The sequence below is a fragment of the Impatiens glandulifera genome, chromosome 8, assembly GCF_907164915.1.
Source record: "Impatiens glandulifera chromosome 8, dImpGla2.1, whole genome shotgun sequence".
Lineage (NCBI taxonomy): Eukaryota > Viridiplantae > Streptophyta > Magnoliopsida > Ericales > Balsaminaceae > Impatiens > Impatiens glandulifera.
In genome coordinates, this window is record NC_061869.1 from 43,397,764 (window position 1) to 43,469,852 (window position 72,089).

The 72,089-nt window shown below is 29.5% G+C and overlaps 12 pseudogenes; all 12 read right to left on the reverse strand.

Moving 5' to 3' along the window:
* Positions 1-18,307: 18,307 nt before the first annotated feature.
* LOC124913473 lies at positions 18,308-18,425 on the reverse strand (annotated as a pseudogene).
* Positions 18,426-19,936: 1,511 nt separating this feature from the next.
* Positions 19,937-20,055, reverse strand: LOC124913447 (annotated as a pseudogene).
* A 661-nt stretch (positions 20,056-20,716) lies between these two features.
* LOC124913524 lies at positions 20,717-20,835 on the reverse strand (annotated as a pseudogene).
* Positions 20,836-21,517: 682 nt separating this feature from the next.
* LOC124913529 lies at positions 21,518-21,636 on the reverse strand (annotated as a pseudogene).
* A 1,653-nt stretch (positions 21,637-23,289) lies between these two features.
* On the reverse strand, positions 23,290-23,407 carry LOC124913446 (annotated as a pseudogene).
* A 657-nt stretch (positions 23,408-24,064) lies between these two features.
* Positions 24,065-24,185, reverse strand: LOC124913453 (annotated as a pseudogene).
* Positions 24,186-30,523: 6,338 nt separating this feature from the next.
* On the reverse strand, positions 30,524-30,642 carry LOC124913458 (annotated as a pseudogene).
* Positions 30,643-31,333: 691 nt separating this feature from the next.
* On the reverse strand, positions 31,334-31,454 carry LOC124913470 (annotated as a pseudogene).
* Positions 31,455-36,720: 5,266 nt separating this feature from the next.
* On the reverse strand, positions 36,721-36,839 carry LOC124913545 (annotated as a pseudogene).
* Positions 36,840-40,521: 3,682 nt separating this feature from the next.
* Positions 40,522-40,639, reverse strand: LOC124913459 (annotated as a pseudogene).
* Positions 40,640-47,066: 6,427 nt separating this feature from the next.
* LOC124913466 lies at positions 47,067-47,184 on the reverse strand (annotated as a pseudogene).
* Positions 47,185-58,043: 10,859 nt separating this feature from the next.
* Positions 58,044-58,161, reverse strand: LOC124913456 (annotated as a pseudogene).
* Positions 58,162-72,089: the final 13,928 nt, after the last annotated feature.

Below are 72,089 nucleotides of genomic sequence, written 5' to 3' on the forward strand. Positions count from 1 at the left end.
GCAAAAGTGCACACCGATAAGAATGGATCAGGCATGTTGACGAAGACTTTGTCGAGTAAAAATTTAAGGCTTGTCGGCGAAGAGCAGACTTATTGCCGCAGGGGGAGTTTGTTTGGGGTGTCCGACCTATTGAGCTTGAACTAATAATATATTATATATTATTATATATTATAATGATATATTATATATTTTACATTATTATATAGTATTTTATACAATGTTTTCAATCAAGACACACAAGTTTGAGAAAATCAAGAAACAAGATAGACATAGCAAGACGAAGAGAAAAAAACTCATTTTCTTCAATTACTTTCTCTTTTTATATAGTTTTTAAATGTTTAGGTAATTTTTTAGAATGTAAACTTATTTTGTAAGTTATATTACCCATTAGAGTGCATAGATTAAGCGACTTTTACCTAAAAGTCGAGTAATTTTTTACTCACGTTGAAAGGATTTTTCAATGTTAAAGCTCACGTTTATTTATTTTTGTTTTGATTGGTTTAATGAATATTGATATGTTATAAATAAAACACTAAAATAAAAATGAATTTTTTCTGCATTATATTGTAAAAATTATTTTATTTATAAAAGTAATAAACTCATTAAAATAATGAAAATAATACATAATGTAAAAATACCAACTTTCTGTCCATTTAAAAAAATATACTTTCAATAACTAAAATAATGATAATTAGAACCTCACATTTTCACAATTTTAAATTTGTATCTCATCATATAAAATGGATCTAAATTCTTGCTCCAAATTCTGGTTGGACTCATTTAAAGCAACCTCACACATATTATTATCAATTTATTTAGAACAACGTAACACGATCTCCTATAAAACGGTTCTTGCTGGACAAAAAGGAGTGATTTAAGAAATTTTGAAGATTTGTAGATTCTAAACAAACAAAAAAAGTTTAGAGACTATTTATATTGGTTATAAAAAATTTAGGAACTTATTTATACTTTTTTTTTCTTTCTATGATTGGACTTCCCACCAATTCATCAGTCTATATCTGGCATGCGTCCAATCTCTGACTTTCTAATTTTCCTAATTGGTCAATTTTGCTTGCAGGAAAGAACAGTTATTTGTCTATTCTCTTAACGTCATACGACTTATTTATTTAGTTTATTTTTTTTTTTTTATGAATTTCTTTTATCAACAAATGAGTCGGTTAGCTTTGTTTCATGATCTTTAGTTAATTTGATGTGAAATTATTTTAATCAGTATTTTTTAAATTTTATTAAATTTCAAAAAAAATTCTCTTTATCATATTTATATTATTATTATTATTATAATAAAATTACTCATTTATCAATAAATTTTTTTTTACATAAATTTTAATAATTAAACTAATTAAAAATCTAAAAAAAAATATTTTTTATTTAATAGGTAATTTTAAACAAAATCCCAAAAACTAAGATCACTCAAGCTTTTTGAATTATTAGGTATTTTTATCATTTTATTTTTAATCCTATATAGTTTTGTTCAACAGTTGAATTATTTGATTTATTGACCAAAAAACTTATAATTTATTTTATAAAATCTTAATTTAAATAATATATATTATAATAATTCAATTAATTAAAAAATTCAACTAATTTAACTTCTTAATTTTTTTCATCAACTTAAATAAGAATCTTAAATAACCCAACTTCAAATAAACTCCTAAGACTAGTTGGGTATATGATTTTTTTTTTTTTTTTGTTTAAAGTTAATTTTAAAATTATATTGTTTAATGAAAAAAATAAGTTATTTGAGTTTATTTTATATTTAAAATTAAAATTTTATAAATATAAAATATATTTTAATATATAGTGTCCTTCAACTAGAAAAAAAAACAATGTAGTTAATTTTGTATGTAAATTTATACACCTAATTTTTCTTAACAGTATCTTAAATGGTATGTTAGACAAGGCTTTCTCTAAGTTATTATTATTAAAACTTAACATTTCAACCATCAATGAACTATTAAAAAAATTTAATATATTTTTATAATATAAATAATTCGTTAATTTATTAAATTTATAAAATAATTAATTTAATACAAAGTATTTGAAAAATATTAATTATTTTATACTTTTTAATAAATTTATATATTATTTTAAATGGTTTTTTAAATATATATCATTTTAAAACTATTTAAGAAATAAATAATTTTTCATTTAATTTTAATTTAATGTTTTATATGACGCAGTGATATAGTGTTTGTTTAAAAATATATTATTGTTTTAAACGCTATTATATAAATAGTGTTTATATGTAGACAGACTTATTTAAAAGTTAAAAAATATTTTGAATATATATTTAATAATTTACAGTTAAAATAATATATTCTTTAATATTCCTATATTAATTAACAAATATGTTAAATATTCAAAACTATCTTTTTAATTTTTAAATAAGTTATATTAAATATAAATAATATTTATAAAATAAATAATGTTTAAAATAATAATATATCACTATGTTATATTAAGAACATAAAATAAAGAAATAATATTTTAGTTATTTTTTAAAGTAGTGATTTTTTTTTAAAAATAAAATATATTTATTGAAAAGTTTAAATAATATATTATAAATATTTTATTTAAAATTACTTATTTTATAAATTTAAATAAATTAATGAATTATTTAAATATAATAAATTATATTATAAAAAATATTAATTTGTTTAATAGTTTAACTGCGTGATTGAAATGTAAATTTTATATAATAATTATTTATAGAAAATAATTTGTGACATTGAACCCTTATTTTATCGGTACTTATCTTCTGTTACCGATTTTTCTATTCCCCTATTTCAGACCAATCATAATGCAATATTAATATTATATTATATTTCATTCGAGTAAAAAAAATCCAGAACCCGAAAATATCACAAATTCTTTCCGGGTTAAATCTAAGATTGAATTTATCATCCATATCTTAACATAGGAGAAAAATGAACTTGAGATCTTTCAAAACTAGACAATCTTTATTAAATTGCAAGAATGCTCGTAGCTTAGCCTCAAACACGTTTCAAATCCAAGTTACCCTAATACATGGATATGATCAAGGTTTCTTCTATTCTTATACCTTGTTTGAAATAAAATTGGGAGTAGTCCATCCCCATATAACTTTTATTAAATTGCATGAATGGTCAACGAAGATTATCCCTAGACACAAGTTCATCATATGGCTCGCCTTCTGGGAAAGACTCAGCACTCGTGATCGTATCGGCAAGTATATGAGCATCCTAAACGCGAGCTATCTTCTATGTAGAGGAAATGAAGAAACCATAGATCACCTATTCGGGAGCTGCTGTATTGATTCGGAGCTTTGAGACATATTCTATAAAAGCCTAGAGTTGATCAGTTTCCCGAGCGAATGAAATGAAATCAAAGATACTGCACTACTCAAAGCCAAGGGAAATAGATTTGCAACAAGCGTGTTCAAGTGCGGCTTTGGAGTAGTGGTGTATAACATTTGACAAGAACATAATGCAAGAGTATATGGCAGAACCTGCAGGAGCGTTGAAGAGTTATGGAAAGATATTGTATCGGATTGCAGCGCCCTCGCGAGAACGTGGAGAAGAATTCCAAGTACAGAACTGTAATATCTGTAGAAACTGGAATTTACCGTTTTTTAAACTCACTAGAATTGAAAGCATTGTAATCAGATAATTCATTTACGTTTTTATCTTTTTAACTTTTATTCAGAATGTTACGACTTCAAAATCATTCTAGGCCTGTCTAGAATGATCTCTTAAACTCATGGTTTTTTTCCCATTTTTGAGAAATTTTTAATGAAATGACGCTAAGTCATTTTCCCAAAAAAACTTCCCCATGCCATAAATAAATAAGGCGCCATAATACATGACAGACAACATGCATCCCGTCCTTGTAACATAAGAGGACAAAACGTCTAGACGACCTTTCTTCTAGTAGTGAAGGGCACTTCGTAAAACCACAAGGAGTAAGATTATGTGTAATCCTCCTTAAAAGTGTTAAAATCTCATATGAGTCGACGATTTTAACCTAGTTGCGAAGGATATTTTGTCATATCGAGACCAAAGTTTCCTTTGAGATAGCACGGACGATGTTTCACGTAGCTGTGAAGGACACTTTGCAAGACTAAAGGAAAAGCTCTATATGAAAATTTCCCAGGTGTTAAAAAATTCAACACGAAGTCGACAGTTTTAACCTAGTTGCGAAAGAAATTTTGTCACATCAAAGCCAAAGTTCCCTCTAGGACAACACGGTTGATGTTTTACCTAGTTGAGAAGGACACTTTGCTGCCAATTAGAATGGATCATTTCATAAAAATTCCCAGTGGGAGTAGGATTATTTCAATTATCTATGAAGGTCATTTCATACAAGACCTCTCTAAAGCCTTATTTAATAAGAACGGAAGATCATTGTTATGATTCTTAAAACCCTATTCCGATATGCATCTATATAGGTTATTATTATAACCTATCCCCAACAGATTGTCGACTATGAGGGTTATTATTATAACCTAACCCCTAAGAGCAATTATTTTCACATATCTCATGCAAGAGTAAGCTTTATCTTTAATAAGTATCTATATCAGTCATCATTATAACCAATTCCCACTAGAGTGATTGTTATCACATGTCCCTTTAGAATGATTGTTATCACTTGTCTTGTCTATAGGTCATTGTTATAACCTATATCCTCATCAGGATTGTTATCACCCCCCCCAAGAGCAATTATTTCCACATTCCCCACACAACGTGATTGTTGTCGCATCACCCATACGATCTTCTTTCATCCTAAGTAGAGAATTCTCTTCATTCCCCAAAAGAGTCATAGTTGTGGATTCCATCCCCCATAGTAAGCCCTATCTCATCACAAGCATTCATGAGAGTCATTATAATGACTAATTATCCAATAGTGAATTCTATATGTTGATGGACGTGATGTGATTATTATTACTATCCCCAGGATTTTTATCTCTATTACCGTGGGATTCTATTTCCAATAGATAATTCCTTAGGAAATTCCTACTTCTTGATAGGTAGTCTAACTGATATAAGACTCTTCTCCACATCGAGTTCTTTGTACTTCCTAGTTGAGCCATATCTATTGACAGGCATTATCAACCATTTTCATGATAGGATTACCATAATCCATCCCCAGCAGTACCATGTTGTCTCCCCAACATGTGATAAGACTATTGTGATAGTCTATCCCCAAACGAGATTTAGTTGATGGATGATCACATGATATCCCCAGCCATGAGTCATTGTAATGATTCATCACTAGCATTCGTTGCCATCCACGTTTTATCCTTCTACCTTATTATAGGTTAGGGTACAAATTTTTATGGTCAAACTTCGAACCCACGTTTTCCAAAAACGAAGTTTGTTTTACTCAAACTCGTTTCTAGAGGGGCATTTTGTAAGCATGGAAATTTAACTTACCCTAATTTTCAAATAATATTATTTTTTTTAATAATATTAAAATAATATTTTGAATTTTTATATTCAAAAAAATCAAAGAAGGAATTAAAACATAGTTAAGGATTAATTATTGTGATAATTAAACCCCTAATTAGGAAAATTATTCAAAATTCTAAAAATAAATTGAGGATAAAATATTGTATTTCTTTTACCCAAATTAGACAAAAGAAGAGGTTAAAAATATTTAATTATAATTTATTAATGAATTATGTTTAATTTATGACTTAACACAATTAAATAAATACCTTAAAAATACCCAAAAGTACCCCCCAAAAATAATATGATCATAATTTTTATTATGATTTTAAAAATATTTTTTTTTGAAATTTTTGATGAAGCAAAAAGTAAAAAACCGATTAAGAACCGATTTTGCTAAAACTAGGCTTCTAAGTTTAGGATAAGAACTATAGATAAGATCAGAGATCATCAAATCCAGCTTGATTTTGCTTACCTCAACCAACCTTAAGGGGTATAAATACTCTCTAGTGCTTTGTAAACCAAATTATCAACCAATTACAAAAAAAATACGACCTGAATCAAAGATGGAAGAATCGTCCAAGAACTGATTTTATAAAAATCTTCTCCGACAACTCCCGCTTCGATCCAAGCTTCTAAATAGCTTTCAACACACCTAGGGAGTGTTCTCCAAGTATTGGTATGAATCCAGAACTCATATCTATCAATCTGTAATAGAAAATTTTGAATTTTTTAAAATTTTCTTGTTTAATCGGATTTGATCGATTCTTGAGATTGAGTATGTGATTTCTTTGTTTAGAATCATTATATATATATAATGTATGAACTTTCTATTGAAAGAAAACATATTAAATCAACTTGAATCAAAATGTTTGAAACATTAAGCTTAAAAACAAGATTTTTTGATTCAATTAGTTGTTATACATGTTTTTTAATGTGTTAAGATAATTTCCAAGCAACTGTAACAATAGTTTGATCACGTTTGATCAAACTATATTTTTTAAAATTTAAGCTTAAAAACTAGAATTTTGAAATCTTATGTTCTTGAGTTTAATATGAATTTCTTGATTCAATTAGTTGCCATACATGTTTGTTAATGTGTTAGGATGATTTCCAAGTAATTGTAACATCATTTTGATAATGTTTGATAAATTGTGTTTTTGAACAAATTTGGATTTTAATTCAATATTTAAAAATTGTTTTAATGATTGAATGATGTTCTTGTTTTAGTTGTGTTCAACTATATTCATCTTTTCAAAAATAATAATACAAAAAATAGGCCTTGAAATGGCCTAATTTGAAAAATCCCAAAATTTGACAAAAAAATGGTGTTTAGAAATTGATCTTTGTAGAGATCCAATAATCGTGATTTAAGTTAGGACTTTTGTTCTTCATTATTATATGAACTAACTATACCTTATAGATCATGATTCAATGATCTGAATCAAAAGTTATAGTTTTCTAAAATTTTGACCAAAATAAGAATACACGGTCCTAAGGCTTTAGCCTATGATTGGTAATCCTTAGTCTCGTTCTTCAGTTACGACCGAGAAAACGAACCCGAATCAAAACATGGGACTGAGAAAACTTAGCCTCCGACCAAGGACCATGACATGTGTTCTTTTGATCCGATTGAGGACCAGGACCGGTGTTCTTCAGCACCAAACGAGGATTAGGACTAGTGTTCTTTAGGAGTGATCGAGCCCTAGGACCGAGGAACGCGACCGAGTTTTTCAACTTAGGACCGAGCCCTCCTCTTAGCATAGGACCGATGTTTCTAACCCTAGGACCGAGCACTCCTCTTAGCCTATGACCGATGTTTCAAACCCCTATGACCGAGCACTCCCTTTAACCTATGATTGGTGATTCTAATCCTAGGACTGAGCCCTCACATAACCTAGAATCGGTAAAACTAACCCTAACCCTAGACCTAGGACCGAGAACTACCTAACCCTAGGACCAAGAACCTAGACTAGTAGACTTGACCTGGACCGAGCTTCTCAAGTCTAGGACCTAACATTATGAGTTTGGGACCGAGCCTCCCGAACACAAGACTGAGCTCTCTAGTCCCTTGACTCATACGACCCGAGCCCTGGTCCGGACCACCCCAGTCTTGACCGAGCCCGACCAAGTCTTAATCGGCTAAACCAATCCCAGACCCTAAGATTCCGGTCCTAAGGCCTATTTGGTTCCACTTTTCAAAATCTAAAATTATTTTTGTTATTTTGGAACCCAAATCCAATTTAATATAATACCGAAAGGTTAGAAAATGATATTTTTATATTTTCGGGAAATTTCCTAAACAAATATTTTAGCTTAGGCCCCGTTTGGAATTTATTTTTAAATTCGAATACCTTCATGTGACGTTTTCAGGGTTTGTTCACTTGTTACCATCGCAACAGGTACATACCCCTTTTAATAGTTTTGTACAATTATTTACTCCATCTAAGCCTATCCTTGATTAGGACACCCCAGAATACTAAAATAGAATAAAATGTTATAAATATTTTTTTTAAATAGCTAGTGTATTTTTCTAAAATAAATGTCGTCCTTTGACGGGCGCGGAGAAAATAGCGCGAAAGTCTTTTTCACAAGCAAAATCAAGACATAAACCGTTACAAAAATTTTAGTATAAATACGTTTATACACATATCATTCAAATAAATAATCTTTTTTAAATTAGTTATGTTTAATTAATTTAAACCGGGTTTCGGCCAAATTATTATTTGGCACCAGATTATTAAATTTTGAACAAAAATTAATTATTTTTATATAAATAATTCAAAAGATCTCAAGTATCATTTAATTTTTTTTTAAATAATATTTTCTTTTAAAAGAAGCCTGACACGCAAACCAACTTTGAAACGCATTAAAATTAGAGCCTCCCCGATGTATTCTTCTATATTGCCACACGTTGTTTACGACATGTGCTCAGCTACGGATAGAGAGCCAATTCTCAGGGGTCTTATAGTATGCAAAAATTTTAAGCTAACAAAAAATAAAATTAGAACCTATATGAAAATATTATACCAATAATAACAAAACATAAAGAGTTATATCAATATTATAATATTATTATGTAGTAAACAAATATCACTAGAATGATTAGTAAACTAAACTTAATAATTATATTTAAATAGTACTAAATTGAGAAATATTCAGTAAAAGACTATGCAATTATTTTTAAGCATTTCAAATGTTTATAAAATAATATAAACTAATATTGAAAAATAAATAAAAAATATATTGATTTGGTTATATTATTTAAACAAAAACATAAATTGATTATAAAATAAATATTCGACCATATAACAATCTGATTGGATATAACAAGTCATTCATTTGGAAATTGGTGTATTATTTATTCTTCTAAAACGATTTATAGATATTAATATTCTATAATCGTCTTCTCGGGTGTCTACTCATTTATAATTAAATTTTAGCGTGAATTTTATATTTTTATTATTATTTTCATATTTTTCGTATATTTTCACCAAACTAGGCTGAATTCCACTAAGCTAGACATTCATATTTTATTTATTTATATAATTAGTCTTCATTTATTTAAATCCTAACTAATTTAACTTCTCACGTTCCTTTACCTATTCTCTCTTAAACTATATAATTTTAAATATATAAATTTGCTATTTAAATATGGTATTCTCATCCTTTTAGATTTCGTATATTTATTTTATTTTAATAAGGATATCCGTGAATTGGTTCGATTACCCGTAATAATGTAATACTCATTACTTTATAGTCCAGACCATTGGTCTTAGTTAAATAAACATTAATTAAACAAAATGAGTAAATTTAGTTTTATACACTTTCTTTATCATCCCGTTATATAATACATTTTGGCAACTCATAAATTTTTGGCATTTCATAAATTCATATCTATTTGTTGTTGATAATTATAATGTTAAGTATAAGCGTTATGTATCTTATCAAGTAAAGTTAAGAATGTATTAATCTTCCCGTGATTCCATTCAAGAAAATATTTATAAACATTGATAAATGGTATTGTAGTTCTTTTTTTCTTTTTTCTTTTTAAATCTCTTTCTTACTCCAATGGGGTTCTAAGTTATGGCCATAATTTATATTTTTTATTTTTTTTTAAAAGATACATTTAATAAAATTTGTTTATGTATAATAATAAAAGTATAACCTGAAGAAAAAAAAATTATGTACAAATTGAACTAAGTTATGGTATACTATTATAAAAATGAATGTTGAACATTATCTTGCTTTGTTTGTTTGAATTCTTATATTATGTACAAACCGAACTAAGTTATGATATACTATTTTAAATGAATGTTAAACATTATCTTGTTTCGTTTGTTTGAATTCTTATGTAGAGCAAGTCTCTCAAAATCTCGAGTTGACTCTTAAAATTTTACGATTTACGATTTCACATGAGGTTAACGAGTTTGATTTTAAATAAACTATTAAATTGGTAAAATCTTACGTTTTTAAATTTAAGATAATAAGGTTTTAGGATTTTACGAGTTTATAAATAATTTCGATTTTACGATTTTATACGATTTTACGTTTAAAAAACAAATTTATATTTAAAAATTAAAAAATAAAGTTATTGTTTTATAAATATAAATTAATATAATTAATTTTGTAAGTATAATTTTTTTACAGTGGTATTTACTTATTATTATTTTTTAATTAATTTTATATTTAAATATATAAATTTTAAAAATTGGTTAAGTATAAAATATTTAATTATGTATATAAATAATAATAACATATAACTATTAATTTTTCAAATTAAACTCTTACGATTTCAAGTAAACTCTAGATTTTACGAGTTTACAACTAACCAACGATTTTACGTAAACTCTCAATTTTGACCGCCTGTAGACCGAAGAACATGATTTTGAACAAGATTGTGAAAATTTTGTAGGTAATGTATTATGAATATTTATTTTTTCCTTGTGTCACAATTTTACTTTATAAATCAATAACATGTATTTTTTTCTTGAAAATTGGATACATGAAGAAGAATACGACTCCAATTGATCTGATCTAATCTCATTGCGGAGAAAATTAAGGTAGGGAAACGGCTAGTTGATAGAAGCCAAAAGAATGAAGTGATCTAAAGACATTAATTTTGATTATGAGGATGATAAATTATTTTAATTGAACAACATTTTGGATATATGCAAGTTGAGATTCTTATTTATTTTAAAAATGATGATGTGATATTAAGAGTGTTAGAATTATCCTAATTAGATCTTAATTTAATGTGTGAGAAAATAAAATCTGAATGTTGCAGAAACGTACCTTAATTATTGTTATGAATTTTCTATATCCTTGTAATAGAAAAAATCTTTAATCCTCTATTTCTTTAGAGATTCTTTATGTGGAATGGTTCTTCCATTTGATGAGTAAGTCAATAGGTTTCTTTCACTGTTGATGGAGACGCAAAGGAGAAGTAACTGTACTTCAAATGGGGACCATTACCATTATATATAACTAACATGAAATTATAGTTATTATAGTTAGGTTATTTCTAATTTTAGCCCCTTCATAAAATTAGAAATGTCAATTAGGTATCCTCACTTTATATTCATGACAAATACACCCATAAGCCATAAACTTAATCACATTAGATCACATTGTTTTGGCTTATATTAAATATGACATTTGCACAATTATTTATTATACTAGTGACCCTAAAAATTCCAACAATCTCCCATTGGGTCACGTACGTACAAAAAATAAATGTATCAACCATAATGCGTCTGAAGTTTAATGTCAACTCAATCATATGTTGTATAAACAATTTTATCAATTAATTATATCAATATAGGACCAAAGAGCTCGTCGTTGTATTTAAGCACAATTAGACCCAACAATGATCACATAAATCAATACAATTAATTGACAAATCATATCCTGAATGTGAGGAATAAAAATGTCATACAAAGTGATCTTTTCATGTAAATTTTCAACTGGTCCTACTTGACTTTAGTGAGATCATACTTTAAACATAATTATATAAAGTGTAATGAACTGAATAATACTTAATTTCTGATCAGAATAAAAACTTTATAAATATCTATAAAATAATTAAACTGGAAGATGTCAAAATTACAAACTCCCACTGAAGTTAGAGATCATTGATCTCTACGACACTCATACGAGAAATATCCTCATGAAAGACATTAGATGATAAACCTATTGACAAGAGGTTCATAACCATAAAGTTTGTACATATTTATTTTATAGAAATCTATCCACTTTATATCATTTCTTTCATAAAATAAACTTGATGTCAAAATCACTTAATTTGATGCCTAGTAACATGTCATAAATTTCGCTGCAATAGTGGATGACGCCATAAGTGTTTGTTTGACACTTCTTCAAGAAATGACAAAACCAGCTAGCAAAAAATATTACCTGAAGTAGGAAATACTATTTTGGCATCCCGTAATATTGGAGTCAAAATACTAATTCATCTCAAGACTATCCGACTTCTTATATGTGAGCATTTAGTTCTTAATTCTTTTCAAATATTTCATAACAATTGGGCTACTTAATGTCAAGCAAAGTTTGTGACAAACAAAATATCACCCATATATAAAACCATAAATAAATGTTTACTCCCACTGAACTTGTGATACATAAATAATCAATTAAATTCACCTCAAAACCAAAAGAGAGAAATGTTATTTTGTGAAACTTATGGTATCACTAACGAGACACTTCTTTAAGTCTTTAATTGGCAAACCATATTAATTTGGTCTCTCGACACAAAGTTTTCTCATTGCACCAAATTATTTTTCAATGTCTCTATTGTAAAACCCCTTAACATCTATTATGGTGAAGCTCCATATCAAAATATGCAACGAGTACTATAAATTGTCCTTAAAGAGTATTTCAATTAAACTGGATTGTCATAAAGACACTTGATTTTGAGGTTGTTGAGTTTGTACTTAATGAATTTAATCAATATTGTCTTGTTACTCTTGATTTTTGAACATTATCATCAATATCAATAAAATCCTTATTAATGTCAAAAACACTTGAGATATAAATTAAATCTTCCACAATAGGAATTATTGATCTAAATCATTTTTAAAGACAAAATCATTTCTCCCCTCAAACTCAATATCCTCAAAAAAATAGTGCAGTCTCGTCTAAAAAAACTATCTTTAACTTGACATATTTAAAAATTATAACCCTTCATTATTTAGGATATTCAATAAAGTAGTTGTTCACATTTATAAACATAAGTAACAACTAAATTTAAATAATGATTTATCCCATCTCAAAATACTTAATGCAACATTAATATCAAGTCTTTGGACAGTAATATTAATTGCTAATAGTATTTTGGCGTAATGATCAAACATTAATAATAAAACATGTCAAATAATCAATATATCTTTGGATGGTTTAATTATTCACATGAATAAGACTTTATAATTATTACATGTTCATCATCACAAGTATTAATGCAATTCTGTTAATTAATTATCAACCTTTGGACCAAATAATATAATCAAATGAATTACACAATACTACCATTCAAAATTGTCTTAAATTAATTTCAACAAACATGGTCACTTTGGTGATTATTTGTATTAATCAATACAATTCAAATAAAGAACAATAATATCATTATTTTAAATTTAAATGTCATATTATTGTATAACCCAAATCAATAATATATATTTTTCCAAAGAGACATGTAATTTATTTTATTATAAAAAATAAAATTATACGAAAGTCAAATCATACTTCTTGAATTTAAAATTTGTAATGTGTCATATTAATTTAATTAAATAATAAACCATCAAGATTTATATGACCAAATTTCAAATATTCTTATTACCGAAATCCAATTATTCATTAATTTATTAATAATTATCAACATTAATCTTTTAATCCTAAAATAAAGGATATAATTAAAATTTAATTATATATTGATTTATATATACTTAACAATAAAATTATTCCTTAATTCTCTTTTTAAATTTATAATATATATATATATATATATATTATATTAATCCTTTAACAACAAATATCCCAACTTTATGGATATTTAATTGTCGAACTTTAAATAAAACAAATATCCCAACTTTATGAATATTTAATTGTCGACTTCAAATAAAATAGAGAATTCCTCCTTTAACAAGGAAAAAATCTAAAAATCTAAAAAATCTAAATATCCTTTAATCTAGTAATTAAAGATAGAATCTCTAGAAACATTATTAAATAATTATTTAACTGTTCTTAACGAGAATCTAAATATTCAAAAATTTAGAAACTTTAACATTTAACAGAGAATCTAAATATCCATATAAATCTATGAAACATTATTAAATAATTATTTAACCGTTCCTTAAAAGAATTTAAATATTCATAAATCTATAAACTTAACCAGAATCCAAGAGAAACTAAATATCCAATAAATCTTTATATTCGTACTCAATTATTCCATATTATAAAAAATTAATATATTTATATATACCTTAATTATTGTTCTGAATCTTCTCTTTCCTTGTAATAAAAAAAATCTTTAATTCTCTATTTCTTTAGACTTTCTTTATGTGGAATGATTCTTCCATTTGATGAGTAAATCAATAGGTTTCTCTCTTTGTTGATGGGGACGCAAAGGAGAATTAACTGTACTTCAAATAGGGACAATTACCATTACATATAATTAACATTAAGTTAGTTATTATAGTTAGGTTATTTCTAATTCATCCCCTTCATAAAATTAAAAATGCCACTTAGGTATCCTCACTTTATATTCATGACAAATACACCCATAAACCATAAACTTAATCACATTAGATCATATTATTTTGGCTTATATTAAATATGACATTTACACAATTATTTATTATACTAGTGACCCTAAAAATTTCAAGAAAGAGTTCTAAATTAAATTATGTGAATGACTTATATAAATTATGTTGGGTCAAATTATTTTGACTAAATGTTGAAATAGTTTGACTATTGGAATTTTGATGATGAATAAATAATTTATGCGTCTAATTGTTTTTGATGTAGGTGTATCAAAATCAGATTACATTAGACTTGGTTCTAAAGAGGTTCATTAGACCGATTTGTCTCTAGATGCACGGAGTTAGATGTGTAGTCTAACTAGTTAAGTTAGACGTGCAGTCTAACTAGCAAAATTAGACGTGTAGTCTAACTAAGCAATGTTAGACGTGCAATCTAACTAGTGAAATTAGAAGTGTAGTCTAACTCGTGGAATTAGACATGCAGTCTAATAGAATCGTAATTAGACGTGCAGTCTAACTCGTGGAGTTAGACGTGCAGTCTAATGGAATCGTAATTAGACGTGCAATCTAACTCGTGGAGTTAGACGTGTAGTGTAATGAAAATGGAAAGTTAGACGTGCAGTCTAACTCCTTTAGACAAGTCTGAAGTGGAACTGTAATTAGACGTTGAGTCTAATGGAATGTGAAAGTTAAACGTGCAGTCTAACCGGTGAAAGTTAGACGTGCAGTCTAACTCCTTCAGATTAGTCTGAAGTGATTGTAATTGGACGTAAAGTCTAATCCCATTAGACCAGGTGGTCTAATGGATCCTGTTATTAGACGGGGACGTCCGATTTCATTAGACGAGGTCGTTTAATTGAAATACGTCTAATTCCATGCTTAAGGAGCTTCTTGAAGCTAGCACCCGCCTACCCACGTGCTTTAGCTGTACGCTACTCCTGCTCCACTTTCTAGTGAACATCAGTACGACATCCAGCTGCAACCAATCAACCAATGCCACGTAAATGAATATCCTTCACATTATTTGTTTTGCAGGTATATTTCTAAAGAATATTCGGTGCACTACCTGTTGTGTACGGCCACGATACTTGTATTCAGAGTCTACTGTGTACTATGGAGGCGTTCCAATGGAAGCTCGCCACGTGTCATTTTGAAGATTCGACTGTTGGTACCTGTTCCTTATTTAAATAATCTAAAGGACAACGAACAACAACTCTCGATCTCTTGCTCGCATTCTAAGAAAAATTTCTGAAATTACTGAGAAATCAAGCTTTTGAATATTAAATTTGTTAGCTGTTTTCCTGATTTACCGTGTGTTAATCAAGAGAGAGTTAGAATCAAAATATCGTTTTAGCTGAGTGATATTCATCATATTGTAAGTTGAATAGAGTCTGTTCTGTTCAACAGTGAACTATTCGTGCAAACTGTATTTGATTCAAAGCATATTATAGTGAATCCTTCCAGTGGTTGGAAGAAGGGGTGACGTAGAAGAGTTTGCTCCGAACATCCATAAACAAACTGCTGTGTTGTTCCTTTCTGTCATCTTTTCATTCTTGATCCTAAGCTTCAAACCTAAGTAAACATTTCCGCACTTAACTCTGTTTCAAGTGTTACAAGGGTTTGAGTAGAATAAAAAGTGAATTAAATTCCTAACAAAATTTCTTTCAAACCGTTTTTCCTAAGCATTCATCAATCGTCAGACCCCATCTCTATTGATAAAGCCGATCCTATCAAATTATGTAGGTCAAACACAAGTTAGTGTATTTGTTTATATTATTTTATAGTCTGAAAAGTTACTTTTGGACGAGATTGCGGGGTCTCTAACTAATGGACAATTAGTAATTTTTTTATCCTATTTTCATAGTTATGTACAAGCTTTGCTCTATTGATTGATAACTTATTCTATTTTATTTATATTTATTGAGATGTAAATTTTGATTAATTCTCTATAGTATAAGCAAAAAAAAAGTAAGAATACTGGTACACAAACAAAATTCTAATTTAAATATCAAGACTCATATAATATCAAATAATTTCTTTCCATTTTATAAACTCAAATAACTCAACACAAATTATAGTTTTAATTGAAAGATATACATACAAAAATGAAACAATTACATATATTTGGTGTCATTTGTTTTTAATGCATTTATTTCTCTTTGTTATTATATTTTTTTAATTTTCTCTCAATATTGTTTAAACGAGTTTCTTTGAATATATTTGTTTAGAAAAGTATAATCGATGAAAGGGTTTTAGTTAAGTTCAAGTTTGGACTAATGTATATAGGCTGATTTTTTTTTCAAAAAAATAATAATTGCTTATTACTATTACTCACATTATTTATTTTATTACAGCGATGTGGAAATGCTAATTAATGCTCTGTCTTGAAGATGTCCTTTAAAACAAGACACTAGATCAATAATGCAACTTACTACTTTTATGATAAGGACCACTTTCGATTTGTCACGTTGCATTTCAATTGCTTTGTCAAAAAACACGAGCACAGATTAATGCCCATCTCTTATTTAATTTTCTATTTTCTTTACAGATCTAAGGTTTGGTTAGAATTGAAGTAATAAAAATTTGAGTTATTTTGTGAAAATTATTAAAGTGTATTAATATATGATAAAATTATTTCTTAGAAAATATATCTATGAATTAATTTATATATATAATTGTTAAAGACATAATTAAAAACATTAAAAGTTATTTGAAGATTATTCATATATATTAAACCGAACTATGAATAAGTTACAAATATCCAATAAATAATTGAGAGAAGATTCATTTCTGTGTTTCTTCTTTCTAGAAAATAATAATAATAATAATAATAATAATAATAATAATAATTGGGAGGTTATTACAAGAATCACTGTGAAGTCTGTGTGATGGTTATCCAATATTTTAATACATCAATATCTAGATTAAAAAAAAAAGTGTAACCTACCTAATTTAAAAAGATTATAGTATTTGAGTTCTTTTCTTTTGTAGAAAAAAACATATAATTTTATAATTAATTATATACGTTAAATAGATTATTGTTTAAACAACAATCACACAGACACACACAAATAGAAAAAATGTACATGTTAAAGACAAACACGAAAAATAATAAAAATAAAAATAAAATAAAATAAGAAAATAATAAAAATAAAAATAAAATAAAATAAGAGTGTTGTATACCCAAAGCAATGCAAGAAATGAAAAAAATATTATTTACACTAAACTTAAAATTAAATATTCAATTAAAAGAGCACAAACTAATAGGATTTATTAAGTTAAAAATCTTTTAAAAATATATATATAATCACACATTATTTAATTTCTCTCATTAATTATATCACTAAATTTATTAATTAAAATATTTATTATTTTAAAAAATATAAATTTTATTATTATATATTAATAATATTTACGTTAAAAAATCATTTCTTCAAAATCAATTAAATTATTTTAAATAATACAAAATTTATTCAAATAAATTATATCAAACAAATCAACATTTAACAAATAAATAACCTATGCAAACACATCACATGCTGCTGGTCGGCACTAAATTTTGGTTGCTTTGTTATAAGTTTATTTTTTATATATCTAAATTTAACTAGAATATAGAGTTGATAAATTTTCTTCACTTTCATACATATGTAATCATTATTTTCGTGATAGCACGAGGTTAAATATTTAAACAAAACATAAATATCAAATAAATAATCTAATTAACGTGTTTTTTAAAATCGTTCATTTTTATGTTTTTTTTTTTCATAGAAATATTAAAAATTAATTAAAATATTCGAAATTAACGTGTGTTTATTTTAAATAGTACATTTTCACACTCTATTTTGTATTTTTTTCTTCATAAAAACGTTTAAAATCTTTATAATTAATCCGTTTTCAAAATATTTTCTATGTTGTTTTATATAAAAACATAAAAAATCAAATCAATATTTCTAAATTAATTTATTATTAAAATCGTTCATTTTTACATTTTTTTTTTGTTTTTTCACAAAAACATTAAATATGAGTTTTAGATTAACATTTATTCGATTTGGTCCATTTTAATCGTTATTTAAAAAATTATATAAAGGAATGCGACACGAGTATTTCTCGAATGGTCACCCATCCTAGTACTACTCTCGCAAAACACTTTTAACCATGGAGTTATGATGGGATTTAGTGCATTAGTGCTGGTATGATCACACTAATTATATGAAAAACAATTTATTTATTTGATAAATCATATTTAAAAAAATATATATTTTTACGAAATTCTAAATAGACTAGTTTTAATCAACTAAAGACTATTTACGAACACAATTTCTTCAAATTGATACGTTTTCACGTTATTTTGATATTCTTTCTCATTAAAACATAAAAATTAATCATAATGTTAGAAATTAACGTGTTTTTTAAATCGTATGTTTTTCACGCTATTATATTTTTTTCCCATAAAAGCAATAAAGATATCTTCGAATTGATCATTTTTCAAGATACTTTGTATGTTTTTTTATATAAAACATCAAAAATCAAATAAATATTCGAAATTAACGTGTTTTTAAAAAACATCCGTATTTACCCAATTTTTTTGTCATTTTTTCATAAAACATTAAAAATTAATTAATATATTCAAATTTACATGTGTTTTTTTTAAATCGTACATTTTCAAGCATATATTTTTTTGTTTTTTTATAAAAATATTTTAAAATCTTAAAATTGATCCATTTTTGAGATATTTTGTATATAGTGTTATATAAAAATATAAAAAATCAAATAAATAGTTTGAAATTAACGTCTTTTTAAAATAGTTTGTTTTTATGCTTTATTTTATGTTTTTTTCATCATAAAAACATTAAAAATGAGTGTTATATTAACATTTATTCGATTTTTCCCATTTTGTTTGTTATTTAAAAAATATAAAATTGAGTGCGACACGAGGATTTTTTAGGGGGTCACCCATCCTAGTACAACTCTCGCCCAAACATGCACAACTACCGAGTTCTGATGGAAACCGGTGCATTAGTGCTGGTAAAAACGTTTAAAATTCTTCAAATTAATCCATTTCAAAGATATTTTGTATAATGTTTTATATAAAAACATCAAAAATAAAATAAATATTTTGAAATTAATGTGTTTTTAAAATTGTTTGTTTTTACGCTTTTATTTTGTGTTTCTTTAAAACAAACATTAAAAGTAAATTAAAATATTCGAAATTATCGTATTTATTTTAAAATCGTATTATGATTTTTTTCATCAAAAATTTTTAAAAATCTTCAAAATGATCATTTTTCAAGATATTTTGTATGTTGTTTTATATAAAAACATCATAAATCAAATAAACAATTTGAAATTAACGTTTTTAAAAATAGTTTGTATTTACGCTTTTATTTTGTTTTTTCATAAAATATTACAAATTTATTAAATTTTTTGAAATGAACGTGTTTTTTAATCGTACATTTTTACGCATCTATTTTGTGTTTTTTTTTTCAAAAAAATGTTTAAAATTCTTCAAATTAATTTGTTTTTAAAATATTTTGTATGTTGTTTTATATAAAATATCAAAAATCAAACAAATAGTTCAAAATTAACATTTTTTAAATCGTTCGTTTTTACGCTTTTATTTTGTGTATTTTTTCCCATAAAAACATTAAAAATTAGTGTTACATTAACGATTATTCAATTTGGTCCATTTTAATCGTTATAAAAAAAATATAAAAAGGAGTTCAACACGAGGATTTACTAGGGGGTCACCCATCCTTGTACTACTCTCGCCCAAGCACGATTGACTGCAGATTTCTAATGGGATCCACTCTATTCGTGCTGGTATGATCGCACCCTTTATATGATTAACAATTTATTCTTTGATACATCATAATTAAAAAACATGACTTTTTTACGTAATTCTAAATAGACGAGTTTTAAACAACCGAAGGTTGCTTACGACCACGATTTTTTTAAAATTGATTCATTTTCATGATATTTTATTTTTATAGTTTTTCAATAAAACTTAAAAAATCAATTAGAATACTCGAAATTAACCTTTTTATTAAATTATACATTTTCACGCTACTGTTTTTTATTTTTACAAAAAACATTAAAAAATTTTCGAATTGATCATTTTTCAAGATATTTTGTTTGTTTTTTAATATAAAAACATCAAAAAATCAAATAAATAATCGTGATTAACGTGTGTTTTTAAAAATAGTTGTTTTTACGCTCTTTTTTGTGATTTTTTCATAAAAACAATAAAAATTAATTAAAATACTCAAAATTAACGTGTGTTTATTTTAAATCGCACTTTTTCACGCATATATTTTTTGTTTTTTTTATAAAAACGTTTTAATTCTTCAAATTGATCCATTTTAAAGATATTTTGTTTGTTGTTTTATATAAAAACATCAAACGTCAAATAAATTGTTCGAAATTAAAGTTTTTTTAAATCGTTTGGTTTTTACGTTTTTATTTTGTGTTTTTTTTCTTTCATAAAAACATTAAAAATGAGTGTGACACGAGGTATTCCCAAAGGGTCACCCATCCTAGTACTACTCTTGCTCGAGTACGCTTAACTTCGGAGTTCTGATGGGATCCGGTGCATTACTGTTGGTATGATTGCACTTGTTATATGATGAACAATTTATTCATATGATACATCATAATTTACAAAATGATTTTTTTTACGAAATTCAAAATAAACGAATTAAAACAACCAATGACTGTTTACAACCACAGTTTCTTCAAATTAATCCATTTTTACGTTATTTTTGTATGCTTTTAAAACATCAAAATCAATTAGAATGTTCGAAATTAATGTGTTTTTTTAAATCGTATGTTTTCACGCTATCGTTTTTAATTTTAAAAAATATTAAAAATCTTCTAATTGATCTTTTTCAATATATTTTGTATGTTTTTTTTATAAAAACATCAAAACTTAAATAAATAATGTGAATTAACGTGTGCTTTCAAAATTCTTTCAAAATTTGTTCGTATTTACCCTATTATTTTTGATTTTTTTCATAAAACATTGAAAATCAATTAATATATTCGAAATTAATGTGTATTTTTTTTTATTAATCTTATATTTTCACGTATCTTTTTTTGTTCAGTTTTTGAGATATTTTGTATGTTCTTTTATATAAAAACATAAAAAATCAAATAAATAGTTCGAAAATATTATTTTTAAAACCATTTGTTTTTACAATTTTATTTTGTGTTTTTTTTTTAAAAAACATTAAAAATGAGTGTTACATTAACGTTTATTCGATTTGGTTCATTTTTATCGTTATTTAATAAAATATAAAAGGAGTGTGACACCAAGACTTTTTAGTGGGTCACCCATCCTAGTAATACTCTCGCCCAAGCACGCTTAATTGCGGAGTTCTTATGGGATTCAGTGCATTAGTGCTGGTATGATCACACTCATTATATAATAAACAATTTTTTCTTTTGATACATCATAATTAAAAAAATGATATTTTTACGAAATTATTAATAGACGAGTTTTAAACAATTGAAGGTCGTTTACGACCATGGTTTCTTCATATTGATCAATTTTCACGCTATTTTTGTATGCGTTTTGAATTAAACATAAAAAATTAATTAGAATGTTCAAAATTAACGTTTTTATTTTAAAATCGTACGTTTTCACGCTATAATGATTTTTTCTCATAAAAACATTATTTTTTTTTTCGAATTGATCCCTTTTCAAGATATTTAGTATTTTATTTTATATAAAATTAGCAAAATCAAATAAATAATTCGAAATTAACATTTCTAAGAAACTTTAATTTTTACGCTTTTATTTTGTTTTTTCATAAAAACATTAAAAACGCTTCTATATCAAGCATCTATTTTGTTATTTTTTCTTCATAAAACGTTTAAAATTCATCTAATTAATCCATTTTCATGATATTTTTTTTGTATGTTGTTTTATATAAAAACATCAAAAATCAAATAAATAGTTCGAAATTAACATTTGTTTTAAAATAATTCGTTTTTATGCTTTTATTTTGTGTTTATTTTCTTTCATAAAAACATTTAAAATCAATTAAAATATTTGAAATTAAGGTGTTTTTATTTTAACACGTATATTTTCACACATTAATTTTGTGTTTTTTTTTCATAAAAACGTTTAAAATTAATTTATTTTAAAGATATTTTGAATGTTGTTTTTTATAAAATATCAAAAATCAAATAAATAGTTAGAAATTATCGTCTTTTTAAAATTGTTTGTTTTACGATTTTATTTTGTATTTTATAAAAAGGAGTGCGACACGAGGACTTTCTAAGGGGTCACCATTCCTAGTACTACTCTCGCAAAGCACGCTTAAGTGCGGAGTCCTGATGAGGTTCAGTGCATTAGTACTGGTATGATCACACCTGTTACATGATGAACATTTTATTTATTTGATAAATCATAATTAAAAAAATGAGTTTTAAACAACCAAAGGCCGTTTACGACCACAATCTTTTCAAATAAATCCGTTTTCACACTATTTTTGTATGTTTTTTGAATTAAACATAAAAAACCAATTAAAATGTCCAAATTAACGTGTTTATTTTAAAATTGTACGTTTTCACACTATCGTTTTATGAGTTTTTCTCATAAAAACATTAAAAAAATCTTCGACTTGATCCTTTTACAAGATATTTTGTATGTTATTTTATATAAAACATCTAAAATCAAGTAAATAATTTGAAATCAATTAAAATATTCGATTAAAATTATTCGTTTTTACGCTTTTATTTTATTTTTATTCATACAAACATTAAAAATCAATTAAAATATTCGAAATTAACATGTGTTTTTTTCAAATCGTACATGTTCACGATTTTTTTTTGTTTTTTTATAAAAATGTTTTAAATTCTTCAAATTGATCCGTTATAAACATATTTTGTATGATTTTTATATAAAATATCAAAAATTAAATAATAAGTTCGAAATTAATGTCTTTTTAAAATCGTTTCTTCTTAGGATTTTATTTTGTATTTTTTCATAAAATATAAAAAATGAGTGTTACATTAATGTTTATTCGATTTTATCAATTTTAATCATTATTTTAAAAAATATTAAAGGAGTGCGACACTAGGACTTTCTAAGGGTCACTCATCCTAGTAATACTCTTGCCCAACCACGCTTAACTACGGAGTCCTGATGAGATTCGGTGCATTAGTGCTGGTATGATCACACACGTTATATGATGAACAATTTATTCATTTAATAAAAAAATGTTTTTTTTTATAAATTTCGAAATAGACGAATTTTAAGCAATTGAAGGTCGTTTACGACCTCAATTTCTTTAAATTAATCTGTTTTCATTCTTTTTTTTTTTTTGGTATGCTTTATCATTAAAACATTAGAAATCAATAAGGATATTCGAAATTAACGTTTTTTGATTTTTTTTTCATAAAAACATTAAAAAAATCATGGAATTGATCCATTTCCAAGACATTTTGTATGTTTTTTTAATAAAAACATCAAAAACCAAATAAATAATCGAAATTAACTTGTGTTTATATTTGTTTTTTGTTTTTACGCTATTTTTTAATTTTTTTATAAACATTAAATTAATTAAAATATTTAAAATTAACGTGTGTTTTTTTAAATCGTATATTTTCAGGCATTTAGTTTTGTTTTAAATTCTTCAAATTGATCCGTTTTAAGGATATTTTGTATATTGATTTACATAAAAACATCAAAATCAAATAAATAATTGAAATTAACGTTATTTTTAAAATGCTCGTTTTTATGTTTTTATTTTGTATTTTTTATAAACACATTAAAAGGGAGTGTTATATTAAGTTTATTCAATTTGGTCCATTTTAATCGTTATTTAAAAAATATAAAAAGAAGTGCGACACAAGGACTTCTCATTGGATCACCCATCCTAGTACTACTCTTGACAAAAAGAAAGCTTAACTGCGGAGTTCTAATGAGATCTGGTGCATTAGTGTTTGTATGATTGCACTCGTTATATGAAAAACAATTTATTCATTTGATACATCATAATTTTAAAAAATGTTTTTCTTATGAAATTCTAACTAGACGAGTTTTAAACAATTAAAGGCCGTTTACGACCACGGTTTCTTCAAATATTTCGTTTCACGCTATTTTTGTATGTTTTTTCATTAAAACATCAAAAATCAATTAGAATATATACGTTTCAATGTGTTTATTTTAACATCGTACGATTTCACATGTATATTTTAAAATAGTACGTTTTTACACTATCGTTTTTTGATTTTTTTCATAAAAACATTAAAAAAATCTTCGATTTGATCCTCTTTCAAGATATTTGGTATGTATGTTTGTTATATAAAAACATCAAAAATCAAGTAAATAATCGAAATTAACGGGTGTTTTTAAAAATCTTTCTTTTTTACGCTATTTTTTTTATGTTTTCAGAAGAACATTAAAAATAAATTAAAATATTCGGGAGTTTATCATAGTTGGTCACTTTATGGGCAACATGAAGGAACCATTTGCCGAGGTTAAAAGAATGTTGATATGTTAGTGGGAATCCTCTGGTCTGGAGAGGATCACAATCAATGATCATGGATTCTACTTTCTATCATTCAAGAATGGAAGCGAAATAAAGCCGATCATAGAGAGAGAATATACCTTTATCAAAGGAAAAAGATTCAAGTAGTACAAGTGGAGCGATGAACTTAATACTAATCATAGACCACCCGAACTTGAACAAATCTGGGTGAATCTCAAGAATGTTCCACCACACCTGTGCAACTCAATGGGCCTGACCTATATTTCAAGCATGATAGGCAAACCACTTATGTTTGACCCAGGAATGGAAGTCTACGAGCGTGCATCTGTGGCCAAAGTTAGTGTCAAAATCCATCCAAGTAGTTCTCTTCCAATTGAGCTTGAACTTAAAGATAGTCTGGGAAATTTATTTGACATTGGAGTACAATACGAATAGAAACCAAATCGATGTATATGGTGTAGCACTTTCACACACGCTATGAATAAATGTCCCATCAATAATAATCTAAAATCGAAGGCCAATAACAATGCTCAGGAAGGCGGTAAAAATGACTCTAACCAGGCTCAGATTGAGAAAAATGTGAACATGTCTAAACTTAACATCAATGAACACACTAATAATGATAGGATGGGCAACCAAAAGCAAGAACAGATAAGGGTAAGGGTACAATCTGGCCTTACTAATACTGATCTTAATGGTCATGTTCAGGGCACCGGTCCTAGGGATTCTGTTTTCTCAAGAATATGTCCTATTCAAAACGTCGACCCTGGTCAGGATATCGGTCCTGATAGAGCTGGACATAGCCACACTAGTCCTAGAGCTTCTCATAATGCTACCGTTCCTAGCCATATTGACCATGTTAAGCCTGGTCCTGGACTTGCTAATCCAGATACTACTCAAGCTACCGTACTTGCTACTACCGGTCCTGATGAAAAATGTTCTGGTTCTAAAGTTTATGGAATTCAAAGATCTATGGGACGGGGAATATTTGTCCCATATGAAACAAGCAAAATTGGGTCTGATGGCACACCAATAGGTCGTGAGTCCACTCTTCACAATTCTAGGAATGCAAGAAGGAACCAAAAAGCAATGCCATCAGAATTCAAAATGACCCGATCCATGGGCTCAGAGCCACCTTTCGAGAAAATGAACAAGAAAATCCTAGACAAAAAAATATTGAAAAACCAACAAGCAATAAAGAAGATCTTGAGAATGAACTGGAAAATCTCGGGTTTTATAAAATTAAAAGATCAAGTGCAGAAGAAGACAATTTGGTCTTGAATAAGGTAGTGAACATTGGTTATGAAGTAGGGCGAATTAAAATCGATAACAGACATGAATCTAGTAGTGAAGAGGTTCAAAGTTAGAAAAGACCTACTAAAGAAGAACAAGCTGAAAAGCGAAGACAGAATAGAAAGATCCTTGATCCAGAAGCCACCGACTCTATAATGGGAGAAGATGAGATCTATGTGAGACAACCCCCACTCAATATGAATAGTATTCCATGTAATCAAGCTGTAGCTATTGAGGATAGTGAGACAAGTGATGCTTACGATTTCTCTAATGAAGAGGTCCAGGACAGTTTAGAAAGTCAGGAACCCAACACTTATATCCATTCATGAATATAGTGACATGGAATATAAGGGGACTCAATGACCCTCTGAAATGCAAAGAAATCAAGAGGATCATTGAGAACCAGAAGATCACTATTATGGGTATTCTTGAGACAAATGTCAAAAGCCGGAACATTGAGAAGATTAGTAAGCTGTGTATTGATAGAAGCTGGGAAATCATTCACAACTCAAATGACAAAACAAGAAGAATATGAGTTATTTGGGATAACAAAGTTGCTGAGGTCAGAGCTCTCTTTTTGAATAATTAAGCAATCCTGTGGAGGTTAAAGATAGAATCACAGGAATCCTGTTTAATATTGCTATTGTCTATGCTAACAACTCAAGCACTGACAGAAGACTCCTATAGAATTTTCTTAGAAACTAGATCGGTAGTGATAAATCTTGGGCTGTCCTTGGTGATTACAACGTAACCAGAAACGAATCTGATCGTAGCTCAGAATTTGAAATAACTCGGGATATGATTGACTTTAATGACTGTATCAGATATATGGGTTGTATCGAGCCTACCAATTATGGGAATTTCTTCACTTGGTCTTCTACGAGAGGGAATGAGTAAATTAGAAGAAGTATAATTGATAGATGTTTGGTAATGAAAACTGGATTAACCAATTTCCGAGAAGTCAACTTCATGTTCTGAATCTGGGTATATCTGATCACTGCCCGATTAAATTGTTCTAGGAAAAGGAAGAAAGGTTCAAAAGGCCCTTTAAAATTTTCAATTTCTGGATGGAAAATGACAAATTCAAGGGTATTCTCAAAAGCGTATAGTCTACAGATGTCAGGGGATCCAAATTGTACAGGGTTTCTAAGAAGCTTAAACTCCTGAAGAATCATCTCCAAAACTTTAATTAGAAGAAGTTCAACAATATCTCCAATAGAGTTCTGGCTTCTAGAGAAGAACTGAAAGAAGTTCAGAAAAGGTTATTAAGGGATGATAATGATGAACAACTCAATGAAACAGAAAGGGATGCGCTTGAAAATTTCAGGAAGCTGATTCTTCTTGAAGAGAATTTTATTAGACAGAAATCAAGACAGAGCTGGCTCTCGTTGGGTGACAAAAACACAGCTTTTTTCTACAGAAAATGCAAGGCTAGAAACATGAGAAACAATGTATACAAGCTGAAGAATGATGATGATGTATATGTTCATGGTCAAAAGGGTGTACAAGATTTGGCTATCGATTTCTATAAGCAGCTTATGGGTACAAGATAGCAACATCAAAGTCACCTGAATACCTTGTATCAGATTATTGATAGGAAAATTTCATCAGAAGATAGTCATGAGTTGATAAGGGTGGTCACGAGGGTTGAGGTTAAAGAAGCTCTGTTTAGTATTGATGGGAATAAAAGTCCGGGTCCTGATGGGTTTAATGCACAGTTCTTCAAAGACAATTGGTCGGTTGTGGGTAAAGACGTTACTGATGGGGTTCTGCAATTTTTCAAGAACATGAAGATGTTAAAGCAATGGAATACAGCGGTCTTAACCTTGATCTCCAAAACTGCGGTACCCGAAAAATTACAAGATTTCAGACCAATTTCTTGCTGCAATGTGATTTATAAAATAATTTCAAAAATAATTTCTAAACAATTTAAAAATGTCATAGGAAAAATTATAAATCTTAAGCAATCTGCATTCATCCCCGGTAGGACAATCTCTCATAATATTCTTCTCATGCAGAGCCTTTTAAAAGGCTACGGGAATAAGAAAATATCTCAGAGAGTGACTTTCAAAATAGATATCAAGAAAGCTTTCGACTCTGTTAGATGGGAAGCCATTCGAGAATTTTTGGTTGTATCTGCTTTTCCTATGATTTTTATTGATTGGATTATGCAGTGCTTTTCATCATCCTGCTTTGTTGTTAGCGTCAATGGAGTCTACGGAGGCTATTTCAAGGGTGAAAAGGGGTAAGGCAAAGGGTCCCCCTCTTTTCTTACCTTTTTGTTGCTATCATGTCGATCTTTGAGAGCATCTTCGCGATGTTCCAAAAGAATCGTCCATACATCTTTCACCCATTCTGTGAGGTAGAGGAGGTAACCCATTTATGCTTTGCTGACGATTTTTTCATTCTAGCGCACGTAGACATTGAGTCTATTAAAACTATTAGGGCTGCACTAACATTCTTTTCTAAGGTTACAGGTTTAACTATTAATGAAAGAAAAAGTGTGGCATTTTATGGAGGCGTGAATGACGAAACGAAGCAGGACATCTTCAACATCATGGGCATCAAGGAAGACAGTTTTCCCGTAAGGTACTTAGGAATTCCGTTAACCTCAAAGCAGATCGAGATGTCACACTACAAGTCGCAGATTGAAAAGGTAAAAATATGATATCTGGCTGGGCAGCGAAAAAACTTTCTTATGTAGGGATGATCGAACTTATCAAAACCGTGGTCATGGGCATAGTTGGCTACTGGGCGTAGAAAATGGTCATTCTGAAGAAGGTAACGAAGGAGCTCGATACACTGATGATGAACTTTATCTAGGGCAGTAGCGGAAGAGGAGGAAAAAAATCAAATGGACCGCTCTCTGCAAACTGAAGGACGAGGGAGACATCGACTTGAAGAACTGTATTGAGTGGAACAAGGTTCTAACCTTCAAGTATTTGTGGGCTTTGGAGCGCAATCAGGAGTCACTATGGATCAAATGGGTACATACGAGGTTTATGAAATATGAAACCAGCATCTGGACCTGCAAAATTCATGAAGGTATGAGCTGTTCTCTAAAAAAGATTCTTAAACTAAGAAGCGATATTGCAGATCTTTATGACATCCGGCTAGGGGACGGGAAAGACACTCTATTCTGTAACATACAACTACATGACATTAAAGAGGGACTAGCCTATCATCTAGCCTATCATCCACTACATGACATTCTGTCACGACCCCTGGTTTTACATTCTGTAACATACAACTACATGACATTCTGTCACGACTCCTGGTTTGAAAACTAGCCTATCATCCACAAGGAGGAGTTTCAAAATACCCGCATCAGAAGGGACTGCACAGAAGCGAAAATCAAAGACATTAAAGACGGGAATTAGGACTCACTCCTGAGAAGAAATTCAGAAGGACAAAGGATACTTCATCATATAAGTAACATACAACTACATGACAGACCAAATATTCATGAATGGAAAGCTGAAGAGAATGGGAAGCTGGTATTGAAGAAAATATGGGAGGTAACACGGGAAAAAGCACAGAAAGTAGAATGGGCTCCTCTTGTATGGTCAACGAAGATCATCCCTAGACACCAGTTCATCCTATGGCTCGCCTTCTGGGAAAGACTCAGCACTCGTGATCGTATCAACAAGTATATGAGCATCCCAGACATGAACTGTCTTCTATGTAGAGGAAATGAAGAAACCATAGATCACCTATTGGGGAGCTGCTGTATTTCTTCAGAGCTTTGGGATAGATTTTATAAAAGCCTGGAGCTGATCAGTTTCCCGAGCGAATGGAATGAAATAAAAAATGCAGCACTACTCAAAGCCAAGGGAAATAGATTTGCAACAAGCGTGTTAAAGTGCGACTTTGGAGCAGTGGTGTATAACATTTGGCAAGAATAGAATGTAAGGGTATATGACAGAACCCGCAGGAGCGTTGAAGAGTTATGGAAAAATATTATATCGGATTGTAGCGCCCTCGCGGGAACGTGGACAAGAATTCCAAGCACGAAGCAGAACTGGAATTTCTGTAGGAAGTGGAATTTACCGTTTACGTTTTTAGCTTTTTAGCTTTTATTCAGAATGTTACGACTTCAAAATCATTATAGGTCTGTCTAGAATGATATCTTAAACTTGTGGTTTTTTTTTTCCATTTTTGGTAATTTTTAATGAAATGACGCTAAGTCGTTTTTCCCAGAAAAAAAATTAAAATATTCGAAATTAACGTGTGTTTTTTTTAAATCGTACATTTTCACGTAATTATTTTTTGTTTTTATTATAAAAACGTTTTAAATTCTTCAAATTGATCCGTTTTAAAGATATTTTGTATGTTATTTTATATAAAAACATCAAAAATCAAATAAATATGTCGAAATTAACGTCTTTTTAAAATCATTTGTTTTTACAATTTGATTTTATATTTTTTTCATAAAAACATTAAAAATGAGTGTTACATTAACGTTTATTCGATTTAGTCCATTTTAATCGTTATTTTAAAAAATATATAAAAAGGAGTGCAACACAAGATCTTCCCACGGGGTCACCCATCCTAGAACTACTCTCCCCTAGACACGCTTAATTGCGGAGTTCTGATGGGATCGGGTGCATTGGTGCCTATACTATCACTCTCGTCATATGATGAACAATTTCATTTATTTGATAAATAATAAGTAAATAAATTATTTTTTACGAAATTCTAAAAGACGAATTTTAATCACCCGAAGATCGTTTACGAACACAGTTTCTTCAAATTGATTCATTTTCAAGCTATTTTTGTATACTTGTTCATTAAAACATCAAAAATAAATTAGAATACGTACGTTTTCACGTGTTTATTTTAAAATCGTACGTTTTCACACAAACATTTTTTTTATTTTATTTTCATAAGAACATTAAACGAATCTTCGAATTTATCATTTTTCAAGATATTTTGTATGTTTGTTTTTTATAAAATATCAAAAATCAAATAAAAAATTGAAATTATTGTATGTTTATAAAAAAATGTTTGTTTTTACGCTATTTTTTTTATAAATATTAAATTAATTAAAATATTTAAAATTAATGTGTGTTTTTTTAAATCATACATTTTCAGGCATTTAGTTTTGTTTTAAATTCTTCAAATTGATCCATTTTAAAAATATTTTGTATATTGATTTACATAAAATCATCATAAATCAAGTAAATAATCGAAATTAAAGTTATTTTTAAAACGCTTGTTTTACGCTTTTATTTTGTATTTTTTATAAACACATTAAAAGGGAGTGTTATATTAAGTTTATTCAATTTGGTCCATTTTAATTGTTATTTAAAAAATATAAAAAGAAGTGCGAAATAAGGACTTCCCATGGGGTCACCAATCCTAGTATTACTCTTGCCAAAAAGCACGTTTTACTGCGGAGTTCTGATGGAATCCGGTGTATTAGTGTTGGTATGATTGCACCCGTTACATGAAAAACAATTTATTTATTTAATATATCATAATTTAAAAAAAATTATTTTCTTACGAAATTCTAAATAGACGAGTTTTAAACAATCAAAGGTCGTTTACGACCAGTTTCTTCAAATATTCTGTTTCACGCTATTTTTGTATGTTTTTTCATTAAAACATCAAAAATCAATTAGAATATGTATGTTTTAATGTGTTTATTTTAAAATCGTTTGTTTTCACGTGTATATTTTAAAATAGTAAGTTTTTACACTATCGTTTTTTGATTTTTTTCATAAAAACATTAAAAAATCTTCGATTTGATCCTCTTTCAAGATATTTGGTATGTTTTTTATATAAAAACATCAGAAATCAAATAAATAATCGAAATCAACGGTTGATTTTAAAAATCGTTCGTTTTTACGCTATTTTTTTACAATGTTTTCAGAAAAACATGAAAAATAAATTAAAATATTCAAAATTAACATGTGTTTTTTTTAAATCGTACATTTTCACGTAATTATTTTTTGTTTTTATTATAAAAACGTCTTAACTTTATCAAATTGATCCGTTTTAAAAATATTTTGTATGTTGTTTTATATAAAAACATCAAAAATCAAATATATATGTCGAAATTAACATCTTTTTAAAATCATTTGTTTTTACAATTTTATTTTATATTTTTTTTTCATAAAAATATTAAAAATGAGTGTTACATTAATGTTTATTCGATTTAGTCCATTTTAATCGTTATTTTAAAAAATATATAAAAATGAGTGCAACACAAGATCTTTCCACGGAGTCACTCATCCTAGAACCACTCTCCCCTAGACAAGCTTAATTGCGGAGTTCTAATGGGATCGAGTGCATTAATGCCTATACGATCACTCTCGTTATATGATGAACAATTTCATTTATTTGATAAATAATAATTAAATAAATTATTTTATACGAAATTCTAAATAGACGAATTTTAATCACCCGAAGATCGTTTACGAACACAGTTTCTTCAAATTGATCTATTTTCAAGCTGATTTTGTATGCTTGTTCATTAAAACATCAAAAATCAATTAGAATACGTACATTATCACGTGTTTATTTTAAAATCGTAAGTTTTCATACAAACATGTATTTTATTTTATTTTCATAAAGACATTAAAAGAATCTTCGAATTTATCATTTTTCAAGATATTTTGTATGTTTTTTATAAAAACATCAAAAATAAAATAAATAATCGAAATTAACGTGTGTTTATAAAATGTTTGTTTTTACGCTATTTTTTTAAATATTAAATTAATTAAAATATTTAAAATTAATGTGTGTTTTTTTAAATCGTACATTTTTAGGCATTTAGTTTTGTTTTAAATTCTTCAAATTGATCCGTTTTAAAGATATTTTGTATATTTATTTACATAAAAACATCATAAATCAAATAAATAATCGAAATTAATGTTATTTTTAAAACGCTCGTTTTAAGCTTTTATTTTGTATTTTTTTATAAACACATTAAAAGGGAGTGTTATATTAAGTTTATTCAATTTGGGAGTGACGTTTGTATCGCCGGAGTGTCGTTGGATATTGATGATAGCGAGTGACGTTCGAATCGCCGGTGTGTTGCTGAATGTTGATGACACGAGTGACGTTGGAATCGCCAGAGTGTCGCTGAATGTTAATGACAGCGAGTGACGTTCGAATCGCCAAAGTGTCGCTGAATGTTGATAAATAAAATATTCTCTCGAATACAACAATAAAATATAAAAGAAATAGAAAATAATAATTATAATTATAATTAATAGAGCATTATTAGAGCCCTCCATCAATGGCTAAAGTACCATTGATAGAGGCAACGCGAAAGACTTGATTTTATAGCTCAAGAACAAAACTTTGGCTTTGATACTATGTATAATTTTTTAGAGAGGGAAAATAATATTTTTATTTATTGTATTTTCTTTTTATATATCACATAAGAAGTCTAGTGCTTAAATATTGAAAATTACATATCAATAAAATAAAAATTAAATCTATCAATAAAATAAAAATCAAATCAATTATAATTGATTTGACAATCAACAGTAAATCTTTAATCAAGTAGCAAATCAATTTTTCTCATTTTCTACTGATAACATTCCATTCTTAGAATTTCCATTCTTAAAATTGTTTCCTTCCAAGATAATTCTACAAAATCATTAAAAAGAATTCTTCAAATTGATCCTTTTACAAGATATTTTGTATGTTCTCTTTTATAAAAACATCAAAAATCAAATAAATAATTTGAAATTAATGTTTTATAAAAATCTTTCGTTTTTACTCTTTAATTTATTTTTTCCTAAAAACATAAAAAAGCAATGAAAATATTCGATTTTTTTAAAATTGTACTTTTTCACGCATCAATTTTGTTTTTTTCATAAGAACGTTAAATTTTTTAAATTTATCCATTTTCAATGTATTTTGTATGTTTTATTATACAAAAACATCAAAAATCAAATAAATAGTTCGAAATTAACGCTTTTTTTTAAACCGTTCAGTTTTTACTCTTTTATTTTGTATTTATTTTCATAAAAATATTAAAAATCAATTGAAATAATAGAAATTAATGTATTTTTTTAAAATCATATATTTTCAAGCATCTATTTTGTGTTTTTCATAAAAACGTTTAAAATTCTTCAAATTAATTAATTTTCAGCATTTTTTTAATGTAGTTTTATATAAAAACTATTAGGATCGGGTGCAACAATAGAGATGTGGTCTGACTATGTTGAACGCTTACACACTTCTATTTGATATTAACTCTGTTAGAAGTTTATATCCGTTTCTATTCTTCACAAGTCGTCACAAACTCTTGAACGAAGTTCAAGTGTAGAACTGTTTGTTTGGACTTGAAGCAGCTTGTGAATGAGATTGAAAGAAAGGAACACAAGAGACAAGAGATTTTATGAATGTTAGGAGTAAAAGTTCTTATGTCACCCTTCTTCTCAACCTTGAGAAGGATATTCACTAGAAGATTTGGTTTAAATACAACACTTGTACAAACCCAGTCGGACAACTAGGACTTAGACACTGTCTGTTTCCGAACTCCAAGCACACAACACTTTGTTGAACAAAAACAAATTCTGTGAACTTATAATACTAAAGACTCACACAAAATGAACAGTATGTAATACAAATTTAACACTCTTGCAAACTTGTAAGCTTTTAAGACTTTGATAGCTTTAGAGAGTAGTTAGAAAACCGATGTTTAACTTGTAAAGCAGTTGTAAAAGCAATTGATGGTAAACGGTGAAGCAAACCATCCTCTATATTCTTCTTAAATAAGCAAGCTGCAATAGAGATATTTTCTTTAGAGAACTTTTGTCCTAATTTGATTGGTTGAGTTCCAAGAACATTAGAATGGATCCTCTTTTATATTGTTTGTATTGGAATATCTTAACAAATATTCATTAATGGAATGTGGTATTTGAGGAACGTACAGTTCAGAGGTTTTGACTTGTCTTGGTACATGACATTTTTTTAGATCTGGTTTTGCTGTTGTGTCAGACTATCCATAAAGAATGCTTGATCAGATGCCACATTTGATCAATAACTGGGAACGCTTGTATAATACTGAAATGATAAAATACTATAAGCGTCCTGATATAATACCGAACTAGTAAAATAACGGAAGGCTTGGATATAGAACCGAGGGTTAGATAAAACTGGAAGCGTTCATCCAAAAACCGATCTAGATAAACTACAGGACGTTTCTGTAAAATACCAATTTGATATAAAAACCAAAAGCCCATAGTCTACCGGACGCGTTCCTTTATAAAACCGAAGTGGATATAAAACCGGAGGCGTTTATCCAAAAACCGAAGTGGATATAAAACCGGAGGCGTTTATCCAAAAACCGATTTGGATAAACTACTGGACACGCCTTGATAAAATACCGATCTCATATAATACTGGACACGCATCTTCACATCATATCCAACTTGTATAAAACCGATCTCGATAGAATACCGAACTTGTATAAAACCGGAAGATCTTCTTGACATAGTACCGATCTCATATAAAAACCGGAAGCGCCTCTTTGTATAATACCAAACTTATATAAATCCGGAAGCTCTTCTTTGCAGAAACCGAAGTTTGATCAAATTGCGGAATTTGCTTAATCTACCGGACAACTTTTCTTTTTGGTTTTCTTCAATCTACACAAAGTTAATTTAAAACAACTTAGTTTTTATTTATACACTTATAATTAATATTTTGATTGAACAATTTCTCCCCTTTGATTATTTAAGCTAAATGATCAAAATCTAGTAATTTTATAATCGTTGGCTAATTATCCTAAGTTAATTAGCTACTTTAATCTAACAATATCGGACGCGCTCCTTTGCATAATACCAAACTTATATAAAATCGATAGCTCTTCTTGACATAGTTCCGATCTCATATAAAAACCGTAAGCGCCTCTTTGTATAATACCGAACTTATATAAAACCGAAATCTCTTCATTGTAGAAACCGAAGTTTGATCAAATTGCCGAATTTGCTCAATCTACCGGACAACTTTTCTTTCCGATATTTCTTCAATCTGCACAAAGTTAATTTAACACAACTCAGTTTTTATTTATACACTTATAATTAATATTTTAATTTAATAATTTCTCCCTTTTTGATTATTTAAGCTAAATTATCAAAACCTAGTAATTTTATAATCGCAGACTAATTATCTTAAGTTAATTAGCTACTTTAATCTAATAATTTCTTCCTCTTTGATTGTTTAGAATAAATTATCAAAGCTAGTGCTTTATATTTAGTAAAAACATCAAAATCAAATAAATATTTCGAAATTAACGATTTTTTTTAAATCGTTCGTTTATACATTTTTATTTTGTGTTTTATTTCATAAATCATTAAAAACAAGTTTTACATTAACGTTTATTCTATTTGTTCCATTTTAATCGTTATTTAAAAAAATATAAAAAGGAGTGTAACGCAAGGATTTCCTAGGGGGTCACCCATCCTAGTACTACTCTCTCCTAAGTACGATTGACTGATGTGTTCTTACGGGATCCAGTGCATTAGAGTTGGTATGATCGCACCCAATGTATGATGAATAATTTATTTATTTGAAATGAGTGTTTTGACGGAATCCGGTGCAATAGTTCGAAATTAACGTCTTTTTAAAATCGTTTGTTTTTCCAATTTTCTTTTGTGTTTTTTTCATAAAATATTAGAAATGAGTGTTAAATTAACGTTTATTCGATTTGGTCAATTTTAATCGTTATTTAAAAAAGTATTAAAAGCAGTGCGATACGAGGACTTCCTTGGGGTTCACCCATCCTTGTACTATTCTCGCCCAAGCACGCTTAACTACGGAGTCTTGATGAAATTTAGTGAATTAGTGCTGGTATGACCGCACCCGTTATATGATGAACAATTTTATAATTTGATAAATCATAATTAAAATAAAATTTTTTTTTTTACAAAATTCTAAATAGACGAATTTTAAACAATTGAAGGTCCACCGTTTCTTTATATTAATCCGTTTTCATTCTTTATTCTATACTTTATCATTAAAACATCAAAAATCAATTAGGATAATCGAAATTAACGTTTATTTTTTTAAATCGTACGTTTTCACGCTATAATTTTTTTTTCCATAAAAACATTAAAAAAATATTCGATTTAATCCTTTTTCAAGATATTTTGTATGTTTTCTTTTATATAAAAATATAAAAAATTTAACGTGTGTTTTAAAAATCGTTCATTTTTACGCTATTTTTTTGTGATATGTTTTTCTGAAAACATTAAGAATCAATTAAAACATTCGAAATTAATGTGTGTTTTTTTAAATCGTACATTTTCACGCATCTATTTTTTTTAAAACGTTTTAAACTTTTCAAATTGATTTATTTTAAAGATGTTTTGTATGTTGTTTTATATAAAGACATCAAAAATCAAATAAATTGTTTGAAATTAACGTCTTTTAAAAATCGTTCGTTTTTACGCTATTTTTTTGTGATTTTTTCATGAAATATTAAAAATCATTTAAAATATTCGAAATTAACAGTCTTTTTTTTTGTTAAATCGTACATTTATTTATATTTTTTTATAAATTCGTTTTAAATTCTTAAAATTGATCAGTTTTTAAGATATTTTGTATGTTATTTTATATAAAAACATCAAAAATCAAATAAATAGTTCGAAAACAACGTATTTTTAAAAATCGTTTTTTACCGATTTTATTATGTGTTTTTTTAAAAATGATTGTTACATTAAAGTTTATTCGATATGGTTCATGTCAATCGTTCTTTAAAAAAGGGGTGCAACTTCCTATGGGTCACCCATTCTAGTACTACTCTCGCTTAAGCACGCTTAACTGCTATGTTCTGATGGGATCGAATGAATTAGTGCTCGTATAATAACACCCATTATATGTGGAACATTTTAATTATTTGATACATCGTAATTTTAAAAAAAATTATTTTTTTACGAAATTTTAAAATGACGAGTTTTAAATGGCCAAAGGCCATATACGACCATGGTTTCTTCAAATTGATCCATATTCATTCTATTTTTGTATGCTTTTGCATTAAAACATAAAAAATCAATTATCATTTTCAAAATTAACATGTTTTTTTTATAAAAATTGCACGTTTTCATGCTATTATTTTTCGATTATTTCATTAAAAACTTTGAAAAACATCTTGGAGTTAATGCTTTTTCACGATATTTTGTATGTTTTTTTCATATAAAGCATCACAAATCAAATAATAATCGAAATTAAAGTTTTTTAAATTCGTTCTTCTTTATGCTTTTATTTTTTTTCATAAAAACATTAAAAATCAATTAAAATATAGAAATTAACTTATATTTTTTTAAATAATACATTTTCAAGTATCTATATTTTGTTTTTTTTTTATAAAAATGTTTAAAATTCTTGAAATTGATCTATTTTAAAGATATTTTGTATGTTTTTTATATAAAAATATCAAAAATCAAATAAATAGTTCGAAATGAACGCTTTTTTAAAATCGTTAATTTTTATACTTTTATTTTTTATTTTTCTCATAAATTTAATGAGTGTTACATTAACGTTTACTCAATTTTGTTAATTTTAATCGTTATTTAAAAAATATAAAAGGAGTTCGACACGAGAACTTGTTAGGGGTCACTCAACCTAGTACTCCTCTCGCCTAAGCACGCTTAATTAGGGTGTTCCTATGGGATCTGATGTATTAGTTCTAGTATGATCGCAATGTTATGAAATTCTAAATGGACGAGTTTTAAACGGACGAAGGCAAATTACGATCACAATTTCTTCAAATTGATCCGTTTTCATGCTATTTTTGTATGCTTTTCATTAAAACAACAAAAATCAATTAGAATGTTCGAAATTAACGTGTTTTCAAAAATAGTACATTTTCACGCTATCGTTTTTTGATTTGTTTCATAAAAACATAAAAAATCTTCAATTTGATCATTTTTTATGTTAAAAATGAGTGTTACATTAACGTTTATTCGATTTGGTCAATTTTAATATTTATTTATAAAAATATAAAAATTGTGTGACATGAGGCTCACCCATCCTAGTACAACACTCGCCCAAGCACGCTTAACTATAGTGTTTTGATGAGATTCGGTGCATTAGTGTTGGTATTAACGCACCCATTATATGATGAACAATTTATTTATTTGATACACCAGAATTAAAAAAATGATTTTTTTATGAAATTTTAAATAGATGAGTTTTAAACGAACAAATGCAGTTTACGATCACAGATTCTTCAAATTGCTCCGTTTTCACTGTATTTTTGTATGATTTTTCATTAAAACATCAAAAATCAATTGGAATGTTCGAAAATAAAGTGTGTTTTTTAAATCGTACTTTTTCATGCTGTCATGTTTTGATTTATTTTATAAAAACATTAAAAATATCTTCAAGTTGATCATTTTTCACGTTATTTTGTATGTTTTTTGTATAGAACATCGAAATTAACGTTTTTACAATTTTATTTAATATTTTTTCACTAAAACATTAAACATTAATTAAAATGTTTGAAATTAACGTGTTTTTTTTAAATTATACATTTTTACGTATCTTTGTATGTTGTTTTAAATAAAATATCAAAAATCAAATAAATAGTTTGAAATTAACGTCTTTTTAAAATCGTTTGTTTTTACGCTTTTTTTTATAAAAACATTAAAAATGAGTGTTACATTAACGTTTATTCGATTTGGTTCGTTTTAATCGTTATTTAAAATAGAATAGAAGTGCGACACTAAAACTTGTCATGAGTCACTCAACCTACTACTACTCTCTCCCAAGCACGCTTAATTAAGGAGTTCTGATGGGATCCGATGCATTAATGCTAGTATGATCGTATCGTTATATGATGATCAATTTATTTATTTGATATTTCATAATTTAGAAACAATTACTTTTTATTTAATTACAAATAGACAAGTTTTAAACGGACGAAAGCATTTTAAAGCATTTCATAATTTAGAAACAATTACTTTTTATTAAATTGATCCATTTTCACGCTATTAAAACATTAAAAATCAATTAGAATGTTTGAAATTAACGTGTTCTTTTAAAATCGTACGTTTTCACGCTATCGTTTTTTTATTGTTTTCATAAAAACATAAAAAAATCTTCAAATTGATCCTTTTCAAGATATTTTGTATGTTTTTTTTAAATAGAACATCATAAATCAAATATATAATTGAAATTAAAGTTATTTAAAATCGTTCGTTTTCACGCTTATATTTTATATTTTTTTTATTTAAAACATTAAAAATGAATTAAGATGTTCGAAATTAAATTGTTTTTTTTAAATCGTACATTTTCACGCATCTATTTTTTTTTATAAAAACGTTTAAAATTATGTAAATTGATCCGTTTTTAAGATATTTTGTATGTTGTTTTATATAAAACATAAAAAATCAACTAATTAGTTTGAAATTAATGTCTTTTTAAAATCGTTTGTTTTTACACTTTTATTTTGTGTTTTATTTTCATAAAAACATTAAAATGAGTGTTATATTAACGTTTTATTCGATTTGGTTCATTTTAATCATTATTTATAAAAATATAAAAGGAGTGCGACACGAGAACTTTCCAGGGGTCACTCAATCTAGTACTACTCTCGTCCAAGCACGCTTAATTGGGGAGTTCTGATGGGATCTGATGCATGAGTGCTAGTATGATCGTACCGTTATATGATGAACAATTTATTCATTTGATACTTTTTGGGTTCTTAATTGGGTTTTTATGAAATTTTAAATAGACGAGTTTGAAATGGACGAAGGTAGTCTACAGTCACAGTTTCTTCAAATTGATTCGTTTCATGCTATTTTTGTATGCTTTTTCATTAAAAAATAAAAAATCAATTAGAATATTCAAAATTAACGTGTTTTTTTAGGATCGTATGTTTTCACGCTATCATTTTTTAACTTTTTTTTGATAAAAACATTGAAACATCTTCAAATTGATCGTTTTTCACGATATTTGTATTTTTTTCATAAAGAACATCAAAAACCAAATATATAATCGAAATTAATGTTTTTTTTAGAATTGTTCTTTTATACCCTTTTTATTTTGTATTTTTTTCATTAAAAAATTAAAAATCAATTATAATGTTCGAAATTAACGTGTGTTTTTTAAATCGTACATTTTCTCGCGTATATCTTTTGTTTTTGTTTTTAAAAAAACGTTTAAAATTCTGTATATTTATCCGTTTTTGTATGTTGTTTTATATAAAACATCAAAAATCAAATAAATAGTTCGAAATTACGTATTTTTAAAATCGTTTGTTATTACACTTTTATTTTGTTTTTGTTTTTTCATAAAAATATTAAAAATTAGTGTTACATTAATGTTTAATTGATTTGGTTCATTTTAATCGTTATTTAGAAAAATATAAAAGGAGTGCGACACGAGAACATGTCAGGTGTCACTCAACCACTCTTGCCCCAGCACACTTAATTAGGGAGTTCTGATTGGATCCGATGTTTTTCATTAAAATATAAAAAATACGTTAATTTCGAACATTTTAATTGATGTTTAATGTTTTAATGAAAAAATACAAAATAAAAGCGTAAAAACAAAAGATTTTTAAAAAAATATTAATTTCGATTATATGTTTGATTACAAAATATCGTGAAAATGATCAATTTGAATATTTTTTAAAAATTTTTATGAAAAAAATCTATAAAGTGATAGCGTGAAAACATACGATTTAAAAAAACGAGTTAATTTCGAACATACTAATTGATTTTTTAATGAAAAAACATTCAAAAAAAATAGCGTGAAAATGAATCAATTTGAAGAAACTGTGATCGTAAACTACTATCGTCCGATTAAAACTTGTCTATTGAGAATTTCATAAAAAAACATTTTTTTAAATTATGAAGTGTCAAATAAATAAATTGTTCATTATATAACGGTACGATCATACTAGAACTAATGCAGTAGCCGAGATATTGAAGATTTAATTCTCTGCCTCACCCTGAGATGAGAGGGAAGGTCGATTTGACTCGAATCCTGGACCTGATCTTTAATCCTATTAGAACTCCCTATTTAAGTGTGTTTGGGTGAGAGTAGTACTAGGTTGAGTGGCACCTTGCAAGTTCTCATGTTGCACTACTTTTATATTTTTTAAATAACGATTAAAATGAAACAAATCTAATAAACATTAATGTAAAACTCATTTTTTAATGTTTTTATGAAAAAAACACAAAATAAAAACGTAAAAACAAACAATTTTAAAAAGAAATTAATTTCGAACTATTTATTTGTTTTTTTATGTTTATATATAAAACAACATACAAAATATCTTTAAAATGGATTAATTTAAAAGAATTTTAAACGTATTTAAAAAAAAACAAAAAATAGTTTTGTGAAAATGTACGATTTAAAAAAAATACGTTAATTTTGAATATTTTAATTGATGTTTAATGTTTTAATGAAAAAAATACAAAATAAAAGCGTAAAAACAAAATATTTTAAAAAATTATTAATTTCGAATATATATTTCATTACAAAATATCGTGAAAATGATCAATTTAAAGACTTTTTAATATTTTTATGAAAAAAATCAGTAAAATGATAGCGTGAAAACATATGATTTAAAAAAATGAGTTAATTTCGAACATACTAATTGATTTTTTTATGTTTTAATGAAAAAGCATACAAAAATAACGTGAAAACAGATAAAGTTGAAGAAACTGTGATCGATCGTAGACTGCCTTCATCTATTTAAAACTTGTCTATTTAGAATTTCATAAGAAAAAACATTTTTTTAAAATTATAAAATATCAAATAAATAAATTGTTCATCATATAACGGTAAGATCGTACTAGCACTAATGCATCGGATCCTATCAAAACTCTATAATTAAGCGTGCTTAGACGAGAGTAGTACTAGGTTAAGTGACCCCTTGCAAGTTCTTGTATTGCACTCCTTTTATATTTTTTAAATAACGATTAAAATGAACAAATCCAATAAAACTTAATGTAACACTCATTTTTAATATTTTTATGAATAAAAACACAAAATGAAAGTGTAAAAACAAACTATTTTAAAAAGTCGTTAATTTTGAATTATTTATTTGATTTTTGATATTTTTATATAAAACAAAATACAAAATATCTTAAAAAAGGTTCAATTTACATTATTTTAAACGTTTTTATAAAAAATACAAAAAATAGATGCAAGAAAATGTACGATTTAAAAAAACACGTTAGTTTCAAAAAATTTAATTGATGTTTAATGTTTTAATGAAAAACATATAAAATAAAGGTGTAAAAATGAATAATTTTAAAAAAAATTAATTTCTATTATATATTTGATTTTTGATGTTCTATATAAAAAAACATACAAAATATCGTGAAAATGATCGATTTGAAGAAACTATGATCATAAACTGTCTTCATCCGTTTAAAACTCGTCTATTTAGAATTTCATAAAAAGATCATTTTTTTTAATTAATGAAGTATCAAGTGAATAAATTGTTAATTATATAACGACACGATCATATTAGCACTCATGCATCAGATATAAACTCCCTGATTAAGCGTGCTTGGGCGAGAGTAGTATTATGTTGAGTGACCACCTAGCAAGTTCTTGTGTTGCACTCCTTTTATATTTTCTTTAAATAACAATTAAAATAAACTAAATCGAATAAATATTAATGTAACACTCATTTTTCATGTTTTTATGAGAAAAAATACAAAATAAAAGCGTAAAAACAAACATTTTAAAAAGACGTTAATTTTGAACTATTTATTTGATTTTTGATATTTTTTATATAAAACAACATATAAAATATCTTAAAAACATATCAATTTACAGAATTTTAAACGTTTTTAAAATAATAATAATAATAATAATAGATGCGTGAAAATGTATTATTTAAAGAAATTACATTAATTTCGAGCATTATAATTGATGTTTAATGTTTTAGTGAAAAAAAATTCAAAATAAAATGTAAAAATGAACGATTTAAAAAAATATTAATTTCAATTATATATTTGATTTTTGATGTTCTATATAAAAAAACATATAAAATATCATGAAAATGATCAATTTGAAGATTTTTTAAATCTTTTTCTGAATAAAATCAATAAAGCGATAGCGTGAAAACGTATTATTTAAAAAATCCCGTCAATTTCGAGCATACTAATTGATTTTTAATGTTTTAATGAAAAATCATACAAAAATAGCATGAAAACGGATCAATTTGAAGAAACCGTGATCGTAAACTACCTTCATCCGTTTAAAACTAGTCTATTAAGAATTTCATTAAAAAAATTATTTTTTTTAATTATGAAGTATCAAATGAATAAATTATTCATCATATAACGATACGATCATACTAGCACTCATGCATCGAATCCCATCAGAACTCCTAATTAGGCATGCTTGGGCGAGAGTAGTACTAGGTTGAGTGACCCCCTGGAAAGTTCTCGTGTCACACTCTTTTTATAATTTTTTAAATAACGATTAAAATGAACCAAATCGAATAAACATTAATGTGACACTCATTTTTAATATTTTCATGAAAAAAAGCATAAAATAAAATCGTAAAACCAAACGATTTTAAAAAAACATAAATTTAGACTATTTATTTTATTTTTGATGTTCTATATTAAAAAATATAAGATATCGTGAAAAATGATCAATTTGAAGAATTCCCTAATTAATCGTGCTTGGGCGAGAGTAGTACTAGGTTGAGTGACCCTTCCTAGTTCCCGTGTTGCATCCCCTTTATATTTTTTAAATAACAATTAAAATGAACCAAATTGAATAAACGTTAATGTAACACTCATTTTTAATACTTTTATGAAAAAATTAAAAAATAAAAGCATAAAAAACGATTTTAAGAAGAAGTTAATTTCAAATTATTTATTTAATTTTTGATGTTTTATATAAAACATCAAACAAAATATCATAAAAGGGATCAATTTATAGTATTTTAAACGTTTTTATAAAATTAAAAATAGATGCGTGATAATGTACAATTTAAAAAAAACACGTTAATTTCGAACATTTTAATTGATTTTTAATGTAAAAACGGATCCATTTATAGAAATTGTGATCATAAACTACCTTCGTCCGTTTAAAACTTGTCTATTTAGAGATTAATAAAAATAATTTTTTTTAAATTATGAAGTATCAAATAAATAAATTGTTCATCATATAACGGTACAATCATACTAGCACTAATTCATTGGATCCCATTAGAACTCCCAAATTAAGCCTGCTTGGACAAGAGTAGTACTAGGTTGAGTGACACCCTGGCAAGTTCTCGTGTCGCACTCCTTTAATATTTTTTGAATAACGATTAAAATAAACCAAATTGAATAAACATTAATGTAACACTCATTTCTAATGTTTTTATGAAAAAAAACACAAAATAAAGGTTTTTTCAAGATATTTGTATTTTTTTTCATATAAAACATCAAAAACCAATTATATAACCGATATTAATGTTTTTTTTAAAATTATTTTTTTTTACCCTTTTTATTTTGTATTGTTTTCATTAAAAATTAAAAATCAATTATAATGTTCGAAATTAACGTGTGTTTTTAAATCGTACATTTTTACGTGTATATTTTTTGTTTTTTATAAAAGCGTTTAAAATTCGATAAACTTATCCGTTTTTGTATGTTGTTTTACATAAAACATCAACAATCAAATAGATAGTTCAAAATTAACGTCTTTTTAAAATCGTTTGTTATTATGCTTTTATTTTGTTTTTGTTTTTTTCATAAAAATATTAAAAATGAGTGTTACATTAATGTTTAATCGATTTGGTTCGTTTTAATCGTTATTAAAAAAATATAAAAGGAGTGCGACACGAGAACATATCAGGGGTCACTCAACAACTCTTCCCCAAGTACACTTAATTAGGGAGTTCTGATTGGATCCGATGTTTTTCCATTAAAACTTAAAAAATCATTAAGAATATTCGAAATTAACATTCTTTTTTAATTAGTACATTTTCACGCTATCGCTTTATTGATTTTTTTTTCATAAAAATATTTAAAAAATATTCAAATTTATCATTTTCACGATATTTTGTATGTTTTTTTATATAGAACATAAAAATAAAATATATAATCGAAATTAATGTTTTTTTAAAATCGTTCGTTTTTACGCTTTTATTTTGTATTTTTTTCATGAAAACATTAAAAATCAATTAAGATGTTCGAAATTAACGTGTTTTTTTTAAATCGTACAGTTTCACGCATCTATTTTTTTTGTTTTTTTTATAAAAATGTTTTAAAATTCTGTAAATTAATTCGTTTTGAAGATATTTTGTATGTTGTTTTTATATAAAACATCAAAAATAAAATAAATAGTTCAAAATTAACTTATTTTTAAAATCGTTTGTTTTTTTTTTTTATAAAACATTAAAAATGAGTGTTACAGTAACGTTTATTCGATTTGATTCTTTTTAATTGTTATATAAAAAAATATAAAAGGTGTGCGACACAAGAACTTGCAAGGGGTCACTCAACCTAGTACTACTTTCGCCCAATCACACTTAATTATGGAGTTCTAATGGAATCTGATTCATTAGTGCTAGTATGCTACGGACGAAGGTAGTTTAAGATCACACTTTCTTCAAATTGATCAATTTTCACGCAATTTTTGTATTCTTTTTCTTTAAAACATAAATCAAATATATAATCGAAATTAACGTCTTTTTTTATAATCCTTCGTTTTTACACTTTTATTTTTTGTTTTTTACATTAAAACATTAAAAATCAATTATAATGTTCGAAATTAACGTGTTTTTAAAATTGTACATTTTCACTCATCAATTTTTTTATTTTTTATAAAAAAATTAAAAATCAATTAAAATGTTCGAAATTAAGGTGTTTTTTTAAAATCGTACATTTTCACGCATCTATTTTTGTTTTTTTATAAAAACGTTTAAAATTCTGTAAATTGATCTATTTAAAAGATATTTTGTAAGTTGTTTTTATATAACAACATAAAAATCAAATAAATAGTTAGAAATTAACGTCTTTTTAAAATCTTTTGTTTTTTTTCTTAAAAACATTAAAAATGAGTGTTACATTAACATTTATTCTATTTGGTTCCTTTTAATCGTTATTTAAAAAAATATAAAAGGTGTGCGACACGAGAACTTGCCAGGGGTCACTCAACCTAGTACTACTCTTGCCCAAGCACGCTTAATTAGGGAGTTCTGATGGGATCCGATGCATTAGTACTAGTATGATCGAACCGTTATATGATTAACAATTTATTTATTTGATACTTCATAATTTAAAAAAATAGTTTTTTAGAAATTCTAAATAGATGAGTTTTAAACGGACGAAGGTATTTTACGATCACAGTTTCTTCAAATTGACCCGTTTTCACGCTATTTTTGTATGCTTTTTCATTAAAAATGAATGTTACATTAACAGTTATTCGATTTGGTTCATTTTAATCGTTATTTTAAAAATATAAAAGGAGTGCGACACAAGAACTTGCAATGGGTTACTCAACCAAGTACTACTCTCGGCCAAACACGCTTAATTAGGAAGTTCTGATACGATTCGATGCATGAGTTCTAGTATGATCGTACCGTTATATGATGAACAATTTATTCTTTGATATTTCATAATTTCAAAAAAAGTTTTTTTATGAAATTCTAAATAGACGAGTTTTAAACGGACGAAGGAAGTTTAAGATCACAGTTTCTTCAAATTGATCAGTTTTCACGCAATTTTGTATGCTTTTTCTTTAAAACATAAATCAAATATATAATCGAAATTAACGTTTTTTTTATAATCCTTCATTTTTACACTTTTATTTTTTATTTTTTTTCATTAAAACATTAAAAATCAATTATAATGTTCGAAATTAACTTGTTTTTAAAATTGTACATTTTCACTCATCAATTTTTTGATTTTTTATAAAAAAATTAAAAATCAATTAAGAAGTTCGAAATTAAGGTGTTTTTTTAAATCGTACATTTTCACGCATCTATTTATTGTTTTTTTATAAAAACGTTTAAAATTCTGTAAATTGATCTGTTTTATAGATATTTTGTATGTTGTTTTTATATAAAAACATAAAAATCAAATAAATAGTTCGAAATTAACGTCTTTTTAAAATCGTTTGTTTTTTTATATAAAAACATTAAAAATGAGTGTTACATTAACTTTTATTCTATTTGGTTCCTTTTAATCTTTATTGAATAAAATAGAAAAGTTTTGCGACACAAGAACTTGCCAGTGGTTACTATACCTAGTACTACTCTCGCCTATACACGCTTAATTAGGAAGTTCTGATAGGATTCGATGCATGAGTTCTAGTATGATCGTACCGTTATATGATGAACAATTTATTCTTTGATATTTCATAATTTCAAAAAAAAGTTTTTTTTATGAAATTCTAAATAGACGAGTTTTAAACGGACGAATGCAGTTTAAGATCACAGTTTTTCAAATTGATCAGTTTTCACGCTATTTTTATAAGCTTTTTCTTTAAAACATAAATCAAATATATAATCTAAATTAACGTTTTTTTATAATCCTTCGTTTTTACACTTTTATTTTTTATTTTTTTCATTAAAACATTAAAAATCAATTATAATGTTCGAAATTAACGTGTTTTTAAAATTGTACATTTTCACTCATCAATTTTTTGATTTTTTATAAAAAAATTAAAAATCAATTAATATGTTCGAAATTAAGGTGTTTCTTTAAATCGTACATTTTCACGCATCTATTTTTTGTTTTTTTTATAAAAACGTTTAAAATTCTATAAATTGATCTGTTTTAAAGATATTTTGTATATTGTTTTTATATAAAAACATAAAAATCAAATAAATAGTTCGAAATTAACGTCTTTTTAAAATCGTTTGTTTTTTTCATAAAAACATTAAAAATGAGTGTTACATTAACGTTTATTTTATTTGGTTCCTTTTAATCGTTATTTAAAAAAATAAAAAAGGTGTGCGACACGAGAACTTGCCAGGGGTCACTCAACCTAGTACTACTCTTGCCCAAGCACGCTTTATTAGGGGTTTCTGATGGGATCCGATGCATTAGTACTAGTATGATCGAACAGTTATACGATTAACAATTTATTCATTTGATATTTCATAATTAAAAAAAATGTTTTTTTATGAAATTCTAAATAGACGAGTTTTAAACGGACGAAGGCAATTTACGATCACAGTTTCTTCAAATTGACTCGTTTTCACGCTATTTATGTATACTTTTTAATTAAAAATGAATGTTACATTAACAGTTATTCAATTTGGTTCATTTTAATCGTTATTTAAAAAATATAAAAGGAGTTCGACACAAGAACTTGCAAGGGGTTACTCAACCAAGTACTACTCTCGGCTAAACACGCTTAATTAGAAAGTTCTGATAGGATTCGATGCATGAGTTCTAGTATGATCGTACCGTTATATGATGAACAATTTAAGCTTTGATAATTCATAATTTCAAAAAAAGTTTTTTTATGAAATTCTAAATAGACGAGTTTTAAACGGACGAAGGTAGTTTAAGATCACAGTTTCTTCAAATTGATCAGTTTTCACGCAATTTTTGTATGCTGTTTCTTTAAAACATAAATCAAATATATAATCGAAATTAACTTTTTTTATAATCCTTCGTTTTTACACTTTTATTTTTTATTTTTTTCATTAAAACATTAACAATCAATTATAATGTTCAAAATTAACGTGTTTTTAAAATTGTACATTTTCACTCATCAATTTTTTGATTTTTTATAAAAAATTAAAAATCAATTAAGATGTTCGAAATTAAGGTGTTTTTTTAAATCGTACATTTTCACGCATCTATTTTTTGTTTTTTTTATATAAAAACGTTTAAATTCTGTAAATTGATCTGTTTTAAAGATATTTTGTACGTTGTTTTTATATAAAAACATAAAAATCAAATAAATAGTTCGAAATTAACGTCTTTTTAAAATTGTTTGTTTTTTTTCATAAAAACATTAAAAACGAGTGTTACATTAACGTTTATTCTATTTGGTTCCTTTTAATCATTATTGAATAAAATATAAAAGGTGTGCGACACGAGAACTTACTAGGGGTCACTATACCTAGTACTACTCTCGGCCAAGCACTCTTAATTAGGGAGTTCTGATGGGATCCGATGCATTAGTACTAGTATGATCGAACCTTTATACGATTAACAATTTATTCATTTAATACTTCATAATTTAAATTTTTTTTATGAAATTCTAAATAGACGAGTTTTAAATGGATGAATGCAATTTACGATCACAGTTTCTTCAAATTGACCCGTTTTTACGATATTTTTGTATACTTTTTCATTAAAAATGAATGTTACATTATAAGTTATTCTATTTGGTTCATTTTAATCGTTATTTAAAAAATATAAAAGGAGTGCGACACAAAAACTTGCAAGGGGTTACTCAACCAAGTACTACTCTCGGCCAAACACACTTAATTAGGAAGTTCTGATACGATTCGATGCATGAGTTATAGTATGATCGTACCGTTATAGATGAACAATTTATTCTTTGATAATTCAGAATTTCAAAAAAAGTTTTTTTATGAAATTCTAAATAGACGAGTTTTAAACGGACGAAGGTAGTTTAAGATCACAGTTTCTTCAAATTGATCAGTTTTCACGCAATTTTTGTATGCTTTTTCTTTAAAACATAAATCAAATATATAATCGAAATTAACGTTTTTTTATAATCCTTCGTTTTTACACTTTTATTTTTTATTTTTTTCATTAAAACATTAAAAATCAATTATAATGTTCGAAATTAACGTGTTTTTAAAATTGTACATTTTCACTCATCAATTTTTTGATTTTTTATAAAAAATTAAAAATCAATTAAGATGTTCGAAATTAAGGTGTTTTTTTAAATCGTACATTTTCACGCATCTATTTTTTGTTTTTTTATAAAAACGTTTAAAATTCTGTAAATTGATCTGTTTTAAAGATATTTTGTACGTTGTTTTTATATAAAAACATAAAAATCAAATAAATAGTTCGAAATTAACGTCTTTTTAAAATCGTTTGTTTTTTTCATAAGAACATTAAAAATGAGTGTTACATTAACGTTTATTCTATTTGGTTCCTTTTAATCTTTATTGAATAAAATATAAAAGGTGTGCGACACGAGAACTTGCCAGGGGTTACTATACCTAGTACTACTCTCGCCTATACACGCTTAATTAGGAAGTTCTGATAGGATTCGATGCATGAGTTCTAGTATGATCGTACCGTTATATGATGAACAATTTATTCTTTGATATTTCATAATTTCAAAAAAAAGTTTTATTATGAAATTATAAATAGACGAGTTTTAAACGGACGAATGCAGTTTAAGATCACAGTTTTTTAAATTGATCAGTTTTCACGCTATTTTTATAAGCTTTTTCTTTAAAACATAAATCAAATATATAATCGAAATTAACGTTTTTTTATAATCCTTCGTTTTCACACTTTTATTTTTTATTTTTTTCATTAAAACATTAAAAATCAATTATAATGTTCGAAATTAACGTGTTTTTAAAATTGTACATTTTCACTCATCAATTTTTTGATTTTTTATAAAAAAATTAAAAATCAATTAATATGTTCGAAATTAAGGTGTTTCTGTAAATCGTACATTTTCACGCATCTATTTTTTGTTTTTTTATAAAAAATTTTAAAATTCTATAAATTGATCTGTTTTAAAGATATTTTGTATGTTTTTTTATATAAAAACATAAAAATCAAATAAATAGTTCGAAATTAACGTCTTTTTAAATTCGTTTGTTTTTTTTCATAAAAACCTTAAAAATGAGTGTTACATTAACGTTTATTCTATTTGCTTCCTTTTAATCGTTATTTAAAAAAATAAAAAAAGTGTGCGACACGAGAACTTGCCAGGGGTCACTCAACCTAGTACTACTCTCGCCCAAGCACGCTTAATTAGGGAGTTCTGATGGGATTCGATGTATTAGTACTAGTATGATCGAACCGTTATACGATTAACAATTTATTCATTTGATACTTCATAATTTAATTTTTTTTAATGAAATTCTAAATAGACGAGTTTTAAACGGATGAAGGCAATTTACGATCACAGTTTCTTCAAATTGACCCGTTTTCACGATATTTTTGTATACTTTTTCATTAAAAATGAATGTTACATTAACAACTATTCGATTTGGTTCATTTTAATCGTTATTTAAAAAATATAAAAGGAGTGCGACACAAGAACTTGCAAGGGGTTACTCAACCAAGTACTACTCTCGGCCAAACACGCTTAATTAGGAAGTTCTGATACGATTCGATGCATGAGTTCTAGTATGATCGTACCGTTATATGATGAACAATTTATTCTTTGATAATTCATAATTTCATAAAAAAAACTTTTTTTATGAAATACTAAATAGACGGGTTTTTAACGGACGAAGGTAGTTTAAGATCACAGTTTCTTCAAATTGATCAGTTTTCACGCAATTTTTGTATGCTTTTTCTTTAAAACATAAATCAAATATATAATCGAAATTAACGTTTTTTATAATCCTTCGTTTTTACACTTTTATTTTTTATTTTTTTCATTAAAACATTAAAAATCAATTATAATGTTCAAAATTAACGTGTTTTTAAAATTGTACATTTTCACTCATCAATTTTTTTTATTTTTTTATAAAAAATTAAAAATCAATTAAGATGTTCGAAATTAAGGTGTTTTTTTAAATCGTACATTTTCACGCATCTATTTTTTGTTTTTTTTTTATAAAAACGTTTAAAATTCTGTAAATTGTTCTGTTTTAAAGATATTTTGTATGTTGTTTTTATATAAAAACATAAAAATCAAATAAATAGTTCGAAATTAACGTCTTTTTAAAATCGTTTGTTTTTTTTCATAAAAACATTAAAAATGAGTGTTACATTAACGTTTATTCTATTTGGTTCCTTTTAATCGTTATTTAAAAAAATAAAAAAAGTGTGCGACATGAGAACTTGCCAGGGGTCCCTCAACCTAGTACTACTCTCGCCCAATCACGCTTAATTAGGGAGTTCTGATGGGATCCGATGTATTAGTACTAGTATGATCGAACCGTTATACGATTAACAATTTATTCATTTGATACTTCATAATTTAAATTTTTTTTAATGAAATTCTAAATAGACGAGTTTTAAATGGATGAAGGCAATTTACGATCACAGTTTCTTCAAATTGACCCGTTTTCACGATATTTTTGTGTACTTTTTCATTAAAAATGAATGTTACATTAACAATTATTCGATTTTGTTCATTTTAATCGTTATTTAAAAAATATAAAAGGAGTGCGACACAAGAACTTGCAAGGGGTTACTCAACCAAGTACTACTCTCGGCCAAACACGCTTAATTAGGAAGTTATGATACGATTCGATGCATGAGTTCTAGTATGATCGTACCATTATATGATGAACAATTTATTCTTTGATAATTCATAATTTCAAAAAAAAGTTTTTTTATGAAATTCTAAATAGACGAGTTTTAAACGGACGAATGCAGTTTAAGATCACAGTTTTTCAAATTGATCAGTTTTCACGCTATTTTATATGCTTTTTCTTTAAAACATAAATCAAATATATAATCGAAATTAACGTTTTTTTATAATCCTTCGTTTTTACACTTTTATTTTTTATTTTTTTCATTAAAACATTAAAAATCAATTATAATGTTCGAAATTAACGTGTTTTTAAAATTGTACATTTTCACTCATCAATTTTTTGATTTTTTATAAAAAAATTAAAAATCAATTAATATGTTCGAAATTAAGGTGTTTTTTTAAATCGTACATTTTCACGCATCTATTTTTTGTTTTTTTTTATAAAAACGTTTAAAATTCTGTAAATTGATCTGTTTTAAAGATATTTTGTACGTTGTTTTTATATAAAAACATAAAAATCAAATAAATAGTTCGAAATTAACGTCTTTTTAAAATCGTTTGTTTTTTTTCATAAAAACATTAAAAATGAGTGTTACATTAACGTTTATTCTATTTGGTTCCTTTTAATCGTTATTGAATAAAATATAAAAGGTGTGCGACACGAGAACTTGCCAGGGGTTACTATACCTAGTACTACTCTCGCCTATACACGCTTAATTAGGAAGTTCTGATAGGATTCGATGCATGAGTTCTAGTATGATCGTACCGTTATATGATGAACAATTTATTCTTTGATATTTCATAATTTCAAAAAAAAGTTTTTTTATGAAATTTTAAATAGACGAGTTTTAAACGGACGAATGCAGTTTAAGATCACAGTTTTTCAAATTGATCAGTTTTCACGCTATTTTTATATGCTTTTTCTTTAAAACATAAATCAAATATATAATCGAAATTAACGTTTTTTTTATAATCCTTCGTTTTTACACTTTTATTTTTTATTTTTTTCATTAAAACATTAAAAATCAATTATAATGTTCGAAATTAACGTGTTTTTAAAATTGTACATTTTCACTCATCAATTTTTTGATTTTTATAAAAAAATTAAAAATCAATTAATATGTTCGAAATTAAGGTGTTTTTTTAAATCGTACATTTTCACGCATCTATTTTTTGTTTTTTTATAAAAACGTTTAAAATTCTGTAAATTGATCTGTTTTAAAGATATTTTGTATGTTGTTTTTATATAAAAACATAAAAATCAAATAAATAGTTCGAAATTAACGTCTTTTTAAAATCGTTTGTTTTTTTCATAAAAACATTAAAAATGAGTGTTACATTAACGTTTATTATATTTGGTTCCTTTTAATCGTTATTTAAAAAAATAAAAAAGGTGTGCGACACGAGAACTTGCCAGGGGTCACTCAACCTAGTACTACTCTCGCCCAAGCACGCTTTATTAGGGGTTTCTGATGGGATCCGATGCATTAGTACTAGTATGATCGAACCGTTATACGATTAACAATTTATTCATTTGATACTTCATAATTTAAATTTTTTTTTATGAAATTCTAAATAGACGAGTTTTAAACGGATGAAGGCAATTTACGATCACAGTTTCTTCAAATTGACCCGTTTTCACGATATTTTTGTATACTTTTTCATTAAAAATGAATGTTACATTAACAATTATTCAATTAGGTTCATTTTAATCGTTATTTAAATAATATAAAAGGAGTGACACACAAGAACTTGCAAGGGGTTACTCAACCAAGTACTACTCTCGGCCAAACACGCTTAATTAGGAAGTTCTGATACGATTCGATGCATGAGTTCTAGTATGATCGTACCGTTATATGATGAACAATTTATTCTTTGATAATTCATAATTTCAAAAAAAGTTTTTTTTATGAAATTCTAAATAGACGAGTTTTAAACGGACGAAGGTAGTTTAAGATCACAGTTTCTTCAAATTGATCAGTTTTCACGCTATTTGTGTGCTTTTTCTTTAAAACATAAATCAAATATATAATCGAAATTAACGTTTTTTATAATCCTTCGTTTTTACACTTTTATTTTTTATTTTTTTCATTAAAACATTAAAAATCAATTATAATGTTCGAAATTAACGTGTTTTTAAAATTGTACATTTTCACTCATCAATTTTTTGATTTTTTATAAAAAATTAAAAATCAATTAATATGTTCGAAATTAAGGTGTTTTTTTAAATCGTACATTTTCACGCATCTATTTTTTGTTTTTTTTATAAAAACGTTTAAAATTCTGTAAATTGATCTGTTTTAAAGATATTTTGTACGTTGTTTTTATATAAAAACATAAAAATCAAATAAATAGTTCGAAATTAACGTCTTTTTAAAATCGTTTGTTTTTTTTCATAAATACATTAAAAATGAGTGTTACATTAACGTTTATTCTATTTGGTTCCTTTTAATCGTTATTGAATAAAATATAAAAGGTGTGCGACACGAGAACTTGCCAGGGGTTACTATACCTAGTACTACTCTCGCCTATACACGCTTAATTAGGAAGTTCTGATAGGATTCGATGCATGAGTTCTAGTATGATCGTACCGTTATATGATGAACAATTTATTCTTTGATATTTCATAATTTCAAAAAAAGTTTTTTAATGAAATTCTAAATAGACGAGTTTTAAACGGACGAATGCAGTTTAAGATCACAGTTTTTCAAATTGATCAGTTTTCACGCTATTTTTATATGCTTTTTCTTTAAAACATAAATCAAATATATAATCGAAATTAACGTTTTTTTATAATCCTTCGTTTTTACACTTTTATTTTTTATTTTTTTCATTAAAACATTAAAAATCAATTATAATGTTCGAAATTAACATGTTTTTAAAATTGTACATTTTCACTCATCAATTTTTTGATTTTTTATAAAAAAATTAAAAATCAATTAATATGTTCGAAATTAAGGTGTTTTTTTAAATCGTACATTTTCACGCATCTATTTTTTGTTTTTTTTATAAAAACGTTTAAAATTCTGTAAATTGATCTGTTTTAAAGATATTTTGTACGTTGTTTTTATATAAAAACATAAAAATCAAATAAATAGTTCGAAATTAACGTCTTTTTAAAATCGTTTGTTTTTTTCATAAATACATTAAAAATGAGTGTTACATTAACGTTTATTCTATTTGGTTCCTTTTAATCGTTATTGAATAAAATATAAAAGGTGTGCGACACGAGAACTTGCCAGGGGTTACTATACCTAGTACTACTCTAGCCTATACACGCTTAATTAGGAAGTTCCGATAGGATTCGATGCATGAGTTCTAGTATGATCGTACCGTTATATGATGAACAATTTATTCTTTGATATTTCATAATTTCAAAAAAAAGTTTTTTTATGAAATTCTAAATAGACGAGTTTTAAACGGACGAATGCAGTTTAAGATCACAGTTTTTCAAATTGATCAGTTTTCACGCTATTTTTATATACTTTTTCTTTAAAACATAAATCAAATATATAATCGAAATTAACGTTTTTTTTATAATCCTTCGTTTTTACACTTTTATTTTTTATTTTTTTCATTAAAACATTAAAAATCAATTATAATGTTCGAAATTAACGTGTTTTTAAAATTGTACATTTTCACTCATCAATTTTTTGATTTTTTATAAAAAAATTAAAAATCAATTAATATGTTCGAAATTAAGGTGTTTTTTTAAATCGTACATTTTCACGCATCTATTTTTTGTTTTTTTTTATAAAAACGTTTAAAATTCTGTAAATTGATCTGTTTTAAAGATATTTTGTACGTTGTTTTTATATAAAAACATAAAAATCAAATAAATAGTTCGAAATTAACGTCTTTTTAAAATCGTTTGTTTTTTTTCATAAAACATTAAAAATGAGTGTTACATTAACGTTTATTCTATTTGGTTCCTTTTAATCGTTATTGAATAAAATATAAAAGGTGTGCGACACGAGAACTTGCCAGGGGTTACTATACCTAGTACTACTCTCGCCTATACACGCTTAATTAGGAAGTTCTGATAGGATTCGATGCATGAGTTCTAGTATGATCGTACCGTTATATGATGAACAATTTATTCTTTGATATTTCATAATTTCAAAAAAAAGTTTTTTTATGAAATTCTAAATAGACGAGTTTTAAACGGACGAATGCAGTTTAAGATCACAGTTTTTCAAATTGATCAGTTTTCACGCTATTTTTATATGCTTTTTCTTTAAAACATAAATCAAATATATAATCGAAATTAACGTTTTTTTATAATCCTTCGTTTTTACACTTTTATTTTTTATTTTTTTCATTAAAACATTAAAAATCAATTATAATGTTCGAAATTAACGTGTTTTTAAAATTGTACATTTTCACTCATCAATTTTTTGATTTTTTATAAAAAAATTAAAAATCAATTAATATGTTCGAAATTAAGGTGTTTTTTTAAATCGTACATTTTCACGCATCTATTTTTTGTTTTTTTTATAAAAACGTTTAAAATTCTGTAAATTGATCTGTTTTAAAGATATTTTGTACGTTGTTTTTATATAAAAACATAAAAATCAAATAAATAGTTCGAAATTAACGTCTTTTTAAAATCGTTTGTTTTTTTTCATAAAAACATTAAAAATGAGTGTTACATTAACGTTTATTCTATTTGGTTCCTTTTAATCGTTATTTAAAAAAATAAAAAAGGTGTGCGACACGAGAACTTGCCAGGGGTCACTCAACCTAGTACTACTCTCGCCCAAGCACGCTTAATTAGGGAGTTCTGATGGGATCCGATGCATTAGTACTAGTATGATCGAACCGTTATACGATTAACAATTTATTCATTTGATACTTCATAATTAAAATTTTTTTTATGAAATTCTAAATAGACGAGTTTTAAACGGATGAAGGCAATTTACGATCACAGTTTCTTCAAATTGACCCGTTTTCACGATATTTTTGTATACTTTTTCATTAAAAATGAATGTTACATTAACAGTTATTCGATTTGGTTCATTTTAATCGTTATTTAAAAAATATAAAAGGAGTGCGACACAAGAACTTGCAAGGGGTTACTCAACCAAGTACTACTCTCGGCCAAACACGCTTAATTAGGAAGTTCTGATACGATTCGATGCATGAGTTCTAGTATGATCGTACCGTTATATGATGAACAATTTATTCTTTGATAATTCATAATTTCAAAAAAAGTTTTTTTATGAAATTCTAAATAGACGAGTTTTAAACGGACGAAGGTAGTTTAAGATCACAGTTTCTTCAAATTGATCAGTTTTCACGCAATTTTTGTATGCTTTTTCTTTAAAACATAAATCAAATATATAATCGAAATTAACGTTTTTTTATAATCCTTCGTTTTTACACTTTTATTTTTTATTTTTTTCATTAAAACATTAAAAATCAATTATAATGTTCAAAATTAACGTGTTTTTAAAATTGTACATTTTCACTCATCAATTTTTTGATTTTTTATAAAAAATTAAAAATCAATTAAGATGTTCGAAATTAAGGTGTTTTTTTAAATCGTACATTTTCACGCATCTATTTTTTGTTTTTTTTTATAAAAACGTTTAAAATTCTGTAAATTGATCTGTTTTAAAGATAATTTGTACGTTGTTTTTATATAAGAACATAAAAATCAAATAAATAGTTCAAAATTAACGTCTTTTTAAAATCGTTTGTTTTTTTTCATATAAACATTAAAAATGAGTGTTACATTAACGTTTATTCTATTTGGTTCCTTTTAATCGTTATTGAATAAAATATAAAAGGTGTGCGACGCGAGAACTTTCCAGGGGATACTATACCTAGTACTACTCTCGCCTATACACGCTTAATTAGGAAGTTCTGATAGGATTCGATGCATGAGTTCTAGTATGTTCGTACCGTTATATGATGAACAATTTATTCTTTGATATTTCATAATTTCAAAAAAAAGTTTTTTTATGAAATTTTAAATAGACGATGTTAGGATCTAGATCGCCGCTGGTGGACCGGGGGTTGGACCGGTTAGCGGTTCACACTCGAAGGGTGGTAGTTAATCCGATTAGAGATTAACACCGGGGTTTCAATACTACACAACCTGTCACAAACCCTTGAACTAGGTTCAAGCGCGGAAGAGGTTTGCTTTCAGGTTGAAGCGGTACTCTTGTATGATAGGCACGGTCGGCTTCGGATGATGAAGATTTGAAGATGGTGGGTCGATTTCGGTAATCTGGATATTCGGTATGGTTAGTATAGAGTCGGTTTGAAGCGGTGTGGTTAAGTTAATCGGTTAGATAATGAAGCCGGCAGAGAGTAAATAGCAAGACAGATTTTATGGATGTTCGGAGATAAAACTCCTACGTCACCCCTTCCTCTCGAAACCGCGAGAAGGATATTCACTAAGGAATACAAGTACAGGCCGATCGAGACTTATTTCCTGCTCGATAATACTTACAATTTACACCGAAATTGTAAAGACACACTTTAACTTTCAACACTTAGGCTTTCTAAAACAGCACACTCTTATCACTTGTAGTAAATGCTCTTAGCTCAATATCACACTGTTGTCTCTTAATGTCCCGCTTTTGTCACTGCATTTACTCTTCTTCAGCTACCCCTTTTATAGGTGAAATATGCCAACGGTCATATTTCACTGCCTTGAATCTGATTGGCTGATCAGAAGTGCAGTGATTCAGTGTTTCAGAGGTTCAGACCTGCGGTCATTTCCTCAGACCTGATGGTCAATCTCAGACCTGGTATTATGTCTCAGACCTGGCGGTCTGTTCATCCAGTGTGTAAGACAAACCTGCCGGGTTTGTCTTTTACTTGATATAGGCACTGTCTGTTTGGACAGTTGTCTGTACTTGGAAGATTTCCTTTCTGGCTTATCCCGAAGTAGAAGGATCCGGTAGTGCTGTTTTCTGCAGCCTACAGTCTTTCCTCAGACTTGCATGGATATGGAAGTATTCAGACTGCTCCTTTGGTATCGTTCTCAACAGATACCCGAATTGTCTTCTTGTACTGGTCGGTCATTTGACTTGGCCGAATGTCTTTTGGTAGTGATGTAATCGGACTTCTTCCGGTTATTCTTGTCTTGTGGATGATCGGCTGTTTGATGATTCCGGTTTTGAGCTTTGGCCGATCCTTTCTTTGTGCGGTCACGTTCCGAATATTCTTAATCGGTTTAGTAGCTTGACCGATTGGTTTTCTTTAGTCGGTTCTCTTGTTTATCCGGTCCGGTTCCTTGTTCCTGCATGGGAAGTTTATTTAAGTTAGGTTTATTTGAACCGGTCTGAATTTATCTAACAATTTCTCCCTTTTTGATTATTTTATTTAAAATTATCAAAATCATGTAAGTTTGCAACCGTAGGCCGGTTGTTTTTGTTTGTCCGGTTTTTGAAAAAGACTTGGATAATTTTTCGAAAAATTTTGAGAGAAAATTTTGAGAAAAGTTTTGGAAGAGTCTTTATCTTTTATCTAACAATTTCTCCCTTTTTGATTATTTTATTTAAAATTATCAAAACTAAGTAGAAATGCAAAATAAGGCCGGATTCAAAAATAACTTTATATATTTATATATAGATGACCAGAAAAGACAAAATATATAGAAATACTAAGGCCAATAAGAAAAGAAGGATAGTCCCTATTCAGAGTCCGTGAAATCATAGACGCTCTTCTTTTTCTTCGGTTGCTGTTGCCCGGTCGGTTCGGAAGATCGTCGCCTTTTAGACCGGGACCGCAGTTGTTCTTCGACTTCGTCCTCGACTTGGTCGGCTTGCTGCGATGTGCCCGTAATGACCGGTTCAGAGACCTCTTTGAGCAGCTTGGCTATCTGAACTTTCTTAGGGCCTCCCTCTGTCTCTTTTTCGGTGCTGAAACGGAGGCGGCCGCCTTCTTCTTCTTGTTTACTTCGGAGAATTCGTCCAGCTTCCGTTTTTGCCTTTCCAATCGTGCGGCATCCTCCGCAGCTCGGGTGGCTACTTTCTCAGCAAACCCTGGGAATATGGCCTCAGCATTTTTAAGTCGTGCGGCTTCCACTTCCGCTTCGGTCAGTTGAGTTGGGCGCGGTGCCTCTTTATCTTTGCTAACTTCGGCGTCCAGCGCATCCTGGACCCTCTTAGCCACTTGAGCATCAGCCGCTATAGCCGCGGCCTCCGCGTCCACCTTAGCCCTTAGAATTTCGTCCATTTGTTCGGAGAGCGCCTTCACTTTGGCCACGAGACTCTTGTTTGTCTTCTCAAGTTCGGAGACCAGGTTAAGTGTCGTGTCGACCCGTTCGAAGTCTTTCTTTAAATCGGAGGTCACATTCTCCAGAGTTGCGGTTCGCTGAGCCAATTTATCGCGCTCACCGGCCTCTTCCCACAGACCGTTGCCGAGTTCTGAGAGTCGTTCTTGATGTTTTTCCAGAAGCAGCTTTGTCACGTCGGTGAACTTCAGGGCCGAATCAACTATTCTGTTGGAACTATCCTTGAATGGTTGAAGCTTGGACACGTTATGTTCTTGTATGCGGTCATCGATCCGTTCCGATATGGATGCTTCAAGCTTTTGAAGACGGTCCTCAACCCATTCTTTAGCAGCCCATTCTTTAGGAAGGCCTGAAGCGGTGACTTCCGGTGGTGGGGGAGGTGATTGCTCGGTGGGATTTGGATCGGCTCTGTCATTGGATTCTATCGGTTCCGCATTCTCTTTTGGAAGTTCTAATGGTGCCGCAATATCCAAGATCGGTGCCGCATCCTCCAAGATCGGTGCCGCATCCTCCAAGATCGGTGCCGCATCCTCCATTGGGGGTGTTGGACAGTTAACTGGAAACTTGTCGATTACGGGGGCAGTATAGACCGGTACTTGCATTCGGCTGCATATCGTTTCCGGCCGCTCAATTTCTTGAATTATTTCCCTTTTGCCTTTTTCAAGCCTTGTTAACACCCGCGGCGCTACGGTGTCCACCGATCCCGTCTTGTTGAGCTCTTCCTTAATTCTCCGGATGCGCTTTCTTAATTTCCGAAGTTGGATCCTCGGTAACAGGAGACAGTTTCGGCTTTGTACCTCTTGAATTGTGTTGGATTTTGTGAGGCTCATCATCAGGTCCTCTACTTCCTCCAATCTGTCGATGCATTGCTTTTCCGTGTAGCCTGGTAAGATTTCTCTATATGGTGTACCGAACCGATGCTCATGTCACTCCAAGTATAGCTCTTCAACGTCTTCTGCTCGCTTGTTGACGCCCTGAAGGATTTTCTGGGCTAATCTATCGGCCTCTGCTTCTTCGGCCTCCTCCCTCTCTATGTTGTAGCCTTCATCATCGGCTTCTTTATCAACTTCTTCTCCACCACCCTCTTCTCTATCCTTGGTGGTCTCAGGGTTGGTGTTTGGTTCAGCATCATTTGGACTCCGAGCCGAATGATCGACGTCATTGGCCGGTCTATCATCCTCCGTCTTTTCGGTGTCTGTTCTCTCAGAAGCCCACTCCTCATCTTCTGTGTGCTGAGGTGGGTCGGAGAAGGTTATCTTTTCTTTTCCTTTGCCTCCGGTCTTTGCTTTGGCCGGGGCATCTTTCTTTGCGGCTTTCTTCTTTCGGCCACCTGTGGAGCTGGGGCCCGGCTGTGTCCTTTCAAAGAATTGCCTTGATCTGATGAGGCAGCGTTTTGCTACCGCAACGCCGGGGCCGATGTTGAGATTTAAATGGAGAAATATCTTACCGAGAGGCACAGCGTATCACCACGACCGGGTAGAGTCCGGTTTCACCATATCCATGAGGTTGCTGAACACCGATCTTGCCCAGTTGACCTCTTTACCCTCCATCAGACCGACCAACATCTTGATTTTGTCTTTGGTGAGGTTGCTGAAGTTTCCTCCCCTCGCCAGAATCGCCCTTGCGAAGATGTCACATATCGGGATATACTCCGGCTTCAGCATTTGTTTGCTCCCGGATGTTTTGATCGGCTCATTGGTTACCGATAGAATGTAGCAGGCCGACTCAAAGATGTCCTGGTCTATTTCTGCCGTTGCATCCTGGCCGGTTGTTGGAAGACGCAGGCTTTCGGCCACCAATTCTTCGGTGAGCTCTATTTGGGAACCGCATACAGTCGCGGTGATCTTGTCGTAGGCGATTGTTGCAGTTTTGAAAAACTCTTCGACCGCATCTTTGTAAATAACGTGAGGACCGCCGAGGAAATATTCCAGACCGGTTTTGATTACCCGGTCAATAACTGCTTTCGCCTCGGTCGTACCACTCAGCCGGATTTCCTCGAAATCCACCTGAGAGTAGAGTCTGAACAACGCCGAATCACGACCCATGTTAAAGAGTTTGAGAAAGTGAGAGAGAACCGCTTCAATGAGTTTTAGAGAGCTTAGAGAGAGAAAGTAGATTCGCGTGTGAATGAGGTAAAATGACCGAAAGTCCCTTTTATAGATGCGGTTTGGAAACCCAACCGTCCCATCAATAATGGGCGGGAATTTTCCCTCCAAAATGGAAGAGGCGCCAAACTATGGGCGGTAAACCAAAAGTGGGGGGCGACAATTTTTGGGCGGGAAATTTCCCTCCAAAATCCTTTGCTCATGTCATTGATGACGCAATAGTTCCTTTGAAACCGATTGATTTAACGGTTTCTAAGTCTAACCGGACATTTTGAGTGAACATTTTAAGCAGATTTCAAGTGGCCGGATGAGAACGCGGTTATAGTTTGAACATGTTAACCGGTTACTTAGATAAATGTTCAAAGAATTAGGAAGACACGGTCATTTAAACTGAAATGATATTAAAATTCAAGTAGTAGATAAAGGAAACCGTCATAAGATTCGGTACAAAGATAGGCATACAGAAGGAATGCAAAGTACAGCCTATTGAAAAGACATTCTCCAGATTCGTTCTATTGCCGAATCCCTGTCGAGGATGTTTGAAGAGGAGGTCGGTGTGCTCGGTCCGAACTCTGGTCGGTACCCAAGAATCAGCTTGCTGATATGCGGTGCATAACCGAGCCCCTTCTTGGTCAGCACCATATTCTTTAGGTTTTCCCAAATGACCGATGACCAGTTAATGGCCGATTTGCAAATAATGTGGGTCATGATGTTGTAGGTATTCCTAGAATACCGTTGATTTGGTGATTGACACAGAATTGACCGGGTCACGATTTCGAGCAGTAGCTGACCGTGACTAGCAAGTTGGTTTTTTGGCCAAAAGTGTTCTACCGGAGAGGGGGTGGCCGACAGGTATTGCGCGGTTTCAAATCCCGCAAGGTCCTGAATAGTCGGAAAGTCAGAGAAACCTTCAGCGGGTAGACCGAATAGTGAGGCAAATTCATCCTCGTCGATCCAGAACGTGTGGTCTCTGACAGTAGAGACGATATACTTCTCCCTGATGCAAGCGCTTCGAAAGAAGCCCTTGACATCGTCTAGAAGAATAGGACCGACCTCTTCAAGAAACGGTTGAAGACCGGTTTCAGCAAGAGAGTCATACATGAATTTCTGCTTAGTAGTGCAATCCCTTATGCCCGTGCAAGAGTTGAAATCGATGCATAGAAAGTTTCCCAGAGTTCAGCTCGGCATGATTTCGGTATTTGAGAGAGACGGGATTCAAGAGTATCAGATGTTATCTTGTGCTTTCGGATGTGATGAAATGAGTAGAGGATGGCTCCTTATATAGGATCGGTTTTGGAGGGAAAATCTGAGCATTGATGGTCAGTTTTGTTTTATTAAGGAAAAGAATCTTTACCTTTTCAAGGCGCATGGGGAAGCGGCAAATTGCAAAGCCCTAGGTAAATGTTAGTTGGGAAGTAACCATATCAGTTGGATTTTAAATGTGCGGGTGGTTGGGGGTTATCTCATTGATTGGGATTATCTCATTAAATGCACTCAACACATAATCAATATTAATTAGATAGAAACCGAAAATAGTAGAGACAATGCCGAAAAAATGGCATACAGGAACGATGAAGAAAACATGAAATCGAGAAAGACACAAATAAAGCCGAAAGAGACATGGATGAAGCCGATATGATCAAACTTGAGTTGGTTAAGAATACACCCGGTGCATGAAGCAAAACGACCGGGTGCAGGAAGGAGTGACTTAGGGTGCAAAGGGATTGACATCACCGTTGCGGTTTCTTCTCCTCCAGGCCCTCTCGAACCGCCTATAAAATGGGTCGGTTACTTCTTTGGTGAGCACCTGAGCTTGGTTCAAACCTTCGCCGGGACAGGTTGGGACTCCAAGCTCCACAAGGAGGCTACTTATTTGAGGAATGAAACCAACTGATCGGATGCCGATCATCCAGATAAGGGTGTCGAAGAGCACCCTAGACCAATTTACTGGTGTGCCGGTGATTATGGCCGCCATCATGTTGAAGTTCGAGACACTGTAGGTGTTTGTGACGTCCCTACCAAAAATGCTTTTGCCGATCACATCGTTGAGAAGCTGATATTCAGCTCTCAGACATGATTTTGCTCCATGGTCCTCAACCGGGTCGTTAGACCGAGAGAGGGCGACGCAGACTTCGGCTTTTACATCCCCAGGGATGTCCAGATCTGTGATTCCGTGCCTTGGTAGGCTATGACACCTCGCAAAATCTCGTTCAGTGAAGTCAAAGACAATGCCTCCCACTTTGGATTGGATGTGGGTGTCAAAGTGGGGGGTGCCCCGAAACACCCTTGCATTGTGGAAGAACTCCAGAACGGAGTCCAGATAGATGGAGTGCTTATCACATAGGAAACTTTGGAGGCCGGTTTCCTCCAAAGATTTTATCATCTTGTATATTTCATACTGGTCTGTGGAAGAACAGGATTGAAAATCAACCTGAAGGATGTTGGGAAACTGAGACATTTTGTGCCTTAGTGAGAGGATGTTCTTGTGACTTGTGAATGTTGTGGTGAACGTTTGCTTCACTTAAATTCTAGATTAGGGACTATCCTATTGTCCAGGCATTAAATGGGATGACATGTATTAACTGCAGGATAAGAGATATTGCATGAAATAGGCATGTTTGCAGTCTAGGTGTTGGTCATAGGCCTGGACTGTGAAAGATATCAAAAGATCTTCACGTCTTTTTAGGCGCGACCATGTTACTCTGAAAAGGCAATGTTTCAGAACAGATATCTTCAAGCATTGATAGTTGTTCCACTTCTGTGTGAAATTCAAATAATCTAGAATGACCTGCTTCCAAACCGGTCAGTCATCAGTTGTTCATCCTGATGCGGTTATTTGGTGCATGCACCAAGTAGCCGGTCGGTTTACTCTATCTGATAGACTGGGCGGTTCTTCCACAAACACCCTGAAGATTCGAAGTTCAACAGTTTAGGAAGAATTATCGGTTTTGTCTGTCTGAACCGGCTTCCCTTTAAGCATCATTTGGAAGGATTTGGCTAATATCGGTTAAGCCGAGAGTAAGCCTGAATTGAGAAAACTTAGCTTCCTGTAGCGGCTTTGTGAAGATATCGGCTACTTGTTGATCGGTCGATACGTATTCCAGCCGAATATGCTTCAGCGTGACATGTTCCCGGATGAAATGATGCCTTATGTCGATGTGTTTGGTTCTGGAGTGGAGAACCGGATTGTAGGTGATCGCTATGGCACTCGTGTTGTCACAGAAAATCGGGGACTCTTCGGCTATGACACCGAAGTCTTTCAGCTACTGTTGGATCCAGAGGAGTTGAGAACAGCAATTTCCGGCCGCCAAGTATTCAGCCTCTGCAGTGGATGTGGCCACAGATGTCTGCTTCTTGCTATGCCATGAAACGAGCCGGTCACCAAGGAACTGACATGTTCCGCTGGTGTTTTTTCTGTCAATCTTACACCATACATAGTCTGCATCTGAATAACTTGTTAGATTGAAGGACGAGTCCTTTGGGTACCACAGACCGACATCAGGTGTGCCCTTTAAATACTTCAGTATCCTCTTTGCGGCTGTGTAATGGGATTGCTTTGGATTTGCTTGAAATCTTCCACACACACCAACTGCAAACAGGATGTCCGGTCTACTTGCTGTCAGGTACAGTAGGGAACCGATCATGCCCCGGTATGCAATCTGGTCTACCGATTGTCCCTCATCATCTCTGTCCAACTTAACTGATGAGCTCATTGGAGTAGCCGCCGAGGAGCAGGTGTCCATACCGAATTTCTTTAGCAGCTCCTTGGTATATTTAGGTTGACTGATGAATGTTCCTTCCTTGAGTTGTTTAACCTGAAGACCTAGGAAGAAACTTAATTCTCCCATCATACTCATTTCAAACTTGTCAGTCATCATTTTTGAGAACTTATCACATAATTTAGGATCGGTTGAGCCAAAAATGATATCATCTACATAGATTTGAACAAGTAGGATATGTTCCTTCTTTTCAAATTTGAACAATGTCTTATCCACTGAACCGATGGTGAAATCATGTTCTAATAGAAATGCGGTTAGTGTATCATACCAGGCTCTAGGTGCTTGCTTTAGACCGTATAAAGCTTTGTTCAGCCGGTATACATGGTTTGGAAATGCAACATTTTTGAAACCGGGTGGCTGTTCAACATACACTTCTTCACGTAGGTCACCGTTCAGAAATGCACTTTTAACATCCATTTGAAAAACTTTAAAGTTTTTGAAAGCTGCAAAAGCTAGAAAGATCCTAATAGCTTCAATCCTGGCTACAGGAGCAAATGACTCTTCAAAGTCAATGCCTTCTTCCTGTTTGTAACCTTGAGCCATTAATCTGGCTTTGTTCCTCGTGACCAAACCATCCTCATTGAGTTTGTTTCTGAATACCCATCTTGTTCCTATGACCGATTGATCTTTCGGTCTGGGGACTAGGTACCAGACTTTACTACTCTCGAACTGGTTTAGCTCTTCTTGCATTCCCAAGATCCAATCCGGATCTGACAATGCTTCATCTATTCTTTTCGGTTCAATCTGGGATATGAAAGCAGAGTTAAAATATCCTTCCAGAAGTTGACTCCTAGTTCGAACAGGTTCTGAAGGGTCACCTATAATTTGCTCAGGAGGATGTTTACTGTTTCTTCTGAGATTCAGTTCAGGGATGTCTACCAAATTACCGGTAACTTGACCAAGGCTAGACATGTCGGTAGGCTGAACGAGATTGTCAGACCGACCGACTCCCTCGGATTGGACCGAAGTGTCAGCTTCCTGTTGTGGAACAGCTTGATCCGGCTGGGTATCAATATTACCCATTTGGTCATGGACATACCGCCTGAAGACCGGAGTCTCATCTTCACTATCAGAATGAATATCGTTGTTTTCCAATCTGTTGTGTAGATCAAAGCATGAAGCAGTATTGCTTTCAACCGATTCATCGAAAACAACGTGAATTGTTTCCTCCATGGTTGCAGTTCTATTATTATATACTCTATATGCTTTACTTACTGCCGAGTACCCTAACATGATGCCGGTATTGGTTTTTGCATCAAAAGCGGTGAGTTGGTTTTTACCATTTATATGAATATAACATTTACAACCGAAAATCCTGAGGTACTTGAGTTTAGGAACTCTGTTAAAATAAACCTCATACGGTGTTTTGTTGTGAAATCTATTTATTAAAGACCGGTTTTGTGTATAGCATGCAGTGTTGATAGCCTCAGCCCAAAATTTATGAGCAATGCCGGAGTCGGCTATCATGGACCGTGCGGCTTCCTTGAGAGTCCGGTTTCTTCTCTCGGCCAGGCCATTTTGTTGAGGAGTCCTAGCACTAGACAACTCGTGTCTAATGCCGGATTCATCAAGATATGCAGTTAATGTACTATTGGTAAATTCGGTACCTCGATCACTTCGAATGCTATTAATATGAGTTGATTTTTCATTTTGCAAACGCTTAAGGAGTGTGATCAGGTTTGATACAGTTTCACGTTTAGATGGTAGAAATATTACCCATGTATATCTAGAATAATCATCAATAACTACCATGGTGTAGAGCATACCTCCTAGGCTGATGACCTGAATTGGTCCAAATAAATCCATATGAAGGAGGTCTAAGCACCGGCTAGATTGAATGTTTCCTTTACTTTTAAAAGATGAACTAGTTTGTTTACCCATTTGGCATGCTGAACAAACCTTATCCTGGTTAAATACTATATCAGGAATACCTTCAACTAGCTTTTTACCGCGAATGTAGTTTAAGGTTTTCATGTTTAGATGGTTGAGTCTCTTATGCCACAGCCAGGTTTGATCAGTCTTAGCTATCATGCATATAGGATATTCTACTCTGGTTTTCCAGTCTACCTTGTAAATGTTACCTATCCTATTTCCGGTTAGTAGTACGATACCTTGAGAGTTCTTAACTAAACATGCATGTTTAAGGAATTCTACCGTGTATCCAGCATCACACATCTGACTGATGCTAAGTAGATTAAAACGTAGGTTTTCAACTAGAAGTACATTATCAATGGTTAGGTTACCATGGACAATCTTACCCTTGCCCACAGTTTTACCTTTTGAGTTGTCACCGAAGGTAATTAGAGCACCGGTTACTGATCTAACGTCGGTTAGCAAATTACTGTTTCCGGTCATGTGCCTGGAGCAACCGCTGTCCAAGAACCATTCGGAGTTTCCTAGCCGTTTCTTTGGGTCCTGCAAAATGTACATATTTACAACTGTTTGGTACCCACATTTACTTGGGTCCACATGCGATTAGTCCCTTAGGTACCCAAACTTTGATAAACCGGACGGTCTTCTTTGCTAGGGTTTTAACTGTCTTTTTGACACTTGGTCTGGTGTATTTCGGTTTTCCTTCAAATGTCCTAAATGGTGATGGTCTTTGGTTCGGTGATCTATGGTTTGACCTACGCGGTTCAGGGAAGTTTTTCTTATATCTGAGGATTTCGGCTTTTCTTTTCTCAAGGTCAAGCCATGAATCGGTTGGGCCAACATAGTCGTATTTTAGCTTTTCTTCCCTATAATATGCGGTCTCCTCTTCTTCAGCGGTACAGGTGCTCTTAAGAAATTTTATAAAGGGAAGGTTTCCTTTTGTAAGCCTTGCTTTCTCTATGGGTTTTCGGTCTTTAGAGATATTCTCTGTGTATCCAAGGCCACGCTTACAACGAGGATGCCTGTAGTGTTTATTCATATTCTTTACTATATCGCTAGATCTCTTATAGGCGGCCATCTTATATTGAAGTCGGGCATTCTCTTCCTCGGTTAGTTCTCTAGTCGGTTCATTAAGTTGTTCGGTCTTAAGATCTAACTCGCTTTCTAGGGTGTGGGTGTCATCAGGTTGTATGACTTCTGGTTCAGTTATGATGAGTACCTCTGGTTCTATTTGAATAGGTGTTATGGAGTCGGGCTTGATATTGAGGTGCTTAGGTAGCATGGTCAATAGGTTCTTATATTCTTCTACCATGTCATTCAATGCATTGTATAACTCATCTTTAGTAAATTCATCACAAGGAGAGTCAAATACCTGTTCCTCATTGGCCATGAGACATGTGAGTTCATCGTCACTATCACTACGAGCCCATAGACTTCCTCCATCGTCGGCTATCAGTGCTTTCGGTACCTCACTTCCTTCACCGGCTTGTTGATAATTGTTTCTGTCATTTTGATATTCCGGTTTCTGGGTATCCCTCCTTGGTTTCCTGCATTCCCACTTAAAGTGTCCCAAACAGTTACAGTTATAGCATCTTACATTGGATTTGTCACCATAGTAGTTGTTTGTCGGTTGGCTCCTTTTCATGAACCTCCCAAACTTCTGTGCAAGCATTGCCATGGCATCCTCAGTGAACTGTTCGGCGGTTCTGATCGGTGCGGGTGCAGGAACCGGTATCGGTGCAGGTGTAGGAGCTGGTGCAGCCGGTTCTGTAGATGTGATTAGTGCTCTGGTTGATGTTGAGGCCGAGACTTCCTCTTCAGTCCTAGATTTCATCTCGAATTCGTATGCCTTTAAATCTTCGAATACGTCGTATAGTTTCATCTTACGTAGGCTCTTTGACTCCCTCATTACCATCGTTTTTATGTCCCAAGCACTTGGAAGGAATCTCAAAGCTTTCATAACTACCTCTTTGTTCTCATACTTCTTGCCCAGAGTTGCTAGTTCATCTAACACACCAGTGAACCGGTCACTGTATTCCTTCATAGTTTCTCCTGGTTTCATTTTGATGCTTTCGAATTTCTGTGTGGCCATCATTATTTTGTTCTCCCTTGTTCTTTCATTTCCTTCAAAGATCTGGATAACCGTGTTCCATGTCTCCTTCGCGGTTTTGCAATCTCTGATCTTGCAATATGTGTTTCTGTCTACGCTGTTGGAGATCCGGTTTCTTGCATGGTTGTCCAGGTTGTTCCTTCTCCTATCTTCAACCGTCCATTCTTTTTTATCTTTATCAATGAATATCGGTCCTTCGGTCAGAATGGATTCCATTTCATCATCCAAGGTGACTAGGTGCAGGTGCATGCGTGACTTCCAGTTGGCAAAGTCATCACCTTCTAGCATTGGAGGCCTATCCTGATACATGTTTGCTTGAGTATTGAAACTAACTGCTCTGATACCAATTGTTAGGATCTAGATCGCCGCTGGTGGACCGGGGGTTGGACCGGTTAGCGGTTCACACTCGAAGGGTGGTGGTTAATCCGATTAGAGATTAACACGGGGGTTTCAATACTACACAACTTGTCACAAACCCTTGAACTAGGTTCAAGCGCGGAAGAGGTTTGCTTTCAGGTTGAAGCGGTACTGTTGTATGATAGGCACGGTCGGCTTCGGATGATGAAGATTTGAAGATGGTGGGTCGATTTCGGTAATCTGGATATTCGGTATGGTTAGTATAGAGTCGGTTTGAA